This window comes from Aulostomus chinensis, chromosome 18, assembly GCF_037954235.1.
Source record: "Aulostomus chinensis isolate RoL2024-O1b breed Wild chromosome 18, RoL_Achi_v1.0, whole genome shotgun sequence".
NCBI lineage: Eukaryota > Metazoa > Chordata > Actinopteri > Syngnathiformes > Aulostomidae > Aulostomus > Aulostomus chinensis.
This window is the reverse complement of record NC_141337.1, coordinates 15,762,602-15,827,500: the sequence shown is the minus strand read 5'-3', so window position 1 is coordinate 15,827,500 and position 64,899 is coordinate 15,762,602. Positions and strand designations below refer to the sequence as shown.

Below are 64,899 nucleotides of genomic sequence, written 5' to 3'. Positions count from 1 at the left end.
GTCAATAGCTTTTCCATTTTCTGAGTTTGTAGTTGTTACCGTAATATACAGTATAGAGGCTCAACCGGGAAAGACTGCCCACTGTGGTTTCTGTCCGGTGTCTGCTATTGATGTCGTCAGTACAAGAAAAAAGACGAACAGCTCAGAGACGGCCCAACACACACTGGTCAGATCCTGTATCCGTGTCATTGCCCCGCCCCTTTAGCTTAGCAACTGTTCCTGATTTCTTTCACTCTTCAGAGGAGATGTTAATGTGAGCATGAATTATGACACTCTTTCACACTCATTAAGTAAATATTGGATCAATTGTTCAAAACTAAACCACAAATCTGTCCTTTTTTACACAAAATTTAGTTTGTAAATAATCATGAAAAAACAAACTGGTCTGTTGCAGTGAAAAACAAAAAGAGAATTCTAATTAAACCAATTATCTGTCCATACATCCATCCATTGTCTTCCCCTTGTTCCTATTAAGGGTCACGGGGCTGGAGCCTATCCCAGCAGCCTTTGGGTGAGAGGCGGTGTTCACCCTGGACAGGTCACCAGTCCATCACAGGACCAACACATAGAGACGAACAACCATTCACACTCACAGTCACACCTACAGTCAATTTAGAGTATCAGTCAGCCTCGTCCCCTCTTGATGTCTTTGGACTGTGGAGAAAGCTGGAGTACCAGAGAGAACCCACACAGGAACAGGGAGAACATGGAGACTCAACACAGAAAGATCCTGTGATGGAGCTGGGACTCGAACCCACAACCTTCTTGCTGTGAGGGGACAGTGCTGACCACTGCACCACCGTGCCGCCCTAAACCAATGATTTATATGTTAAAACTTACATAGAACTCGTGCTCATTCAACATTTACAACACTTCCAAACCAGATGGAAGAGACAGCAAGTGTGTCCAACTACAACAAAAAACTGTCTTATGACAGGTTAATGCATATATTGTTAAAAATTCATAGTAACACAGATGGTGTGCATCAAAATTACTTGCATTATTCTCTGCTTATGCTTCTTTTTCATCATGGTGTCTTCACAAAATATTTTCAACCATAAAATGTAGCCATTTAAAAACACTTGGCGCAGCCGCTCAAGAGAAACAATAGAAACACAAATCCAAACACCAGGAACTCAACAGTCACAACAAAACAACATATATTGGCATTATTCTATGTAATATGACACACTTTATAATTTTTTTTTCTTTCTTCAATTCTGAATCCGTCATTCTAGACGTGCTTTGGGAAAACTTCTTCTCACTGAAGCCCGATAGAGCACATCTGAATGGGAGAGGTGAATGGTAAAGGCTTCTGCAGCTCAATGCTGCCACCTGCAGGTAAAAGCTGATTTCACCGTCTCGCAGGTCTTCAGTCATATTTCATCCTCTTCTACATGGTCAGCATTCCAAATCCCTCTCTATCCATCCTACGTATCACACTTAACTGTGTATCATATCATTTATCAGGAAACCTTTGCCCTTTATTCCAAACCGCTATCTGTCTTCATCCTCCACCCATTCATCACCCCCCATCCCCCTAAACCTTCATGCTCCGACCATTTTTCTTCATCTCTTTTACCGTTTCACTCTCTCCTCTGACACCTCTCTCCCCATAAAACCTGCGATGTGCTGTGAATCGTTCAAAACAGAGAACGTGAATCGTGGAAGTTTTGTTTGGGATTTTTTTTGTTTTTGTTGCAAGTTTCCATCAAGTGAATCCATTTGTTAAATGTCGTACTCGTGAAAACATTTCTGTGCTGTAATATATGAACAAAATCACACACACAAAAAAAAAATCATATTTGACCATGTTTTCTCCCAGCTACTGTGACATTAGTTTTTAGAATGATGACGTGTTCACCGCCAAAAGAGCGCAGGACCCCTTTGGCTCAGAGCGTCGACGATCACCCCTTGAATTATCAGCAAAGTGATCAAAATTATTTCTTACATTTCACCACTAAAGCCGCCACATAGAATGACATGAATTTACTTCTCCAAGAAATCTCCTCTCCCACGTTGTAAGCTCATATTTAGCACAGATAGTAGTGGTGGGAATGTTAACAGGGTTTTCAGGCCAAATATGTCAGTTGTGGAGGTGTTTGATTTTCCCTGTCATCGTTTGGATTTTTCCCCCTTTTGAGTCACTCATGATTATGAATCCAATCAATATGGCGGAAGCTCACGTTAGCATGCTGCCACAGATAGAAGTGGTGCTGATGCTACTTTATTGCTACATATAAGAATGGTGCCAATGTTAGCTCGCTGCCACAGATAGGAGTGACGCCAATGCTAGCTTGCTACTTCAGATAAATTTGGAGTTAATGTTAGCTTGCTGCCACGGACAGGAGTGGTTGTAAAGCTAGCTTACTGCCACAGATGAATATGGCGCTAATGATAATGTTAATGTGTTTGTTGCCACAGATAGGAGTGATGCTAATGTTAGCAGGCTGCCACAGATAGGAGTTGTGCTAATGCGAACTTGCTGGTACAGGTAAGAATGGTACTATTGTTAGCTTGCTGCCACAGATAGGAGTGATGCTGATGTCAGCTTGCTGCAACAGGTAATTGTAGAGTTAATTTTAGCTTTACAGATAGGATTTGTGCTAATGCTAGCTTTCTACTTCAGATAAATTTGGAGTCAATGTTAGCTTGCTGCTACGGACAGGAATGGTGCTAAGACTAGCTTGCTGCCAAAGATGACTATTGAGCGAATGTTAACTTGCTGCCTCAGATAGGAGTGATGCTAATTTTTGCTTGCTGCCACAAATAGGAGTGGTGCTAAGGCTAGTTCGCTGCTACAGATGAGAATGGTACTCATGTTAGCTTGCAGCCACAGACTGGAGGTGGGCTAATGATTGCTTCCTGTTCCAGATAATAATGGTGCTAACATAAGCTTGCTGCTACAGACAGGTGTGATGCTAATATTTGCTTGCTGCCACAGATAGGAGTGGTGCTAATGTTAGCTTGTTGCTACAGACAGGAATGGTGCTAATGTTGGTTGGCCCTTGAATGCAATATTTTCAGCGTGGGAAATGTTGATTTTTCATGTAAGAATTTGGGAACGTCTCACTTTTCATTTGCTCATGAATGCTTGATCAGCCCAGCCAATGCAGAGAAGCTCAGTTTTGCTGCTTTTATCTGCGCTGTCACTCTCTCAGTTTAGTAACAGCGAAGACCAAATACTGACAAAAACCCGAGGCCATAGATCGCTCCATTGCAACCTTAAGCCTCAGCGAAAACGGACATGTTTACTTAATTGCTACGACTGATTAAATTTAGTGATGTTGTTAAACAATACAAGGAAAAACAAAAGTTTTGCATCATAAAAGTTGCAGTATTTAACGATAGGACAGTGATAAAAAAAAAGTTTAAAAAAAGTTGTGCAATTAAATGTGAAACAAATCCAAAAAAATACAATCTCATATATTGATAATAAAACCTTTCAAAAAAAAGATACATAAATAATATTGAAGTCTCCAGGGAGGGCCCAACCCCAGGGGTCCATTGTAAAAAGCAGGTCCAACTAACACTTTTGTCCTCAGATGGTAAAGTCTGGGTTTTCAGTTTTTTTGCATGCACTACAAACCTAAAAAGCCAACATGAAAAGAGCCCCAATACTTTGATTCACCATGGCAGCCGTGGACGAAAAGCTCTGCATACTTTATCCCTCTGGAAGTAGAACTCCTCCTCAGTAGATCGTTGCTGCAGTGGTGAAGGATCGAGAGACAACTGCTGCTCATCACTGACATCCTCCACCAAAGGACGAGTCACGTTCGGCAAAAAACTTCATTTTTATAGTTCAAGATAAACTAGCCTAGATTTTGATTCAGACAGACGGTTATACTCTGCTTGACTTGGACTGAATGAGGAAATGAAACAGCCTTTCTGGCTGTAAGAGGAAGGAGACAGATGAACTCCAGGCTCCTGACTAGGTTACCATAGTAATGGGCTCAAAGCACAACTTTCCAGTCTTTCTGAACTGGGCTGCAGTGTCTCTTCTTTTTCCAGGTTTGCATTAACTTCCTTTCTAAAAAAGAAAACCCAGAACTGACCTCATTTCAGGGGGAACAGACTCAGGGTTTTTAATAAACCTGCTTCCTGAAAAAAGCCCCTGGGCAACAGCCCTCAAAACAAAACCCTAAACCCCTTAGCCTCCAAGGCCCTACTGTCTCAAATCCCCCCCCCCCCCAACACACACCCCCGTTCATGTAAAAGTCAATCAGCACGACACTGCAGGGAATCGAACCCCGTCCCAGTAAACCAGGAGTACCGTTACCAGCGTCTTTTACTTTTTGATGCTACATGAAAGGAAGCAAAACCTGCATTCCACCAGCATGAGAGAGAGATTTATCCAAATGTTTCAGATCATAAATGAACTCAGCAACGCTTCAAGTGACCAGAGTTCAGGTAAGACCACTCTTACTGGAACCACCAGCAGTACTACTGGTCATACTGGTCCTGTGGTATACAGCTCAAGACTGCAGGTCTGATTATTGGAGCCAATTTAGCTTCTGCTTCTAAATGCTGTTGGAATGCAGGAAAAAGAAACCTTGTAAACCCGCCCCCCCCACTGTGCCCCCCCCCCCTTACCAACTCCTGTCCCTCACCAAGACTCTGACCGTCTCAAAATCATCATTTACCAACTATCAAGTACATCTGTATAATCCAAATCTTTTTTTAATCCAGTCACCTGCTCAATAATCCACAAACTTCAATCTGCCCCCCGTCCCTCACCTAGACTCTTACTGCCCCCCCCCCCGTTCCACTCCTCTACCGCCTCACTTACGTGGGAGGACAGTTTTAAAACGTTTGACTCTCACAGCCTTCCTTCTGTTGGAGGCTTGGGTGCTTAACTGAAGGCGTTTCTCTTTACGAAACGCCCAGTAAACCGTCACCCTCCAGTCCCTCTCCTCCCTGCTGTTAAAACCTCTGTCCGTAACCTTCAGCCTCTTCTCCCTGCGATGCTCCCAAATCATTTTCTGCCTCCATTCCCTCTCCTCCCTCTGTCTCATTCTCTCTTCTTCCTGCAGCCTCTCCTGTCTTACCGTTTCCTCTCGGCGGAGGATGGCCTGTCTCAGCCTCGCCTGTTTCATCAAGGCACTTTTGCCCACCTCACCCCTCTGTCTAACTAACTCCTCCCTCATCTTCCTCCCCCACACCCTCCCCTCAGCCATCTCCTGCTCTAACCTCTCCCTCTCCAAACAGGTATCCCTCCTCTCTCTGTACCTTTCCTTTATCCTCCTTTCTTCCTCCTCTGCCTTTCTTACCGTTTCCTCTTCTTCCCTTCTCAGCCGCTCTGTCTCCACCATCTTTGCTCTGCTCCCTCTGGAGCTCTCCCTGATTCTCTGCCTCTCCTCCTCCTCCTCAGCCTCCTCCACCATCTTCCACCACTCCTTCCCCATCGTCTCTCTGCTTGCTTTCCTGTTAAATTCAAAACAACTTCATTCACCCACGTCTAAATACCGACGTGCCCCAAGAAACCCATTCAAATTGACAGCTACCTAATAAATACACAATCATATGTAAACATCAACTCTCACATCAGCAACAATAAAATCACAATCCTTCAACAACTCAGCTGAACTCTGTCTCTCCACACTGACCTTCTGTTACCTGCCTCCTTCTGCTGCCGTTCACTCCTCCTCTGCTTGTGAACTCTAGAAAAATGAGAATATGAACTCACCATCAAATTGAAGCAGCACTTCATAGTTTTGCTATTGCGTTTATTTCAATGTCTCAAACCAGCAGATGACCTCTGACCCCAAAACCTCAACTTTCTCTGCACTCGGAAGAAACTAAAGACTACGATGGTTTCTAGTGAACTTCATCCACATTCCTCCATCATTTATTAGCTCTGATAATAGGAGGAGACTTTAATACAGCGTTACAGCAGCAGTAGATCCGTCCAGCGTGACAGGAGATAAACATCCTGGAGCTTCACTACCACAACAATACATGGACGACCTTGACCTTGGAGACACCTGACCTCTCCAGACACATTAAAACAGTATAAACTTCCTCCTCAACCTTCCGGGAATCTTTAACAAGGACTGATTCCTTCACACCTCCATCACACCAAGTAGCCACCATAGTAGCTGAAATAAAATTCGACAGCAAATCATCTTAATGTTGGGGGGGGGGGGGCGTTTTTACCAAATAATAACAACAGTTAATCACCAAGTAAAAAGCATGTTTCCAGCTAAAGTCGACCCACTCATGCTAGGCTGACTGGCTTTCAACAGCAGTCCCGGGGCAGGAAGGCTAATTCAGCCTAGCCTAGCACGGTGGAACCTTAGCCTGGTAAGAAGCAGGAGGGTCTGGTCTCACCGCTCTGAAGCTCCCCGTGGGTCGCTGAAGGCGCCGAAGCTCCGAAAAACTCTGGGAAACTCCTTCAATGAATCCCCTGAAACTTTCTGTGGGTCCTCCCGCGGTCAGTGACTCCCAGCGGATCAGGTGAAGTGACCGTTGATGACGCGCTGCCTCCTTTTATACTTCAGTCATCTCAGGATGGGCGGGGCTGTGAGGGAGCGCCTGGTTGCTAGGTGCGTCAGAACTGTTGTTTTTTAATTCTCCTGTCTGGATTGATGTTTCATTCAATATCAATCTATGTAATTACTATTAATTAAAAGAATACCATTAAATCTTCCTGGAAAAAAGATGAAACAATTATATATCAGAATGGAAACTGGCTGAATTGAATAAAGAAAAACGACGTCTCAAGGCGGTTTCCCTCTGAACGCGCGCGCTACCGAGTTGCGGGGCTTAGTTTGCGCTCATGTGACGTCACAGCGCGCCCACATACACAAGGAACGGACTTCCCCCGCGCAGCCTGCGCCATGCGCGTTCAGTGTGAAACCGCCTTGACACGGAGTCGTGCCCATGAGCGCTTCTGCGCATGCCGGGCGTTTCTGGTTGGCTGACAGACGGACACGTGGGTCACGTTACCAGCATTGTTAGTTTTGATTGGTTAAAACCACACGTGCTCTGCTTTCACGGAACGAAAAAAAGAGAAAAAAAAGAAAAAAAAGAAGGCAAAATCAAATTAGTGATTGTTCTTGAAATTTTCCACGTTTTGTGTCGTGTCACTCACTGTAAAGTGAAAACTGATATTTTGCTAAATAAATCATTGAGTGATACTGATGATCTGTTTTTTCATGTCTGCCTGTCTGCCTGTTGTTAGCACTGTAGTGGGCAGTTACTGTAAAAAGCAGTTTTCAAAGCATTTCCAGGGGTAGCGCGGGAAGGGTGGGGCTATGGGGGCTGCAGTTGTGTGGGGAACAGACACCCAAAAACTGGAATAAAAATCACCCAAAACCGATTAAAAACCGTCAAACTTTGTCTGCCGCGCACCAAGACTTTGAAGCCACTTTGATGTTGAAGGCAAATGAAGTTCATGCTGGCCTGTTAAACTCAAATGTTCTGTTTTTTTGTTTTTTTTTTTAAGAATCTGCATTTTATGATTCCCCCAGGGGTGCCCTGGGTGGTCACAGCAACAAGGATCCGGGTTCAAGTCCCGGCTCGGGCACGGGATCTTTCTGTGAGGAGTCTGCATGTTCTCCCTGGATGCAGGGTTACTTTTGGCTCCTAGAGTTTTGAAAAGAGAGTTTCAGTACCATGGAGAGGAGGAGAGCTGCACGTTTCACTCAAGAGGAACAAACCATAATCCTTCACAAACATGAGGAAAATAAATCAGGAAGGAGAGCTGCAACAAACACCAGTGAATGTGTGAATTAACATTTTACATTCCAGCTCTTCCATCATTCAGGGACAGGGAGATCTGACACTCATCACCTTTGACAGATTCGGAATGAATGGATGGCGAAGATGATGGCAGATTTATTATTGGTGACATCAATATTTGTGTCATTCTTTATGAATTCATAAATGTTGTGAGGAAACAGCGTGAGACAAAATCAGAGAGAGTCTGACTGGGATCCATCTCACTGGAAACGTACGTACATTCCTCTGACTGGCAAATCTAAATAACTTCCTCCACAGAAAAAATCAAATCAAATCAGTATTGTTCATGGAGGTCCTGGTCAGGAAACACCACGGGGCTTCATCTGTCACAGACCCTCCCCCGATCTACGTACCGATGTCAAATTATCGGTGGATGAACGGTGACGACATCGTCCACGAGAACCGACTGGTCAGTGGGCGGGGCTAGCGTGTGTTTTGACCTCCTGTCTGCTCTCTTGACCTCCTCCAGAGCAGGTCAGGTCTGCAGCATATGTAACCACAGTCATATGCTTTACTCAAAGTCTGCCATCTTTGTAGTCCAGAAATGGTCCTGATGTTCCCTCACTAACCCTCCCATCCAGGGGTGAAAGTGGCTTCAAAGTCTTGGTGCGCGGCAGACAAAGTTTGACGGTTTTTAATCGGTTTTGGGTGATTTTTATTCCAGTTTTCGGGTGTCTGTTCCCCACACAACTGCAGCCCCCATAGCCCCACCCTTCCCGCGCTACCCCTGGAAATGCTTTGAAAACTGCTTTTTACAGTAACTGCCCACTACAGTGCTAACAACAGGCAGACAGGCAGACATGAAAAAACAGATCATCAGTATCACTCAATGATTTATTTAGCAAAATATCAGTTTTCACTTTACAGTGAGTGACACGACGCAAAACGTGGAAAATTTCAAGAACAATCACTAATTTGATTTTGCCCTCTGTTTTGTTTTCTTTCTCTTTTTTTCGTTCCGTGAAAGCAGAGCGCGTGTGGTTTTAACCAATCAAAACTAACAATGCTGGTAACGTGACCCACGTGTCCGTCTGTCAGCCAACCAGAAACGCCCGGCATGCGCAGAAGCGCTCATGGGCACGACTCCGTGTCAAGGCGGTTTCACACTGAACGCGCATGGCGCAGGCTGCGCGGGGGAAGTCCGTTCCTTGTGTATGTGGGCGCGCTGTGACGTCACATGAGCGCAAACGAAGCCCCGCAACTCGGTAGCGCGCGCGTTCAGAGGGAAACCGCCTTGAGACGTCGTTTTTCTTTATTCAATTCAGCCAGTTTCCATTCTGATATATAATTGTTTCATCTTTTTTCCAGGAAGATTTAATGGTATTCTTTTAATTAATAGTAATTACATAGATTGATATTGAATGAAACATCAATCCAGACAGGAGAATTAAAAAACAACAGTTCTGACGCACCTAGCAACCAGGCGCTCCCTCACAGCCCCGCCCATCCTGAGATGACTGAAGTATAAAAGGAGGCAGCGCGTCATCAACGGTCACTTCACCTGATCCGCTGGGAGTCACTGACCGCGGGAGGACCCACAGAAAGTTTCAGGGGATTCATTGAAGGAGTTTCCCAGAGTTTTTTGGAGCTTCGGCGCCTTCAGCGACCCACGGGGAGCTTCAGAGCGGTGAGACCAGACCCTCCTGCTTCTTACCAGGCTAAGGTTCCACCGTGCTAGGCTAGGCTGAATTAGCCTTCCTGCCCCGGGACTGCTGTTGAAAGCCAGTCAGCCTAGCATGAGTGGGTCGACTTTAGCTGGAAACATGCTTTTTACTTGGTGATTAACTGTTGTAATTATTTGGTAAAAACGCCCCCCCCCCCAACATTAAGATGATTTGCTGTCGAATTTTATTTCAGCTACTATGGTGGCTACTTGGTGTGATGGAGGTGTGAAGGAATCAGTCCTTGTTAAAGATTCCCGGAAGGTTGAGGAGGAAGTTTATACTGTTTTAATGTGTCTGGAGAGGTCAGGTGTCTCCAAGGTCAAGGTCGTCCATGTATTGTTGTGGTAGTGAAGCTCCAGGATGTTTATCTCCTGTCACGCTGGACGGATCTACTGCTGCTGTAACGCTGTATTAAAGTCTCCTCCTATTATCAGAGCTAATAAATGATGGAGGAATGTGGATGAAGTTCACTAGAAACCATCGTAGTCTTTAGTTTCTTCCGAGTGCAGAGAAAGTTGAGGTTTTGGGGTCAGAGGTCATCTGCTGGTTTGAGACATTGAAATAAACGCAATAGCAAAACTATGAAGTGCTGCTTCAATTTGATGGTGAGTTCATATTCTCATTTTTCTAGAGTTCACAAGCAGAGGAGGAGTGAACGGCAGCAGAAGGAGGCAGGTAACAGAAGGTCAGTGTGGAGAGACAGAGTTCAGCTGAGTTGTTGAAGGATTGTGATTTTATTGTTGCTGATGTGAGAGTTGATGTTTACATATGATTGTGTATTTATTAGGTAGCTGTCAATTTGAATGGGTTTCTTGGGGCACGTCGGTATTTAGACGTGGGTGAATGAAGTTGTTTTGAATTTAACAGGAAAGCAAGCAGAGAGACGATGGGGAAGGAGTGGTGGAAGATGGTGGAGGAGGCTGAGGAGGAGGAGGAGAGGCAGAGAATCAGGGAGAGCTCCAGAGGGAGCAGAGCAAAGATGGTGGAGACAGAGCGGCTGAGAAGGGAAGAAGAGGAAACGGTAAGAAAGGCAGAGGAGGAAGAAAGGAGGATAAAGGAAAGGTACAGAGAGAGGAGGGATACCTGTTTGGAGAGGGAGAGGTTAGAGCAGGAGATGGCTGAGGGGAGGGTGTGGGGGAGGAAGATGAGGGAGGAGTTAGTTCGACAGAGGGGTGAGGTGGGCAAAAGTGCCTTGATGAAACAGGCGAGGCTGAGACAGGCCATCCTCCGCCGAGAGGAAACGGTAAGACAGGAGAGGCTGCAGGAAGAAGAGAGAATGAGACAGAGGGAGGAGAGGGAATGGAGGCAGAAAATGATTTGGGAGCATCGCAGGGAGAAGAGGCTGAAGGTTACGGACAGAGGTTTTAACAGCAGGGAGGAGAGGGACTGGAGGGTGACGGTTTACTGGGCGTTTCGTAAAGAGAAACGCCTTCAGTTAAGCACCCAAGCCTCCAACAGAAGGAAGGCTGTGAGAGTCAAACGTTTTAAAACTGTCCTCCCACGTAAGTGAGGTGGTAGAGGAGTGGAACGGGGGGGGGGCAGTAAGAGTCTATGTGAGGGACGGGGGGCAGATTGAAGTTTGTGGATTATTGAGCAGGTGACTGGATTAAAAAAAGATTTGGATTATACAGATGTACTTGATAGTTGGTAAATGATGATTTTGAGACGGTCAGAGTCTTGGTGAGGGACAGGAGTTGGTAAGGGGGGGGGGGCACAGTGGGGGGGGGGGGGTTTACAAGGTTTCTTTTTCCTGCATTCCAACAGCATTTAGAAGCAGAAGCTAAATTGGCTCCAATAATCAGACCTGCAGTCTTGAGCTGTATACCACAGGACCAGTATGACCAGTAGTACTGCTGGTGGTTCCAGTAAGAGTGGTCTTACCTGAACTCTGGTCACTTGAAGCGTTGCTGAGTTCATTTATGATCTGAAACATTTGGATAAATCTCTCTCATGCTGGTGGAATGCAGGTTTTGCTTCCTTTCATGTAGCATCAAAAAGTAAAAGACGCTGGTAACGGTACTCCTGGTTTACTGGGACGGGGTTCGATTCCCTGCAGTGTCGTGCTGATTGACTTTTACATGAACGGGCGGGGGGGGTGGGGGGGGGGGGTAAGAAGGGAGGTCTACATGGTGTTGAGCCCTCATCATGGTGGGTGTTACTCTCAAAGACCCTTTTCAGTTCCCACATTGGTTAAAGGTTTGTAGTTTTATTATGTAGTTTTTGAACATCAAAAATTGGTGACATTCACTTTGGTTGAGAGAAATGCAACGTCTTTTTCTGTGACAGTGCAGCAGTGTTTTGATGGAGACTGAGTCAGACACTGACTCTCAGCTGGTGTCACTGGCTTGTCAATGTTGTCAATGTTGCATCAAAGATTAAGAAATACTTTGCCTTTTTTGTTGCATCAAACCATGAAGCTTGTCCTCAATTTAAGGTAAAAATGGTCAATTTGGACACACTTGAGTGACTGCAAATGTCAACATCACGAAAGTGTCTCTCTGCTACTTTGAGTCAAAGCTTACTGTGTGTGTGTGTGTGTGTGTGCGTGTGTGTGTGTACTTGTATGACTCCAACGTTTATTAGTCTGCACGTGTTCTTTCAGATCTGGTCGACCCTGGTAAATATGCCTGATAGGAGCAGCAGCTCAGTCTGGTGAGAAGTTGAACTTTTTTCCACCGGAATCTGCAGAGAGGAAAAGAGAAGCATGTTTCACTTGGTTCGGCCATATTTGATAGTGTGAAATCAGGATGCTGCTCTGATGGCCCTCCCCCCTGCTGTGATCGCTGTTTGAGGTCTGGTTCGGGGGAATTCATCCCTCCTGTTCTCTCTGGTGCTGCTGTGGACTGATTATTCCCCACTTTTCCATTTAAACGGTCCAAAACACTTTTAAATCAACCATCACTTTAGATGAGACTCTCGCAAACATTCGTTGATGGAGCCGGCAGGTCTGGACTGAACGCTCGTCACGAGCTTCAGTTTATAATCAATAAATAGTACAAGTGGCTTTTTTTTTTTTTTTATAGAGGTACGCAACGGTAACTAAGGAAACCAAGGCTCTTTTTCCTGGTCACTTGAACTAGAACTTCTTGATGTGGAGATGAGTTTTCACTGCAGCTCATCCATTTACTGCTCAGTGACATTCAACACAGAGAAGCACTTTAGAGTTCCATGGTGAATTTGTACTCAAGGAGCCCCAAAATACTGTTCAATAGTTCTGTTGACTTTGTTCTCCCAGCATGAGTATTAGTACTAGTAGTATTTATATCAGTATTCTTAATACTGTACTAGCATTAACATCAGCATCCTGTTTCCAGCACATAACGTCTCATTTAGGCTAAAGTTGATTGCTTGAGGAACCTGTCAGTGTTGTTATTGGTAGCTAGTTGTTGTTGTTGTTTGCCATCTTTCTCCTTCCAGCCTGTTCACATCTGTCATTCTCTCCTCCTTTCTCTCTCTGTCCCTCTCTCTCCTTCTGTCCATCTGTCTTCCTCTATTATCTGTCTTTGTCTCTGTCCAGCTCTCCTGCTCTCGTTCCCCCCAACCGGTCAAAGCAGAAGGCCGTCCCCATGGATCTGCTCGCCGTTCCCGCCTGTGAAAAGGAAGGTTTTTGTCAATGCAGTTGGAAGATGTGCCTGCTGATGGAGAATTGTTGCCCCCCCCACACCCCCCCCCCCCCCCACACACACACACACACTGACAATATAAACATTTAAGGTGCCTCCCAATTCACCAGGACCAATTTGGATTCAGTATCTTGCTCAAGGACTCCATGTCAGAACTTAAAGCATGTTGAGGTTGTTGGTCTGAACACAAATAATTATTCATAGAGGTTGTTGACCTGGTAACGGTGTTGGCCTGGTAACGTGTTGGCTTGGTAACGGTGATGGCCTGGTAACGGTGTTGGCCTGGTAACGGTGTTGGCCTGGTAACGGTGTGTCATTCATATGTAAACTAATGTAATGACCACATGTTTAGCTTAGCTCAACTATTCTATGTGTGCTGGTTTCCAGTAATAATGATAATAATAGGGTGTTAGAGTCAAACGTTTTAAAACATTCCTCCCACGTAAGTGAGGTTTCTTTTTCCTGCATTCCAACAGCATTTAGAAGCAGAAGCTAAATTGGCTCCAATAATCAGACCTGCAGTCTTGAGCTGTATACCACAGGACCAGTATGACCAGTAGTACTGCTGGTGGTTCCAGTAAGAGTGGTCTTACCTGAACTCTGGTCACTTGAAGCGTTGCTGAGTTCATTTATGATCTGAAACATTTGGATAAATCTCCCTCTCATGCTGGTGGAATGCAGGTTTTGCTTCCTTTCATGTAGCATCAAAAAGTAAAAGACGCTGGTAACGGTACTCCTGGTTTACTGGGACGGGGTTCGATTCCCTGCAGTGTCATGCTGATTGACTTTTACATGAACGGGCGGGGGGGGTGGGGGGGTGAGTGATTCTTTCAGGTATCGAATCACTGGCGTTACCTGACTCTGGGGTCACCTGGGGTTCATCAAGCGGTGTTATGTGACGTTGTGTTTATACTGTGTGGATGATTCCTTCAGACCTGCCCTTCATCAGTGTGTGTAAGTCGGACCTGAGAGGTGGCGCCTTTTCACTGACAGTCCCATGTTTCCTCTCTCTTGGACGCCACCTATTTTTGTCCAGCCTGCAGGTGTGGTAACGGGGAGGCTCTGGGATTGTTATGTTATTGGTTGTCTTTTGCCAGCTTCAGACTTTCTGAATGCTCTGATGTTGAGCCAGCAAGGATGTTGTTACATTGGAATCTGCAGGATGGTGGAGTGTATTTTACTGAAAAAACAACACACACACACACACACACACACACACACACACACACACACACACACACACACACACACACACACACACACACACACACACACACACACACACACACACACACACACACACACGCCAAGGTGAGGCTCTCTCTTTCAGGCCAGTGTGAGCCCAGCTCTGGTGGAAGGGCCTGTTTCTAAGGCCACTCAGTCAATATTTGATCAGATTTAATCAGCGGACGGGATTTGCTCTCTGTTTCTCTTTCCTCTGTTTCAACCAGGGTTCAGTGGCAGCAAGATTTTGTGACTTCTTCCACAAACGCCTCAACTTCTGCCTCGTCTTTTTCCTCCCATACAAAGGTGCGTCACGGGGGCACTTGATAACGCACCCACTGATGCTTACCAGGCACATGAAAAACCGGGCTTCTTGTCTGTCTCCTACATAAACTTGTGTCACAAAAGCTAGTATGACAGGTGCTCACAGGCTCATGCAGCTGCCGAAGCCTCCTTCTCATTCTGTGCATGTTTTTCAGCATCTGACATGGATACGAACACCATTGGCCTCCCAGTCCAGTCTGTCAAGGCTCTCCCAAGTCCAAAAGAAGAAGAGTCAGCTGATGTCTCTTGTTGGTTAGTGAGGGGCCAGCACTTGTGGGGTTCTCAGTTCCTCTTTCAGTCTGCTCGATGGGGCAGGAACCTTCTGAGATAGTTGGCCACTCCCATCAGTCTTCATCCCCGTCATCAGTAGCCTCGGGCATCTCTTTGATTGCGCTGATCTTGCCTGGGTCCCGCGTGACATCATCTGCTGAGATTCAGTGGCCCAGGAACAGAAGACCATCCTAGAAAACTCTTTGATGTTTCACTGTCTAATGCAAGCGTTTCTTCCTGCAGCCTCTTTAGGACCTGACTCAGTCTCATTTTGTGAGCCATGTTCTCTCCGTCAAGCAATCGTCCAACAGCACATTGACAAGCAACACTGGAAACGTTTCGGCGCGGATGAGATCCCAAACAGTAGGAAGTTTAGTGCATGTCGCCCGGACAGGATGAGCTTTCGCCATGATGTCTCTCTCCAAACCCACTTGTTTATCTTAAATATATCAAGTCCACGCACAGCCGTATTTGTGTTTTCCCTTGAGGGTGGGGCAGCGCTGTGGAGTCGACAGGGCACGTGGTGCAGCGTTCAGCTCCAGTCCAATGGTGCAGGGCTCCTTTCGTACCCTAAACCTGAAAATACAGCGGGGCACTGAACTTTGCCGTCCTCCTTTTGAGCTTCCACTGTGGAGACGCTGTATCAGCTGCAGGGACTTTTTAGCAGGGAGACTCAGGAGGGTCTGGTCTCACCGCTCTGAAGCTCCCCGTGGGTCGCTGAAGGCGCCGAAGCTCCGAAAAACTCTGGGAAACTCTTTCAATGAATCCCCTGAAACTTTCTGTGGGTCCTCCTGCGGTCAGTGACTCCCAGCGGATCAGGCGAAGTGACCGTTGATGACGCGCTGCCTCCTTTTATACTTTAGTCATCTCAGGATGGGCGGGGCTGTGAGGGAGCGCCTGGTTGCTAGGTGCGTCAGAACTGTTGTTTTTTAATTCTCCTGTCTGGATTGAGGTCTCATTTAATATTAATCATTAATATATGGTAAAGTAAATTGGCGATAAATATTCCTAAATCAAAATCAATATTTAAATGTACAAAGCATATGAATGTAAAAAAAAAAATCCATGCAGTTCAATAATAAATTGTTTTTGTTTAAAAAGCATTTATTTTACATGGAAAACTAAAAATGATACCTCTAGAAATGTGACAGTTGTACTGTTTGAAAAAAGAGACTTTAAATTCAGTGAGGACTGTGTCAGATTAAATTAACTCATTAACAGAACGGTGACTTGATTGGTCTGATATTGGTTTCAGGAAGCAAAGGAAGTTCTCAGTCTCTTCTGATCAGACAGACACACAACTCTTCCAACAAATGATCACTTTTATTTTTTTTTACTTCTTGAAAGTTGTATCCAGTTGGTATAAAACAGAGTGTAGTCTATACTTTAACATCTAGAATTACACAACAGGACAGATGACACATGAGACAGGAACAGAGTAAAAAACAAAGTGTGGACAGACAACAAATGTGAGAAGTGAAGACAAAGTTAGATTTACAAGTGGACAAAATAAAAGGATTATTAATCTGAATGCGTTTCTGAATGTGACGCCTCTCAAGGGTTTGTTCAGTTGTCGTCGAAGTGCCAACCCTGTCAAGAGCCCAACTCCTAACGGCCAGAACAAATATTCAACTCTGACAATAAATAACATTCATTCAGTGCAACACAACTTACATAAAAAACACAAAATACTAAACTGACAGTGACCTTAAATGGAGTTGCAAACCACCTTCAGTGGCTCATTAATGTCCATGACAGATCTGAATTATTCCAGGTGTGATGCATCAAGATGACCACGAAGGCATCACCTGGTCATTGCTCCACTGGGATACGGAGGAGAGCCTGATGAAGCAGAGGGGGTGAAGATTCTTCTCCCCCAGCTTTCATGCGTGTTATTTGGACTTTTACATGATTAATCCCAGTAAAAAACATGAACACGCAAAATAAGACTTAACTTTGATTCGGTTTGTTATTGGAAAGGTGAAGGTACCGCACTGGTTAACGTCATTAAACCGACTGTGATCGCAGCTGGTCACTGTGTCGGAGCAGGTGTGTGTATCAGGGCCAGGTATTGTAGATACTGGCTATGGATCAAGATGTACACAAACTGGGTTGTCATGGTGATTTTTTTTTTGTGGTATCAAAATAACAATGACCTCTTGACCTTTAGGCACTTGTGAAAATCGAGGTTAGGATTGGGGGAGGAGGAATGCATTATTTCAGAGAGTTTTTCCATAGATGACGTGTGTGTGTGTGTGTGTGTGTGTGTGTGTGTATTTGTGTACTATGTCTGAGCCAGCTGCAGTTCCTCCAGCCCATGCCTGCCCAGGTGATATCTGGCCAGGTCTTTCCTGGTAACCAATCCAACCACCTGTAGAGGGTCACAAAGGCGTAGTCAGAATAATCCCCATCCTCCCACCATCAGTTATGTGTGAGCACATTTGTTTGAAGACAAGAACACAAAGGAGGCGTGAGAAGAACACCAGTTACCCTGTTCTCATCATCCACCACCACCAGGTGTCGGAGTCCCAGTGCTCTGACCAGCTTAAACACTCGGGGCAGAGAGGTTTCCTGCAAACAAACCGCCTCATTTAAGGTGTGGTTTACAACTTTGTGACTTATTTCAAGTCATATTGATGAAATTAAAGTCAGATCAGTGCACAATGTGTCCGTCGTGTGTTTTACCTGTGGTACAGTGTAGGGTGTTGGGTTCATGAACTCAGAGAGGTCCATCATACACTCCCTCTCATCCTGGGAAACGTGGATGCTCTGGATTGGGGGGAAGCGGGGGTAGGCGTCCCTGAAGTCCTTCAGCTGGAGCTTCCTCTGGCTCAGTCTGGACCGGGCTAATTCCACAAACACCTGAAAGGAGAGAGCAGGATGCATCACCAGTGAGGAGTCTGAAGACAGAACACACGAACAGCGGGCAACGTCCTGGTCCTCTGACTGATCTCACCTTGTGCTTCAGGAGAACGATGAGCTGAGAGCGAAGGATGAGGCCACAGAGTTTTGCTGGCTGAGCAGGAGAGAAGAGCAAAAGAGGGAGGGATCATTGTTGGCTTCAGAACCAGAGCCACCCTGACCCCGACACCACGTACTTCATTGTGGTGCGACTTTACTGCTGATTTGAAGAGAAACAGCAGCTGAAACCAGCTGATCTGCTGCTCTGCGTGCTGTGTTTACCGCTGCTGATTGATTCAGGTCCCAATCCTCATATTCCAAAGCACCATATTTGAATTCCAAATACGGGTCATAAAAATTTGTAGTGACTGTCCTCTACTGGTTGAAAGTCATCAAAAGTAATTCTTTGCTTAAAATTACGCCTTAAGTTAAGCTCAATTCAAAGGAATTTACTAACTTTTACTATTATCATTGTGCTAAGCTAAGTAGCAGTAAGTTGGTCCTGTGGCTTTTCCCTTTAAGCCCCAACACACTTTTAAATGTGCCACACGTATTTGGAGAGGAGTTTTAGAGCCTTTTAAGCCACAGTGGATCCGAGCAGGTCTTTAATCTGTTACATCATACCTCATCACCACCAGCACCCTGCACCACCACAGGGAAACCATTGTGATTGGTGGAAGTGTTGCTCAGGACGTCCACGATAGTTCCCACCTTCTCTATCTTGTTCAAGCAGGTGACTGGTGAACTCATCACTTCTCTAGAAATAGAGGACAGTGAGGATGGTGATGGTGAGAAACCCAGTTGGTGATACACGTCACAGTTCTCTTACACGACACACCCATGGGTGGATGTGATCAAGATGCTCTGAGGTTTTTCCATCGATAAGCAGGAACCTACCTGGCAGTCAGCCAGTGGGAGGTGGCAGGAGCCTCCCAGTGCAGGAAGGGAACACTCTGCAGTTTAATGTGGATGTCGTACAGACCCTGAATCAGGAGAACACACACACACGTACTTATATCTTTGTGAGGACTTTCATTGATGTAATACATTCCTGAGCCCCTCTTCCTAACCCTAACCATCTCTACTGCCTGCCTGACCCTAACCTTGACCCTAAACTTAACCTTGACCCTAAACCTAACCATCTCTATTGCCTGCCTGACCCTAACCTTGACCCTAAACTTAACCATCTCTACTGCCTGCCTGACCCTAACCTTGACCCTAAACCTAACCATCTCTATTGCCTGCCTGACCCTAACCTTGACCCTAAACCTAACCATCTCTACTGCCTGCCTGACCCTAACCTTGACCCTAAACCTCACCATCTCTACTGCCTGCCTGACCCTAACCTTGACCCTAAACCTAACCAGAACCTGATTCTAACCTTGACACTAAAACCAAGTCTTGACCTTTGAAGATGTGAAGACCGGCTAAAATGTCCTCACTTTCCAAAAATGTCCTCGCTCTGTTGTTAAATATGTATTCTAGTCCTCAATATGTAGCAAGTACAAGAACACACACACTTCTATCTGGCGGCTGTTTGAGTTTGCCATGTTGGTTTTTGATGGGAACACCACCACCCCCATGTTGGGGGCCAAAACCCTTTGGTGTGTCAGTTTAGGACAGATGCATGAAGGAAGTTTCCTGTGTCCAGGCTGTTGGTCCAAACATGGGCTCTGCTCACTGTGCTGAATGCCCACACCTGTTCCCCCTGTGAGTCACTGGAGGAGGTTGGGTTAAAGTGCCGTCTTTGACGACTACCTTAGAGTGCTTGCTTTAGCTTCAGCTAAGCAGACAGACGAGACCCACGCCCTTCCTGTGTATCATGCACGTACAGAGTTCTCCCCAGGGAACTCTGTGGCCGAACCCAACCTTCATCCCAAACGTTTAGGCATCATGCTCACCTATTCAGCTGTCTACTTTTTATCCCCTGCCTCTCTTCTGAGGAGCATTGGCGGGTGCATGTCCTTCACGCACTACAGACTTATCCGAACAGTACACGCAACCTTGGGAAGGGTGACCAGCTGCCTTGCCTGAGTGAGCGTCTCACCAGACAACCCTCCTTCCTGTGGAAGTGAGGTAGAGGCAGGCTTGTTCTGAATGAAGACTGACACAATGTCAGCCCTCAATGTAGTGAGGGAGGGGAGTCTGGGGGTCCCACCCCTCCTGATAGAGACATCGCCAGTTGATGCGTTGATGTTAAAGCTTCTGATGAGGTCACACAGGGTGTGTTCTCCATAGTGAGATACTCACTCATGCTAATCAGTGAACTTCGCTTATGCAAGCAACCCTACGGTTTTTCATGTGGTTTTGGTTGGTAAAAATCGCTCCAGTGAACATCAACTGTCAGATGCACTGGACACACCGCAGCACCACCGCACACCTTCCGCCACAGGCACAGGAACTGTGTCACTTATGGAGTGTATACATCAGTCCCGTGGCTGTGAACATGACTATCATGGTGACACCCATGCCCACTTTTTTTAGCTCTTCTTCGAGGTTGTTGCTATGAGTCACCACGAGGAACCACTGATGAGCTGACTTGATTTATTCAAGATTCACCGGCTGAATCGACCACATGAGGTTGAATGTGGGTGTGTCTGGGGCGGGATGTGAGCTTGGCTTCACATGCACACGTTTCTAGGTAGACTGGTTTACATAGGACGTTTGTGCACATGGTTTTATGAATCAAGATGTTTTTGTGTTTCGTCCGTACCCCATCTACACTAAAACACAAAGTTTTATAAAAGAGGCTCCTGATCAACGCTCAAATGAACTGAGGGACAACTAAAAATAACCATCCCTGGAGCAGCCTACTCACCTGTTAATTATTTAATTCATGCAAATAAATACTGACATTTTGAATATATTTCACGTTTTCTATTGCAAGCACAGTACAAACTGGTCATCAGCCAATGAGGGAGGCCCAGTGTGGCTCAGCCCCTTTGCTCACCTCAACAAAGTAGTCTCCAACAATCTTGGCAGTCATCAAGACCAGCATGATGGGAAGACCATACGTGACGTTCCCTGTAGCCTCCACCATGATGACGGTCAAACTGAGCGTCATCCTCACAATGCCTCCTGCACAAACCACAGCATGACTTGACATTGATTGGTTAGAAGTTATATTGGAAAGATAGCAAATGGTTGACTGAATATTTAACATCTCCGCCAGAAGACTTGTGATTTTCCTGCAAAAGTCTAAAAAGAAACACTTAAATATGTTGCAGGTTGGAGGTTCAAGTTTCTTACCTAACTGAGCTGCTGCTCCGATCAAGGCGTATTTACCGGAGTCGGCCCAGATCTAAAAGAACACGTCCTGACGATTAAACACTGCAGCCAAACAAGTTATTTACACAAACTGATGCAAAGTAAGCTATGACTCAAAGTAGCCGGGAGACAGTTAAGTGATGTTTACAACCACAAAGTGATGACGGCAGCTAAACAGCTCATCCAGTTTACCCATCATTCTCTACAGAAGTGCTCTATTTTGGATTTTGGTACTCCTCTGGAGTTCTGACAAGATAGTATTCTTTTCCGTTTTACAGCCTCAAACAGAAAGAGGGCGCTGTGGTTTCAGAACAAAGAGTCTCTTTAAGTGAAAAAGAAGTTTTGGCTGATGGAGAAACTCTCATTTATATCATGATTCTGTTCTTGAGTCATCCCAAGCAGAAAATAAAAGCACACCTCAGTGACGAAGCAGATTCATACACAATTTACCAATGAATCTCTGTGTAGTCATGAAAACCAGCTCACAGGTGTGTGAAAGTAACATTCTCTGAAACGTCCCTTTACACATCACAAAATAAACACAAGTCTGTGATCAAACTGACCATTTTAAGTTCTAAATGAATGACGAGCTACTTGGTTTGATGCAACAAAAACTTGTATTCGAGAAAATCATTGTGAACCTAAAGACGTTTTCTCAACCCAAACTTAAGCAAAACACATTTACTCTAATATTCAGGTGTTTGTCAAACCAATTTCCACAACTTCTCTAAGATTGTCAGGAGTCATTTATTTTTCAAACTATTTGAAGACCATTTAAAAATTCCATGATTTTTCCAGGTTTGTCATCATAGTATGGAGGTCACCAATATTTGGACCTCAAACTGGAGCATCAGGAGTTATCTGAGAAACAAGCTGTGGCTAAACATTTACTTTTCCAATAATACGGCAACTAGATGTTAGCATTGGTCACAGAAGGAGAACAACTGATTCTAACTTTTAACTAAAATCAATTATTATGTAACCTCTCTGTCAATGTTGGGACCGAAATAAGGCAGTGCAGACACACACACACACACACACACACACTAAAACACTAACAGTAACTGATCCAGTGGCAGCGGTGATGGAAGCCAGCAGTATTCCACACAGTCTCCCCCAAGCTGCTCCTATTAGTAGAGATGGGATGAAGACTCCTGCAGACACAGCGAGGCCATAGGTCCAACAAGCCAGGAAGAAGTAGGTCAGAGTGAACAAGCCCAGGGTCAGAGGATTGTAGGATCCTTCACAAGGGAAGTGAGGACAGGAAGGTTACATCTTTAACATCACGCTGCCCTCTGGCTGCTACAAGTTAGCTGTGAGAGGAAATAACACACAAGCGCGCGCGCGCACACACACACACACACACACTTACCTGGTGGGTTGTGAAAGAGGCTGCGGACACTTCTCTCGGGAGTGTTGAAGAAGGCTGTTGCCATGGAGTTATACTCTCCATCCGCACAGAATAACTAAGACGAACCGAACAGATGAGAAAAGAGAAACAGATACTTACAGCTTTTCCTATCAGTTTTCTATTCTATATATTTTTATTTCTTATATTTTCTTATTCTATATAGTAATAAACAAACACTGAGTTGAGTTCAAGACCCCTCAGGTTCATCACTACCATAAATGAGCGTGGACAAGTCGGTTCAACTGAATGTGCCAGCTAGACACAACCAGCACTGCCGTGAACGAGTGCTGAACTCTATGAAGGTTAGTCAACTAAACAGGTTTAGTACTCCAACAGCCAGAGGGTCTCGGGGTCATTTATCAGCTTTGCAAACACGATTGAGGATGACTTGCAACATTATGTTGCTCCCAATAATTGGCTTATTTTATATCAAAATGAACATGAATTGTGAGATTTAAGCATTTCCTTACGACACTATGCTTTGCCTATAATCATACGTTGCTGTTGCTCCTTGTTTAGGAGAGAAAAACAAAGTTTGATTCATGATCCACATATTTTTTTGATGTATAATTTAGTGGGTGGGCGGCACGGTGGTGCAGTGGTCAGCACTGTCACCTCACAGCAAGAAGGTTCCAGGTTCAAGCCCTGGTTTGAGCATGGGGTCTTTGTGTGTGAGTCAGCATGTTCTCCTTGTTCCTGTGTGGGTTCTCTCTGGTACTCCAGCTTCCTCCACAGTCCAAAGACATCAAGAGGGGACGAGGCTGATTGATACTCTAAATTGACTGTAGGTGTGGCTGTGAGAGTGAATGGTTGTCTGTCTCTATGTGTTGGCCCTGTGATGGACTGGTGACCTGTCCAGGGTGAACCCCACCTCTTGCCCGAAGGCTGCTGGGATAGGCTCCAGCCCCCCCGCGACCCTTAACAGGAATAAGTGGAAGAAGATGGATGGATGGATGGAATTTAGTGGGCCACATGGATTAGTTAAAAGGCTTTAAGAGATTTTCATTCCCGCTTTGATCAGACTCTTCGGACTACTAACATTTACAGATCTGATTATTAACTATTTGCTGTAAAAACAAGATTCACTTTGAAAGACATTCAGCGCAAAAGGTCCTAATCTACATCAGTCAAGTAACACGTGTTGCATTATTATTTTTATATATGCATGTTACTATATAACTAAAAAGGTAGAACAAAAAATCCTAAACTCATCCTCAGCTTTCACAACCATCTGAATATTTTCAGAATCAGTGCCTGTGTATGCAAGTACCTGCAGTGGGTACTCCTCTTTGTGCTCTGGCCCCAGAGGCTGACAATCATTGGAGAAGTAGATCATGGTGAATGACACTGTTGCAGTCACTGCAGCCACCAACATGGCCTCCATTACTTGCAAACAGGGACGATGGACATACCTGACACACACACACACACACAGAGAAAAGCACAATGCAGTTATCAAACCAATGTTGTATTCAAATAAACTCAAAGACCAAGTCTTCATTTTCTTTCAGCAGCAGACTTCACAAAGTCCCAAGACAACCGAGCAGCATGACACTGAGTGAGTGGAAACCAGCTTATCTGCTGGATCTGTCCTCAGATGCATCGTGACCTCGTGGCCATATTGACATCAAGTGGAATCTTTATTATTGTGATCAAATGAGACACGAGTACACACCCGCATTCAGTGAGACAACAAGAGGGCATTTCCCTGGTCAGGGCAGCCCAGTCAGGTCATCTACACATCATGTCAACAACTACTCTGCTGTTGTCAAATGTCGGCTCCGACTATTAAAACGTACCCACATTGATTGTATTCACAGCATGACGTGATATTTTACAAGCTAAACCACCTTGAACACAGATTAAACTTGATTTCAAGTCCACACAATAGCTCATCATAATGGTTTCCAATTTACATCTTGTAAAAAAGAAATAACAAAAGATGTGTCGTAGTCCAAATACTATGAAGTCTGAATGAGACCAGTAATCAGCTAGAAGACATGCAGAGTGCAAACCTCAAATCAATCAATCCTTACGTTATCAAATGCCATTTTAAGTTAAGTTAAACACATCTTCCCCAAATTTAATGAGTTCTTCCTCGGGCCGTGCTGTACCCTTCCACCATGTTGAAGAAAAATAGGCCTCGTAGGCTGCGCTTCCATGTCATTGTCAAGCTATCTTTAAGGGAGCTGTGGCTAAAACAAGCAGATGTACATTCAGCATGGTGCTGTCATCTGGTTGGTGGAAAGAAAATAGATATTGTGATGTTGTCAGGTGGTGGTATAGGCGATGCAATTCATAGCTGTGGCTGTAAAACCAGGGGAAGAAGAGGAGCAGCTGTCTACCAGTGAAAAGTAAGAGCTCTTGAAGAATTACCTTGTGTTGGACAAGTTGTAACTGTTGTTCAGTATCAGCTCATATAAGCCCAGTTGCGTGATGTCCAGAGATGAAGAAAAAGTTTATGAATATCAGGATAGTTGTAGATCCAGTGAACGTTTAAGTGAACAGAAGGGCTTCTGCAGTTTTTTTTTTCCTCGAGTCTTTTCTAATGCAATACTTTAAACAGGGTATTAACATACATTGACAGGAATCCAACTACAATTTTTGCATAATCCTGCTAACAAACAGCAAAAAAAAAAAAAACAACAAAAAACCTCCATGCCAGAGGCTGTAATACCTTCAAGCAACAAAAAAAAACAAAAAAAAACCCAAGTTGTAAATACTTTAACACACAAATTGTTTTATTTTTATTGTAACCGTACTCCTCCAGACAAGGAACAAGTGGTAACTTAGTCTCCTCCCACATCACCCAGCTGCCAGTGATCGTACCTGTTCTCACTTTATGATTACTTAACACTTCAGTAACAAGATGTCAGGTCTTTGACAAGTTGATTAGAGCACCCAAGGGAGAAAAATCCCCACTTGCACTCTACCCTGTCTTTAGCCAGCTTGGGGAAATATTGGTATGCTACCATGTCTTGTTTTTGTTGGCATACACCAGGTAAATTGTTCAAGTGTCTATGAGAACCTTACCTGATCCTGAAAATGGTCAGCCAGTAGTTGAGAACGTTAAACAGAGCTCCCAGCATCCCACCTGCAGGGGAAAGTTAGGGCTGTGAAAAAAAACACACGTACGCACACACGAAGAAAAGCTAATAATCTGAGTATTTCCAGGAAAAAGATGCTTTACCTATAGCTCCCATGGCGATGAACAAGGGAATCTCATAGAGATTATATTCCACGCTCTGAGAAATGATACAATTGCATCATGCTTTTTAGTCACTAACGACTAGGGTTGCATAATTCCACCACTGGAACAAGCTGGAAATTTGGGCATAATTTATAATGACTGTATTTTCCTTGTCATGTAAGAGGTAAATATAATTCTTTTTAGATATTTCATAAGAACATATGTAAGCAAACATCTGTCAGAGACATTTTAAAGTTGAGTGGAACTTTAATGGACTGTCAGTGCATGCAGAGGGCGGGACTTCGAAGGCCCTGCAGTGACATGAAAGATGTTGTTAATTTGTGCATCTGATGGTAGAACGCAGTTAAATACAGTTAGTATAAATTATGTCCCGTTTATTCCTGATAATTCCACATATCAACATGAACTGCCCTACTTTATATTCCCTTTACTTCCAATTGAATGTTTCTAAATCTTTTGCAGAAATTTAACAAAAACTTTCCACCCCTTTCCAACTTTACTGGAATAATACACCCGACATTGAAAGGTTTCTCACCTCAATCTCAAAGCGTCCAAAGTTGATGAGACCCGGGTTGGAGAGTTCACCCCATTTGTTGTGATAGCCACTCAGGAAGAAGTTCAGGGTGAAGGTCGAGATCATGGAGGCAAAGAACTGCGGAAGGAAGAGGAAGGAGAGGAGGGAATGCAAACACTTCAACGATTCTTATGGATCCACTATGAACTCATGCAATCAGTCATAGTTTTATAAAGAGGGTGCAGACAGGATCACAACTCACAATCCTCCATGTTAGCATCTGGTTCCAGAAAGACGCTCCTTCCTCTAGAGAGAACAGAACACCACCTGTTGACCAAAGAAAGACAATTATTTACCAATCAAAACTACCTGATTCACTTTTTAATTGACTGAGTTGAAGCTCGCACAGACTTTCAGTCAATAACAAATTGGTGCCAATACTTGGCATCAGGCTCAAGGTGCAGGTACAGGGCCCTGAGGTGCAGGAGGGCCCGCCTTGGAAGAAGCCTGATTCCCTCAGCAATTACATACCTGAACAACAAACCCAGCTGAGTGCGATTATCACCGTTTTTCTTTTTTAATGTCTAAAGATGGTGGGAAGTGTTGTTAAGTCTATTGTTACGCTGTTGCGTCTTTTGCATTTTTGTCAAAAGTCAAAGTCAAGTCAAGCCTGACTGCTGGAAAATGGCCTCCGGTCATACATGAATATGAGGACTCAGTCGGAGTAGGCCTCACTTATACCCTTTTCACACTGAAAAACACGTGTCAACGCGGGTTGCCTTTTTCACACTGCAGCCGAGCCGAGCCGAGCCGAGCCGCTAAACACCCGGGTTGCTTGGTGAGTCGGTTGACGCAGGTCGAAATATCGAGTCAGCCCTTTCAGAGTGCCCAAAAACCTGTGTTAACCCGCGTTTTTGGTGCAGTGTGAAAGGGGCTTTAGTCGGCCTCTAAAGCGGTTTTAAAATCAGCCCAACTCTTCAGATCCAGGAAAGGAATAACAACAATAAACAACTACGATGAAGAAGTAAAGTTATCTGTCCCTTATCACACGCGCATCACCATCATTTCCCACGATGAACATCAGTATCGTATCAGTATACAGCTAGTACTCACCAAGCAGCGCTGACGCTGACAGGAAACATGATTCCATGTTCTCGGACAACAAGTGCTCTAAAGCTGATTAAGGCATGCAGCCATACTGTTCTTCTGAGGGCTTTATAGGAGCTAAACTGCCCTCAAAATTAAAGCAGATTAACAACAAAGAACACATTTATACTTTGATTAAACGTTTTTACCAACTGGTGCTCCAAATGCAGCTGAAACACCTGCGGCAGCTCCAGCAGACACAAAGTCTCGTTTTTCTGTGTCTCTCCTGAAGTATTCAAAGATCTACAAACACACACACACGCATGCAGGTAAAAATCTGTCTAGCACGCTTGAAATATCATTGCATTGAAATTTAAAATCTACAGAAAAAAAACATGCAGTCATCTGGTAGTTAAATGCTCTGATGAAATGGTCTTGAAATCAATTTGACACCTAATCTACTGTTCAGGTTCTCAGGCTCCAAAATCCGAATTCTGACCTTGAAGTCTCTTTTTAAAGAGGTGCTCCTTCCCTGGGAGACTCCTGCAGCGACAACAGCACCAGAGTGAATCATGGGACCTTCCTGAGGGATTGTGGGTAAAAACAAGACAGATATGAGAGGGAATTCTTCGAAATTTTTTATTTACACAAAAGTTTATGATCATATACAGTCAATGAATACCATCGAAGCAAAAATGATGTTGTAAAAAGGGTCGGGTGATGGTGGAAAACCCTTTCAAAGACCAGAGATTGACTCTGATGGGAGAGGAGACAGGGATTGCGCGCTGCTCTACAGCGGGACAAGATTTTATCCATTTTAAATTGTAAGGCTACATCAATATTTTACATTGAACATATTGTAAAACTTTTTTTTATTTGCCAATTAATGCACAAGGAGTTAACATGGCAGTAAATGAGACCTGCAATTGTTATCGATGAGAAAGTGCCTTTTTTTAAAGTTATTAAATATTTTCGTTGTATGTGACTGTTCATGTGTGACAACTATTTTTTATTATTTCTTCAACCACGTAGACTCTGCGCTTGTAGTATGAAATGGGCTTTAAGAATAACCTTGACTCAACTCTTTGAGCAAGCCCTACTGTGGAGGTGATAACGTTCAACAGAACTTTGTGATGCGTTATCCCCAGATGGGTGCACCCCATCGCTTTACACCCTTGACCTGAAGATGCAAACGAAGGTTTAGAGGGTTTACGCTGCTCACCTTTCCAACTGCAAGACCACCGACCACTGAACAGATAACGCCACACACTTTCACCAGCAGCGTCTGAGGAAGACAGCCAATAAAGACATAAAGCTCCTTCATATGTGAAGAGTATTTGACATGTGTGCGTGTTTGCATGTAATTGTGTGTGTGTGTGTGTGTGCGTATGTGTGTGTGTGTGATGTGTGTGCGTGTACCTTGAGTCGAACCACTCTTGGAATCTTGACTCCGTTCAGGTAACATTTGATTTGAGGAATTCCACTTCCTGCTGCTATTGGCTGAAAGAGGGAGGTGGTGAGACCTGCTTTATTTATGAAAACAGGAGTCAGATCTGCATGTGTGTACTGAATGTTGTGCGTATTCCTGGATACGGTTAAAATCTCTCACTGGCACGACAACACAGTGCTTAACCAGGGTGGCACGAAAAGAGAAGGCTTCTTATTTTCAGAGTGATACACGATGGAGAGAGAAATTCTCAGACATGCAGCTGTCTCTTAGGAATTTACAAGTCCAAATCCGTTTGATTGACAACGCAAGTCAGGAATGTGACTTAGTGAGTGTGACTCAACACAATGTTTCTGTAACATCTTCTAAATCTACTTGGGGAATTTACAAAACTCACACGCTAAAACTGAAATAAAAAAGATGTATTGTGTTTGCAAACCTCGTGGTAATCAACAAAAAGACCTCTCACCTCAAAAAAAGCAACTATGATGGCCCCCACCATGACAAAAGCCGAGTTGAGAACGGCCCAGAGGATGAGAGAGATCGACAAGCCACCAACATCTGTAAACTTGTTGATGTCTGAGGGGGGGAGGTTAAAGGTCAAGGAAAGGTTTAGAGGTGCTATTCCTAAACTGTTAATCAATCAGGGGTGAGGGTAGCTGTTGTGAGCGGAGGGGGGGATGGGTAACCATCGTACACTTGCAAAAAGAACAAATCCAACCAACTCCACAGATATAAAACAAGCCTGCCCCCCCCCCCCCAAAAAAAGTGATGCATGAAAAAAAAGTCCTTATTCCAGCAAATAAGAAAAGATGGTAGTTAAAAAGCTTTATCTACAGGCAGTAAATCTGTCTGCACTTCAAAACAGGATCAATCAACACGACACGCGGGGTGTTCCTTTATCAGCTATTCAAAACAAATAATCCACAAAGGTCAGAAGTCTGATCTTAAATGTATTCCTCTGTTTACTGCACTGTCACTGCTCTAGTCGCTCTATCTCAGTGTGTTGTGCACAAAAATATAAGGATACTTTGTTTGATAGCCTGGTATTTGATTCCAGCCACTTGCTCCACAACAATGTCTATGAAACAGGCGATGAGGCCCGTCAGGAAGCCGATCAGACCACACACAACCCACCGACTGATCTCCAGACAGCGGAAACCCTACAGAACAGAGGAGACATGAGACAAGAACACAGGAGATACAGGAAAAACAGGGTGTATCAAGACAAACCACCACAGGTGATGCAAGGAAGGCAAGAGAACGTATACACTCAGTATATGAGATCCTTCCTGCTCCGCTCACCATGTAACTCATCCTCCTCTCTTCCTCCAGAAACAGCTGGTTCTCAATGTTATCATAGTCCAGACTCTAGAGACACACACACACGCACACACACACACACAGAATTTAAACATGGAGATAAAAGCAAAAAGGGACACGTTGTCTCATCACAAATCGCCTGATTCATTCAAATTACTGATCATTTGTAAAGGTTATCATGCTGAAAAAATCCTCATAAAAAAAAGCACACGGTGCAGAAAAACGGGATGAGACAAAATGGCCATTTACAGCCAACAAAAGGCAGTGTGGGGGGGGGGGTTCAATTATCTAAATATGTTTATAGATCCAGTAAATGGTCATCTAACTTCTTCAAAAAGTTCAAAATGTAGTATATTCTTTTCTTTTTTTTTTAAACGTCACAATCTTGTACAGCGACATGTTCTGTGAGACTGATCGACATCTCCTTTGACAGCCAGGAAAGAGTCACCAGGAACACAAACAGCAGCTTGTAAGACATAACACTATTTTAAAGTTGATAAAAAAAATACTTAAGTGAAAAAATTCCTGATAGATATTGTAGGATTATTATTCGTGAGAGCAGCGTCGCAAACATGGAACAGATCAGGCCACTTGGCTAAAATGCATCAGTTAGCGACGGAGATCGCAACAATGTGCCAAGTATCTTAAATTTAAAAATAAGAACGAATCAATGGTGGCCGTCCACTGTAAATACAAACAAACAAAACAAAAAACTCTATCCATTTTTACTTAATAGTCAATGTCCCTCTTGCCTTAGAATTTCAAGCTTTCAATCTAGTTGTGGTAATTTTGAAAGAAAAATTAACTTTTGAATCATCCCAAAATTACCTCAACTTGTCCGATTAAGTTTAATCATCCCAAAATTCGAAAGCAACCTGGACACCAACCATATAAAGTAAAAACATGATTTTTCTTTTCTTCTATAGAGTAAAAAAAAAAAAAAACATGAGCTGAGTATATTACAAGAAATAGCACCTGTGAGAAATCTTTATTGTTACATAAATCGGCACTTTAGCGACATCGCCTCATTCACTCCTGTTTCATGTCGTCCCACTCTTGGACGCTAGAGGGCGCCGTGATATGAACTGAAGCAAATGAGAGTTATACCTCAAATTTAAGGGACAGCAGCTTCTCATTATGAGGGATTTCTTTAGGCCGCCCCCTTGGAGAGTCCTGCAGAGAAAAGTGCAGATGACACCGGTTACCATGGCAACAAGGACCTATGCTTATCACTGACCCCAGAGCTGTGAGTTAAGGCAAGAGAGATTAGTGTTGTGGAGAATGCTACAGCAAACACATGCATACAAGTCAGCTACAGTACATTCACATGCAGTGTTAGGAGGGCCTGGGTCACACAGCTGTGGCCCCACACACAGAACCAAACCTTCTAAAGAGAACATTCCAGACAAACAGAAAAAAAAGAAAAAAGAAAAATCACATGCATCAAGTCACAAACTGAGCTGAGAGTCACATGACTGCTCTGGGACGCTGGTTGGAGTCTGAAGCACCAACTTTTGCTTCTCTTCTGGGATCCAAGAATACATCCCAGGGACCTCTGCTGTGGTTTCTTTGGCATCTCTGGGATTGTTTGACAGCACATTATGAAACTGTATGAAGAGCTTCAACTAAATTAATCTGTCACACAAACTGACAAGTCCTAGCCTCCATTTGGACACTGAGACTCTTCAGTAACCTGCCTGTAGTAACATGCCAACTTCTGGGGGAATTCACAGAGCCGAACAGGAAAATAGAGACCCTTCTCTCCTCTGTGGGTTCGTGAGGGAGTCGAGACCCTCACAGACCTGCCGACCGCTAGTTAGCTTGGCACGGTGAATGGTAGTGCTGACTTCATGCAGCACCAGAATACACTGAAGAGGAACTGCAGGTTTTAGAAGCTGTGGGGGTACGATTAGGCTATGCTAAAATGCTAATGCCATCCACAAACTGTGTATTTGAATTTGATATCTTTGTACCTCTCGAGCATCGTGGACATTTAAAAAGCTTTTCCAGACGTGGAAATATCCATTTTCATATCCGATTGCATCACTAGGTTTTTCATGACTGCATGAAATGCGAAAACTATCTGCGGTTCTCACATTTTAATTGCAGTTTACAAAGACACACACACACACACACACACAGTGAGTTTTCTCAGCAGCCCATGATTCACAATGCATCACAGCAGGAACCAGAAAGTCCTAACACACGCTTCCACGCACACTGGACGGACGAGCCGGCGGTTGTTGAGCTGATCAGGCTCATCAGCAGGTTGTTTCAGTGCGATCGTTCCTGCCTTCGACAGCCAAACCTAAGTACCAATACGCCCCTCCACCTGATCTCAGACTGCATCACATATATTCTACATGTAGGTGTACATTAAAAAACAAAAACAAAAGAACTGTCACTTAAAATGCATACTTGGTACATTGTCACTGCCACTGCCTCACAAACACTGGCTGACTAGATTTATGTGTTCCTGACACACACGCCTGTGATTCATAGTCATGAAATGACAACCATTAAATCCCCCGGTGTCCTGTTTGGTATGCTGCTGTCAGGAGATATCATCGGGTCACTTCCCTCTGATTGGCTTGTGGGTGGATTTAAGTCGATGGATCTAACTAAAGATTTCAGATGGAGTGATGGCTTGATTGACAAGGGCGACAGACACAGAGAAAGACAGTGTTCAAGCTCGGGCTTTACCTCATCTGATGTCATCTCCTCCTCCAAATCCACCGTGCTGAGTCTGCCTATCTGAAATACACCACCGCTTCCTCCAGCCAGCTACAGACGTCACAGACAGCAACAGAAAAATTGTGTGTGTGTGTGTGTGTGTGTGTATATATATATATATATATATATATATATATATATATATATGGGGACATGTTGAGCTATTTGTAGGACGTCGTGTTAACACATTCTGATATCCAGCTACAATTGGCAGATTGTTATGGAACTCCCATGGCCAGCAGAATATTACCAAGTCCTACTGGAGCGGCAGAAATAACACTTTCCAATTTACCAATATTCAAATAAAGAGAAAGTACAACTCCACTGGAGTGAAAATAAAACAGCAACAGTAATTCAAGTGGAACACAAAGGGAAGGTCGGTTAGCTCTCAGTTTTACAGAGAGAAAATAGAAACAATCACATTAACGCACAAAGCAATGAAGGTTTCCTTTTCCCTTCATTCCATATAAAATAATTAATAGACTACATTTGTAGTTGTGTGATGCTGATTCTGTAACTGGAGGGATGTTTTACAGTTGCAAGACACACAGCTGAGCAAAGATTGAATCATAGTCTCCAACACACAGAATGACAATAAAAAGAAACTGTTGACAAACTGTAACTATCATCGGGCTCTCTTTTTTCCTTTTTTAGATGATTATAATTGGTCGATATCTGCAAAAACTAGGCTGATTTAAGAAAAAAATGTCTGCACCGTCCACTAAGAAGTTCAAAACATCATTCATGTGTGTACTTATCAATACTACCTAGTATAAAGTGTAAATAAGCAAACGGGGACAATGCAGAAAATTGACATTACAGTCAAATAAATGTTCTTTAAAATACAGCAATTTTGTGACTCATTTGTTGTCAGAACTAAGTAGTTACTTCTTATCTGATGAAAAACAGTTAAAAACTACATTTGAGAGTCAAATATACATATTTACTTGTCTTTGCTGGTGCTGCTGATATTCTGGGTTACTCTAAGGCCTGTAACAGATTCAAAATGTGATTGTATAAACTGCGTAGGAGTGTGTGTGTGCCTCATGTTCCTTTTTTTTTTCTTTTTGGCCCAAAATCGCTGAGTGTGTTTGGGATTGCATGACAAAGATAAAAACTATATGAAAGAGGAATAAGGAAGCTGGAATTTCCAGTGGGTTTCTATTTTAGCTGGACAGCAAACTTCTGTAAATCCAGTTTTAATCGTTCTTCTATAGGTGCGAGTCATTTTATTACAATTTTTTTCCTATTTACAAAATATAATCACGTGACGATATTACCTGCAGTACCTTGTCGCCTCCAATGGTTTCATTCCAAATCGAAACATTTACATGATAATCGTGGTTCTTTCGAGTAAAGACTATCCTAGAAGTATGTTACTGCACCATCTGACCGCATTTTCTTTTCCTAAACCTGCCTCGAGGAAATTTGCTAGCAAGGTAATGGAAGAACTAACGTTAGTTTATTAAAAAAAAAAAAAAAACGCTCCTGAAAGTATTTTATTTGATTTTTTAATAGCTTACTGATTTTAATCTCATGCGTCATGTAGATTGTGTAATTGACACTAATTCAGTTACTTGCATTAAGTTACTTTTCGCCTTGAACAGTGCTTGTCAATGCATGCTAGCCCAATAGTGAATTAAGCCATAAGACATGAAAACACGTCCACAAAGTAACCCATTGTTGCTCACAATGCACCGAAATTCCTCGCAAGCCTCCGTGAGCCATGCAGCGTTTAAACCGTGACTCAAGTCAAAGCTTCTGGTGGTTAATAAACCATGACACAGCATCTTGTTGTCATTGCAGCAGCCAACAGCTGTTAGCCACCATGCTAGCTCTACCTGTCTGGATGATTTGGGCTTCTCAGAGCCGTTCAGTAACGGAGTACCCTCCGTTGCTGCCCCGGACTCGTCGGCTCGGCTGGACCATGACACTTTCTTGGTGATGTTAGCCATGCTGGCCCCCGGTGGCTCGCCCCTCGTACCGTCGTTGAGTTATTTCCTTAATTGCTGCTAGCTTGCTACTGCCATTCCTCTTCAGCTCCCCATGGTCATCCCTGCAACTCGTGACGCTTTAGTAAAGCTCGCGCGCAAGCCCAGAAATGGATGCGCTGGATGCTGGGACTTGTAGTTCTTTTTTTGTCATTTTAATTAAATAATTATTATAATTTCTATTTCTTTTTATGATCAGCATTTTTTCCACTTAAAATCCCAATTTTTCATTGTTTTTTTTTTTTACACTTTAATTTTATATTACTTGATAATTATTTCCAACATAACAATTTATAACCATAATGGCAATATAAAGTTAAGTGTCATGTGGTCTTATCTTTGCGAGTGTGTGTGTGTGTGTGTGTGTGTGTGTGTAGCTGATTTGGCTTTAAGAATGGGAGTGGGAAAATTCTTTAAGTACCCCTCCATTCAAAAACAGTTTGGAAGCCAAGCCTGCTCCATTATTTTGCCGACTCAAGTACGTGTAAGTGAAGTAGAAGACATGTTGTTCAGCAGTTTAACCTGTGAGATGGAAAATCTAATCAGTTTCTTGAATTTTGAATGAGGGAAAAGGAGTGCATGACATTTTAAGATCAAAAGAATTAACCCAAATCCTCTCTTAAATAATTCTGGTCAGAAACTCTTAAGTACAAAAACACCAGTTTCATCAAGTTTGTGTTATTTATTATTTAATCAGTGGTGGGAAATCTAAATTATAGCTCACTCAATTGCAGCAAAAAAATTCACAGTTGTACTGGATGTGAGGAACCCCACCTCTAGTTTGTTTTGTTTAAGGGTTTATTTCTCAACTCACTCCATTTAAAACAACCAGTTTTTGTGTTTGATCTTTGACCACCATAAATTCTTGAGACGTGACGCTGTTCCCACAATATGCGGAAACACTTTTATAAACCAGCTTCAATCAAGGTTAACCTGCAGCAACGTACATATATTTTTTTAAATAAGCCACACAAAATACTATAGTTATTGCATTTTTATGACTTTATTAAATGATTTGATTAAAAACACATTTTATGAGATAATGGAGGCATTTTATCATAATGCTAACAAACAGGCATTTATTTCAATGAAAAAGAAAACGTTCAAGTTTAAGATTTGAACATAAACTGATGCACAGATTACTGAGTCATAAAAATGGTGAGGCCTGATCAGCTTTAGTGTCTATAGTGTTTGATAGTGAACTAAAATGTGTCACTAAACTACATTATCATACAGATACAACAGAACATCAGTTAATTCATTTTGACAAATATATACTGTTATTAGTCTATAGCCATGTCAGTGACTGACAGGTGAATCAAACTGAGTTTATGTTTCCAAAGATAGTCTGCATAGTGCGACTGTCTGGCAATCACACACAATGTCAACAGGCACCAGTGCACACCGTCTCTTCATTAACTGGCAGCCCAGCAAGAAAACTGTTTTTGCAATCACGCTCTTCCAATGAATCCCCTTAAAGAGATACTTCACCCCGAAGGTGTATTTTTTCTTTTAAGTACTCGCAAATACGTGAATTTGGCTCCCTTTTTTCATTGCTGCGTCACTTTTGTTTTGAGTCCAGAATGCAGCAAGAGCCAGCAACATATATATTTAGCCTTAAGCTAATGGCGCCCCAAAAAACAGCAAAACTGTAATAAAATGTCAGTCCATAAGTGCGTCATCTGGTGTGATGCATATCTTTTTTATCCAGCTGTCAACACAAACACTTTGAGTCGAGCTAAAAACAAGCTCACTGCAACTCTTCCGGTTCAAAGCTTGTTCAATGTTTTGGTTAAGTGCATTATTTCGAACCATCTTGCTCACAGTCCTCCATGGTCATTCATGGTAGCGCCCAATCAGAGAGATCTGAAAGTGGACATTTTTGGACAGTTTTTAATTTTTTTTTTGTAGTTGTTTGCCATGGAACGGCATAAGCTTCAAGCTAATTGTGAATGGCTGGCACTTGCTGTATACTGGAGTCACAAAAAAGTGGTGCAACATCCATCCACGCATTTTCTACTGCTTATTCCTGATAAGGGTCACGGGGGGTGGAGCCTATCCCAGCAGCCTTCAGGTGAGAGGCAGGGTTCACCCTGGACGGGTCACCAGTCCATCACAGGACCAACACACAGAGACAGACAACCATTCACACTCACAGTCACACCTACGGTCAATTTAGAGTATCAATCAGCCTCGTCCTCTCTTGATGTCTTTGGACTGTGGGAGGAAGCTGGAGTACCAGAGAGAACCCACACAGGAACAGGGAGAACATGCAGACTCACACAGAAAGATCCCATGTTTGAGCCGGGACTCGAACCCAGAACCTTCTTGCTGTGAGGCCACAGTGCTGACCACTGCACCACCGTGCCGCCCAGTGATACAACAGTGTAAAAAACAAAACAATCGGCACCTTTTGAGTATTTGATAGGCAAACACACTTGTGATCAGACACAGTGCTCCAAACACTCACATGCCACCTGCTGCACCTCCCCATGTACCTTCTTTACATCCTCCATGCCAAGCACCACCCCTCGAGGTACACCTCTCCCCTCGACTATCCCTTCTACCTCTGACAAGGTCAGGACCCTATTCCATATCCTGAACCCTGCAACCCAGCCAACAAAACCTTCTGAAGGGTCAAATCCCCCTCCAACATTATCTTGCTCCTGTCCTAGTACCACGGATCCGCCTCCGGGAATCTCCCAGCCCTTTCTAAAGCTGGAGCCTGAGGAGGTGAGGCGCCCGTCGTTGTAGTGCCAAAAACGTCCCTCGATGGAAGACCAGAGAATGCAGAGGTGGTGCCAGTGAGAGTCAAGGAGGGATTTAACAGGGAGACGACGAAAGGTAGGGTCTCCAATGACAAAGTCCAGAGAATGTGAAGAAGAGTGGGAGGAAGACGAGGAGGGATATGGAGGAGAAGATGAGGAGGACGCATAGGAGGATGAAGGAGAGGGGTTGCGTCCGTACAAAACTAACTGGTTGTCATTGTCATGCGTGGCATAGGAGAGCAGTGTGCCGACATATGAGGTGTCCACACGGAGCCACAAACACACGGAAAGTTCAGGAAGGTCTGGAAGACTTAAGGAGAAGGTGACATAATTTTCCACAGAGGCTGAGGGGAAGAGAAGCATGGAGTCCACATTACAGACTGCAAAGAGAAGACAAGAGGGGGTAGAAAGGGTTAAAAACAGTATTTCTTTCTCCTGAGTATTAACACACATACACCACTGGAAACACATTAGGCGACTCCCACTGCAGATATGATATTTACTCACTGGTTGCATCCTTCTTGGGGGGTGGCTGTGCTGGGATCTTGTGCCTCAGAGGAAGCTGGAGGAAGTTATGGATCACTGAAGAATCCACTTTTGACTTGCTTTCTTCCTCTTCTCCTTCATCCAACCAACTTAAACTGGATCGATGAGACTGAGACTGGACCTGAGGAAGTACATCTGAGGCTTGAGGCTGTTGAGTCCCCAGTCCGGTCCTGCTCTGTCTCTCATTATTTGGTTCAGGGAGATTTTGAATCTTGGACAGGGACTGAAGCCAAGAGGGGAGGTTGGTGTTGTGGACCTGGTGGGGTTTCTGAGGATATGATCTTAGCTGGGGTGACTGATGGTGAGACTGTATCCGCCCCTGCTGGATTTGGAGAGGCTGTGTCTGAGCCTGGACTTGAATCTGTGACTGGGGACGGTGAGCATCAGGCTCACGCTGTGGCAGATAGACGATAGACTTTGAATGTGAGTTTGGGTATGGGACTTGTGTCCGTGCTGCTAGCTGAGGTTTCTGGTCCTTTGACATTGTGGGATGCTGATACAGCTGAGGGGAGTTCCTGATGCCTGCTGGTCTGGGTTGAGTATGTTCTGTAACAACCCTTCCAGGTCGCCCTGCTACGTCAGTCTGGCCCCTCCTGTACGGGCTGTAGTCTTGCAGAGGTGTGATGTGAGAGTTAAGGGGCCCTCCCACCTTCTCCGAATCCCGGGTGTTACCCCATCCCTTCATCTGAAGGATTTCACCAAGCCGCCCCTCCAAGCGGGTCACACGGTGTTCCTGATTTTTCAAGGAGTCGTGCAACCCTTTAAGACCGATTAGCAGCTCGTCTCGTTGAACTTGAAGGGCTGCCAGTCTTTCCTCTTGGCTCTGGAGCTCTAGGGTGAAATTGGAGAACTCCTCACCAAGAACAGTTTTCTGTGTCTGGCGGCGGTTCTCCCTCAAGTTCCTCTCCATCAAAGCCAGACGTCCCTCCATCCGGTTGCTCTTCCTCTCCAGTTTCCTATTCAGTTGTCTTGGATGACGATAAGAAGCATGAAAAAATGATATTGTCAGTTTGAATGGGGTATAGACAGAGGGTATATTGACATGAAGCAAAATATAATGCCTTACGTACAGTAAAAGGCTGACATGAAATGTTTGTATACAACAATTCTATATTTGAGCAGTGCCCATACCCTAACTTGACCAAGTTCTGAGGATAAAATACTTGTTATTATTTGAGTTAATCCAGTTTACAGACCACAAACACATTAAGATAGTGACCATTTATCAGAGGTCTAACCTGAAACCTTCTATCTCCTGTGTCGTGCTCTGCTTGAGGTGTTCAAGGTCCTTTGACATGTGGTAGTAATGGTTATTCAGGGCCTGAACATGGCTCTCGAGCCCCCTGGTAGAGTTTCTGTTCTGGTTCATGACCATCATGTCCAAACGAGCCTGGGTCAGTGCCTGGAACTGCTGGAACTATCAGAGAGGAAATCTCTTGAGCAGTCATCACTGTTGCATTATACAGTACTTAAAAAAAAAGGATATGCCATCAGAGAATTCTTTTTGTACCTTCAAAAATCATGAGGTAAAATCGATCCTATTCCTTATACAATAAGACTGCAAAACGACCATGACATGCCTGCTATGTGATGGAGGAACAATGATAATCATGCTGACACATTTTTAATGCGTGCCCTTGAAGGGCCAAAACTCAAGCTAAATGGTGAGTCACAGTCAAGAGCTAAACGCAACGCTTAAGTCAATTAAATGTTGTTTGATGAGTGAATGTAACCATCATAGCTTCAGCTACCCTGAACCCCCCCCCCCGCCCACACACACACACACACACACACACACACACAGGGCAAGATTCTTACCAACCTGTTCACCGAGCCGTCTCAGTTTCTGGGACAGAGGGTCGTGTCTCTGCACCTGTACAGGCTGCATTTGGATCAGAAGCATGAGGATCATGATCAGGGGCCACTGGCTGGGCCTGAGGCCGCCCATGGTGGAGCGCAGGAGGGGATAGAAGCAGCTGTGAGCCTGTATCCTCTTTTCAAAGTGTGGAGGTGAAACAAGTGAAGCTGAGCACAGATGAGAAAGACACATAGCTACAAAGGGCTGGTCTTCACACACACACACACACACACACACACACAGACACACACACACACACACACATATACACAAATACACACGCGCGCACACAAAATGGAGACACAACAAACAAATGCATGCTTACACACACACACACACAAAAGCACACCTACTGGCGAGGATAAAAACATACTTTCCTCTTCCCCCCCAACATCATTGGGGAGCTGAGAAGCAGAACGATTTAACAGATTCTCTCCTGCACAAATGAAGAGGAAGAAGAGAGAAGCAAACATGTTGAAACAAAGTACTGGCTAATGGCCAGTGTCAGTTTAGAGTAATGAAAAGTTCTGTTGCGTCACTATGAGAATTACCTTCTTTCATGGTCTCAATGTTACATTTGTCACTCTGGACCCATTGCTCAGTTTTGGAGTTGTTTGGATTTCTGTTTTTGTTTTGTTTTATTTTTTATAAATCACCTTGGCCAGAGATCATTGCAGACTTTTATGTCATTATGAGGTTGTTTTTCTTGGATAATACAAACAAAATTCATTGAAAGTTTCCTTCCTGTATCAGACATTATTGCACTTTAATCAAACAGCACAAGAAGCACTTTACACACACATACAGTTTTCGGCAGAAACACTATACATTATATTCATCAGCTAAACTACAGAAATGTCGTTTATATAGCAAAAGTATTTGAACATTTTAATAGCGACATAGAAAGAGACAGCAATACGGGCTCCCTGCGTAGCACGCAGCACAGTTAGCCGAGTCATTGCGCAATCCCTGGTGAGGCTCAGCTGCCTGGTGCCTCACCGCACGTCTCTTCTCAGTATTGAACGATAAATATGAAAAATCTGTGATTTTGAATAAAAAATAACTCAAAACTGGTTTAGTTAAAAGCAAAATAACTTTATAGTACAAATCAAAGGATAAATGCAATAATTACATTTATTTTCTTCAATTTACATTTTTTTCTTTCCATGATGTCAGGTGAGGCACGGCCTCACTTGCCTCCCCTGACCGCACGTCACTGAGTAGGGTATAGGTAGGAAGAAGAAAAAAAACACCCCTCCCTCCTCCACGTCATCCTTCCTTTTTCACTTTGCCATGTGACTTCTACTCAACCTTTCTGATCACCCTTTAACTGCTGCTATTACATGAGGAGAATCTGTGGTCCTCTGTCTCAGTGTTCGTGCTTCACTCTGTCAATATCAGTACCCTGCAGGGCTCCGCCGGGGCTTCTTCTCCGTGTTTTCTGACGGCTGGAATCCAAACAGCAGTTGTCCACACACGTCTGGCTGACTGACTCAGTGACACCCGTGGAGTGGATCATGTACTTGCACATCCCTATTTTGCTGTGAGAGTTCTCGCTAACGTAATTGACATGAAGTTTCCTGTCCTCCACAGTTAGGAGCCACGCTTAGCACTTCCTGTTGTTGAGGTTTACTTCACAACACTCTGTTCCTCAGTGGGACCTGAACATTGTAGACTAGCAGGTCTGCTTTGAAAAATTGAGTGATGAAAATAATATGCATACGCTACTTTGCTCATAACTGCAGTCTGAGGATGAATGAGTATAAATACCACCACGTGTTAGTACTGAGAGTTACTTCCTTTCATAAGGGAGCAGTATGCACTCGTTGGTAGTTTCACTTCCTGACGTATGTTGAAGAGCCACTTTTGGGTGAAGGACGCAACAGTCAGCCTTCACTTGCACTACAGCTTTTCAATTTTATTTTGAAGCTCTGCCAGTCTTTTACTTCCATACTTCCAGTCATTGTTTAGAGAGAGGTAGAGTGGTCGTCTAGCAACTGAAGGGTCGCTGGTTCGATCCTCACTTCCCCCGGTGACCATGTCCAAATATCCTTGAGCAAGGGACTGAGCTCCTAATTGCTCCTGATGGCCCTGCGACAGACTGGTGACCCGTCCAGGGTGAACCCCGCCTCTCACCCAATGTGGAACCTGAATGGATAAGTGGTATAGAAAATAGATGGGTGGCAGGATCTCATGATTCGTGGGCTGTGAGAAGGGGATCTACATCTCTCTGATTCTCCTTCTGCTTCCTCTCTGGCCCAATCTAGGAATACTACTGCTCAACCCTTTCTTCCGCTTTCTGATCGTGATCTGGTTGCAACACTCGGGTTTCATTTAAACTAGGAACACCACTGACTACAACAATTCATTTCAAACTGCACACACCCACAAAACAGTTAAAAAAAATATCTTCAAAGGTACTTCCAGCTACGGTTTTGTCATCCATTCTGAATGTTTGATCAGACACTGTACATTTTCAAACAAATGAATTTCCTGAATGTCGAGCCAGCAGCCTTCATTTTCACTTTCATTCTTACTCATACCTAACTGGGGTTTCTGTCTCGACATGTGAAGCTAAGGATCTGCTTTAAAAAAAAACCAGCCGTCACCGGAACAAGACTGACTTCTCTTGAGTGTGTTTCAAGAGGACACCTTTGCTTCTTTGGGCTTATTTTTTTTCTCACTCAAGGAGAACAGAAATCGGACTTGGAGGCACTTCAAGTCCGTACGATAGAATCTAAGATGAATCATCAGACGTCACCGTCTACTGCTGCAGACGCGGATGAAGAAAGTCCTCTGCTGAAAAGAAGACTAACATCGTCAGAATCTCAGGTTTAACATCTAACATCTTCTAAAGCACTGCACTCAAATGTTGTGGCTTTGTAACTTCTTGATTGCACATGCTTGAGGAAATTCTCATGGTTTTTCATTACAACTTCGTTTTAAAAGTTTTAAAAACAGGAAATCCCTGTGATAGGGGTTGTTTTTTTGTGCTTGAAATGTAGGTTGGGAACAATACATCACGTGTCACCATTATATTCCTTTTATGCTTTATCAATTAACATTAATGTGATTTTTCATGAAAGCCTCGAGGGAATTTATTTCCATTTGGCACAAATGTTCAGTTGAACTGAAAACCTTTTGCTGGTCAAATGTCACTATTAGCTTGCATGCAGCCGTCCCATTCTTGTCAATGAGCTTTAGATTGGTCACAAACATCCACTGGGATTTGAGGATAAACTGAAAGGTTTTTGCAAGTTAAAGGCAAGAACACCTTGCAGAGGCACACAACTGCAATGCTGTTTTTCTAGTTATTCCTGTTTAAATTGTGAGAAAATAAGATTATAATCACAATACTCACCTAAACATATGTGATTTTTATCTCCTATCCCAGATTCACAACTCCAGGCTGTACCTTGCTGTCTTTGCAGCCGTCCTAGGGAACTTCAACTTCGGATACTCCCTGGTCTATCCATCCCCTGTCCTTCCACAGCTCATGAGCCCAGATGCTGACCCCCGCCTAAAGATGAACCATACGCAGGCTGGCTGGTTCGGCTCAGTCTACGCCCTGGGTGCAGCAGCTGGTGGGCTGGGGGCCATGCTGCTCAATGATTTGATTGGACGGAAGCTGAGCATCATTGCGTCAGCTATACCTTGCACTATTGGGTTAGTGATGCTGTACAGCTGTTGAATTGAGTAAGCTGATAGAAAATGCTGTATTGCACTTAATGTGTGTGTGTGTGTGTGTGTGTGTGTGTGTGTGTGTGTGTGTGTGTGTGTGTGTGTGTGTGTAGGTGTGTGTGTGTGGAGGGGGGGGTTGTCCTGTGGCGCACCTTTTATTTTACAGCTTCATTTATAGAAGGATCTCAACTTAATTTTTCTCTCCTTTCTCTGAACAAAATCCCTTGATTCCAAAGTTAAACAACATTTTCTGGTCACTGAGGTGATCATGCCTGTGTGCCTCTGTGAGCCTGCATGTACAGATTTTATCTCTGTTTCAGCTACATGCTGATGGGCGGGGCCGTGAACCTGTGGATGCTTGACATCGGCCGCTTCCTGACAGGTGTTGCTGGGGGGATGACATCAGCATCCATTCCAGTAGGTTAAGATGGATGTGGATGCTCCTATTTCCTCTGAAATACCAGTCATGAAACACCTGTAGGCCCTATATTTACGTACATAAGAAGATTTTCTGTGTGGAATAGTCCTCCCTCTTATTTGTTACAGGTTTATATCTCAGAGATCTCCCACAAAAACGTGAGAGGAGCTCTGGGCTCCTGCCCACAGATCACCTCTGTGTGTGGATCCCTGGTACTCTACTGTCTGGGTAGGTGCTCTACTTTTTAAACTTTTAGCTGTACCACTTTACAATAAGGGAACATTAAGAATGGCTCCTTAATGCACATGTAACTATTAGCGAATGTGTGGTGTGTGGATATAAACAACCTAGAGAGTGGGGTGGGGTAAGGGAGACGTTACTTATGTTGCACTTTATATTTTACTTTACTTTACTTTTACTTTTACTTTATATTTTATTCTTATATATTGACTAGGTCTTATATTACTGTTGTTAACTGTACCTGATTGTCAAGTGTTACCCATGTAGCCACGAATATGAGATTTTTAGTGGTTCATTGAAGAGGTGTAACGGAAGCAAAAGAAAATCTCTGTATTTTGAGTGTTAGCAACCTCAAATCGCAGCAGAGCCTGCGGTCAAGATGTAACAGCCTCAGTTTTATCCTTCTTTCTTGTTTCATCGTGACCTCAAAATCATGGATGATGTACAGGCCTGGTGGTACCGTGGCGATGGCTGGCAGTGGCGGGGGAGGTGCCAGCCGTGCTGATGGTTATACTGCTAGTCTTCATGCCCCGCTCCCCGAGAAGGCTCCTCTCTCTGGGCAGACAGGAGCAGGCTGAGCGGGCCCTCCGCTGGCTGCGTGGCGCCAACTACGACACACGGGTGGAGCTCAGCGCTATACAGGTAAGAGGCAGACACACATCATTGGTTTTAACAACAGTAGATTTCAGTCTCAGCCCTTTGTTTTTGTTTTGTTTTGTTTTGCTTTTTTACAAGTGTTTGAGTGCAAACAATAATAAGAACCAAATGCTCTGATTTCGTCCACGACCGCTGTGAAAACACAATATCAGGCAGTTATCCACATCTGTTTATCCACTCATTTTGGCCACTGAGAGTTGCTAAAGTGTTTGACCATACAGAGATCTTAGAGTTTAGGGATCCTTTTAATTATTTTGTTAATCTCAGATAAAAATCTGAGCCCATCTGAGGTCTCATCAAGCTCATAGTGAACCACTTTTGATCCAGATAGTTCTATTGTAGGCGGCACGGTGCTGCAGTGGTCAGCACTGTCGCCTCACAGCAAGAAGGTTCCAGGTTCGAGTCCCGGCTCCAGCACAGGATCTTTCTGTGTGAGTCTCCATGTTCTCCCTGTTCCTGTGTGGGTTCTCTCTGGTACTCCAGCTTCCTCCACAGTCCAAAGACATCAAGAGGGGACGAGGCTGATTGGATTCTCTAAATTGACCGTTGGTGTGACTGTGAGTGTGAATGGTTGTCTGTCTCTATGTGTTGGTCCTGTGATGGACTGGTGACCCGTCCAGGGTGAACCCCGCCTCTCACCTGAAGGCTGCTGGGATAGACTCCAGCCCCCCCCCATGACCCTGAACAGGATAAGTGGAAGAAAATGGATGGATGAACGGATGGTTCTATTGTGGTTCTCAATACTGGACCAATTTAGATTTAAGTGTTTAATTTAGAACCCTAACCCGAGCAGAAAACAGAAAAATGGGACCCAAGTTGAAAATAATCTCCATTTAACCTTTCAACCTTTTGGCTTCAACTCATTTGGAAGTAAAAGAGGAAACACTGATATCATTTAAAGGTTTGAGATGTAATTGGTTTTAAAATCATTTTTCTCACACACTGAAAGATGTGTGAATGAGGACATTAATAGATGGGGGGGGGGGGTGTTGGAATGGAGTTGTCACACATTTGTGTATTTGTGTGTGTGCCTCATTGCAGCACAGCATCAGGATGCAGAGCCGAGTCACGTGTTCCCAGCTGGCTACACCCACCTTCTACCGGCCAATCATAATCTCAGTGGTGATGCGCTTCCTGCAGCAGATGACGGGCATCACTCCCATCCTGGTTTACATGGAATTGCTCTTTGAAAATAGCAAGGGCCTGCTGGAGCCGAGGTAGAGCCGACTTTAACAATTATTATGGACTCAACTTGTCTTCACTAACACTGAAACTACAGTCTGACCTCTTGAATCGTTGTTAATTAATGGTTCTGATGTTGTCACTAATCTGTTGGTCTTGAGACACGACATATCCTAACTTATCCTTGTTCTGATTCGTTCAGGTTCAATGCTGCTATTGTGGGAGCGGCTCGCATTATTTCCGTTGCTATAGCAGCCAGTTTGATGGACAAGGCAGGACGTAAAGCTCTGCTGTACACCTCAAGCATGCTGATGTTCCTGTCCTCTCTGACTCTGACCATGGTCTCCTTCGGCTCTAGTTGCTCACCGAGCCCTAACCCTCCGAACCTTACTGCGAGCTGGGACTACAGCTCCCATAATATCATGGGAAACGTTCCAGACCCCAGCCACCAAACTGCAGCGAGCCTCATCCCTCTCATCAGCACCATCATATTTATATTTGGTATGTGTTTATCCCATCTTATCTCAGTACTCAAATCAGTGCGGCCATTTTAACGTGAAATACAAAGTTGGTAAAGACAACACATCTAATCGTCCCCATGCAGGGTCATCTTGTTCTACTTAGCTCTCCTGGCGTGATTCAGGCTGTCACACCAACATCCTCCATCTTACACCCCTGAAAGGGTTAGGGTTAGGGTTAAGGTTTCCAACTGGTTGATTTAATTGTACTGATTAAATATTCAAAGGCGGAGGAGTAAAGGCAGATCCCTCTGGTAGCTTTTTGAATTGAATGTTTGGAGCTTTTATTTATGTCATAAAAGCATCCGCTTTAAATGAGTTGTTTGCTTCCTCATGTTTGTCTCCTAGGTTACGCCATGGGATGGGGGCCAATCACATGGTTGCTGATGTCAGAGGTGTTGCCACTGGTTGCCAGGGGTGTGGCTTCAGGTTTGTGCGTGACTGTCAGCTGGTTGACGGCATTTATGCTCACAATCGCCTTCACACACCTGAAGGTGTTATACGGCCTGTACGTGCCCTACTTGTGGTTTACAGTGATGTGTGTTCTGGGGCTGTTGTTCAACGCCGTTTGCATTCCAGAGACTCGTGGAAGGTCGCTGGAGGAAATAGAGAACTATTTCAGGACAGGTCGCACGTTCACCATCAATCGTTCTCCTTCTCCATCACAGTAGCGGAAGCTCCCACAACACTTTTCCCACTAACTGGTCATTTGATTTCAAACTGGTAAAGGACAAATGTCTTTATTTTCTTTCATGTCTGCCGCCAGTCACACTCGGTCACCATTTCTTTTCAGCTTTTACATTAAACAAAATGGTAATGAGAAGCATTTAACACCTTCCCTAAATTATAACTTTTCATCCATACCAAGAAGTATTGGACAAAACACTACTTCACTGTTTGTTCTTTGCCTTCATGTCTGATTTTACTTAACTAAAGGGACAGAAAATGAACAGGTCACGTTGATTTATGCAGTTACACTTTATCATTTACTTGAACGTGTTTTAATGTGCTGCCTACTGAGCTGTTTCAGGTTGGACTGCATTTTCTAAGTCAATTCGAAGGGAAGAAAATGAAAGGCAATCCTACAAAGAATCAGCAACGGATTCATCCTTGTTACACTGACTTATGACATTAAAAAAAAGTCCGCCAGCAGGACTCTAATATAACAAGAGTAATGGGTGAATAAAGAAAATAAAATCTTTGTCAGTCCTGCTCCAAAACAGAACAGAAATCTGGCCTATCAGCTGTTTTGAAAAGTAGGACAGGAAGTGACATCGCCAGCGTGCTATGGTTGCTCAGCGAGTGGTCACATGTTGCAGTGTCCTTTCAGCCTCACTCGCTCCATTTCCTCAGCGGAGGAGTTCCTGTAATCTCTCTGACCTTATCAGATGCTTACACTGCAGAAAACAAAGGGAATTCAGGGAAATTATAACTGTAAAATAACTATTACAAAAGTTTGCTATGAACATGTCAGATAATATTTGAACACGGTCACTCAAGAAATGTTACAGTGAGTGATCCTGTAGGCAAGATTTTAAGTGCAATTAAGATGGTTTCTGAAAAACAGTATTTTTGTAAGGGTTTTTTTTTGGGTGGCGGGGTAAAACTGATAGTTTTTACAGAGCTGTGTTTTTTTTTTTTTAATTATTTTTGTTTCAGATCAATATCAAACGTTGAAACTCCCTGAGTGTAATCTCGAAATAAAAAAATTAAAAAGCCATTTTAAAAAAAAATCAGCGCAAAGAACTGATTCTGTGTGGGTTTTTTTTTTTAAATCATTGAGAGGACATTTGGTTCAAATTGTTATGTTGGGGACTATTTTTGGTTTAAGGTAAGGAGTGGGTGTGTAGGGATGGCAAGTGCACTGCGCGAGTCCTCATCTATCGTCAAATAGCTGTTGCAGAGTAAAGTTTTGATTAAAGTTGCACACAAACCGGTTCTAGCAATGCATGCAAAGACTGTTTAGGAGAAAAGTGTATTTTAAAAGTGTATTTGATGGACGCTTCCTATCCAGTAGAAAGGGTTATCTGTTGTCTTGTCTGGGGACAATGGCAGAACAGTGCGAATTTCATACAACATACACTGTTAAAATATAAGCCTGTAGAGGTGCAGGCTTTGTGTGTCAATGTATGTTAAAAAAAAATACTAAAAACTTTATTATTCTGGAAATTGAGTTTATTGAGGCCTCTTTGATCAGTTTGAAGTAGGTTTTTCAGTCGGCCATTGGTTCTTCATTGCTAGCTACTGTAATTGTACCTTTACGGCTACTCTTGGCATCCCCTTGTCGTTTTCTTGCTGTTGAACAATACGTAACTTAGAAATGTGGAAGGGCGGCAGCAAAGACAGAAGGAGACGGAGCAGTTTCTGAGCGTGTCTTTTCCGTTCACTCAGTATTTATATACCTGCTGAGTCAGACACTATTTCTAGATTTTTGTCTCCACCCTCTTCCTTTCTTCCTTTACTTAACTCAGTGCTTCTCTCTGTCCCTCCCTCTCTGCATCCCTCGCTCCTCATCACCTGTCTGCTGCCTTCTGACAAATTATTGTAATTATTATCATATTCTATTTTAATTTAATTTTATGTATCAATTCGCTTTTTATTATTGGAGTGGAAGAGTGTTTTTTGTTTTATGTGAGCTCCTGCACATATGAATCTCCTCTAGAGGAGGATAACAGTTATTCTTTTCTATTCTACCTTTGTGTTTGTTCAAAATGTGTTCAGCCATGACTTCTATAATAATTTAAACTATGACCAAGTTACACCCTTTCACCTTCACTTCTTCTCTAATTGAGCCGTGAAATCTCCAAACCATCAGAGTATTTTTCTTGTTTCAGAATGGCTTTGATTTCTAGTGCACCAATGTTTCCTGTTCCTTCACAAACAAAATCACGTTGCTGTCTTTCCTCTGTCTCCTCAAGAACCCGGTGTACCGCAAGGCTCCATTCTGGGTCCAGCTCCAAGGCCCAAGAAAAATATGGGGCTTCTCTTTGTGGGGTTTGTAATGCTCCCCCCCAACTTCTAACTTAAAACAACACAGAAAGAGCATAAAATATGTAAATATTAACTAATTTCCTTTAGACAAGCCATGACTCAACTACTGGTTGTTGTAAGATGGTAAGACAGGCCAAAACTGATTCAAGATCTTATTTCCTTACTATATCCCACAGTTTTTGACCAGTTTAAAATTTAAGATAAAATCTGAGGCCTCTGGTCTTCATTTTATTTTATTTTTTTAAATTTTTTAAATGATCGTTCTTCATTCATCTTCTTCCTTCTTCTAAAAGCCAAAACCTAAAGTGACAGACAACCTTGCCGTCAGTGTCATCATATAATTCACCACATTAAAAGGCTAAGTGACTTTGTTGTGCATTTGACTTCACTATTTTTACTTTTTATACAGTATTAATGCAGGCTCCAGGTTTTAGCCAGTTGTTAGCATCTTTACTTGTTGCTGTGGTTTCAGATGTCTCTTAATTCTTTATCGTGACAATCATTAAATGAGCAGGTGGCCTCGCCCAATGTGAGACACAACATTGTGTCCATGTCATTAAAGACTCATCTTGTCTTCTAATCAATTAAGAATGTCCCAGTTACACACAGTCACACAGTCACACACACACACACACACACACACACACACACACACACACACACACACACACGCACGCACGCACGCACATACACACACACGCACGCACACACATACACACACACACACAACTTATTTTTGCTACAGTATCTTAAGCTCTGTAAGGATTGGTCTATTTTCTGGAATGTTGTTCATCAGGCCCATCGAAACACACAGACACACACACACCGCCTCACCCCTTTTGACATCATGTGATGAGGCAACACCCCGTGCTCTCTCTCTTTCTCTCTCTCTGTCTCTCTCTCTCTGTCACTTTTATCTCCACAATATTCCACTTGACGTGTTTCGGGATTATGAAATAATGAGAGAGCTGAACCAGAGGCAAGAATTTTTTAAAAATGGTTTGTGTTTCAGTCTGGCAAACGACATGAATGATGAATAAATAAGACCTGAATGGAGGAATTTGAGGAATGGGCTGTGGGTGTGATAGTCATTGTTTCAAGTCTTTTGGAAAGCTAAGCTATGTAAAGGTAAGGTGTGTTAAGGCCCTCATCACCCAGCAGCACTGTGATCAAGTGACCAATATTAGAAAAATGCAGCTGAACTGGCCTGCAAACATTTGAGGACCTTTTTGAGCAGAAATCCGACAACATTCATTCAATCGTGTAAGCTTTGCCACATCAGATACACCCGATAGGCATGTATTTGGGAATATTCTCCATCATCCAGGTCATCGTAATTCTCAAAAATGATCAATATGGGCAACAAGAGGTGAGTCCAGTTGCCTACATGGATCATTTTTGAGAATCTCGATAGGCATATTGTTTGTGTATGAGAGAGTTCGATGAGGAAAACTGAGAAAACTCTCTTGTGTGTCAGATGAGCTTTGCTTAGCACAGAGCCTGGAGGCAGGAAACGACCAGCTTAGCCTAAATTACGCTCTTTTATGAGAGTTTACCAAATGTGTCTGACTATTTTTGTAAGTTACTTCTTGTTATAGCTGTCAGAGGTCAATTCAAAACAAGACGTGAAGCTAAGCTATCAGGTTGCAGGCTAAAAGTTCAGCGTTGGAGCGGGACCCATCATGTGGTCCAAAAATGCCACTGATATCAATGATGTTTCTCAAAATGTGAATCCCGATTGCAGTAAATGTATGGAAGCTGAGAGCGACAGTGCCTATAACTACATTCTTGGTGTTGGTATCTCAAAATCCCCAGTTTTGAAATGAACTCAAAATCCTCAAGCTTGTTTTCTCCTGAAAAAGGATACATTTATCCTGCCATATAGTGAAAAGTGGCCGTTCTTCAAATAACGAGCTAATTGACCTCATTTGATTTCCTTGTGATAACTTGTTTTCGATTTCTTTTCTGATGAAATAAATCATTATTTCAATAAAAAAAGCGGTCATTACATTGTGATCTCTGTGAAATATTCCGACATTGAAGCAGTACCTGTTCAGGCCTTCTGTACTCACAAACCGGCAGATAAAACAACTTCACGTTGTACTACTACTTAAAGGCGGTGACATCAACTGTTGCTTTCTTTATATTCATGGCGTAGCAGCTGGATTCATGGCAACATGGGTGTGTAAATGTGCGTTACTGTGAAATCTTTCTGTTCTGACTCCTGAAAACCTGTTGCTGAACTGTTCATACAGCACCTGTACACATATGTGATATAAGATTACTACACAGCTGTAAAACTGTGTTTGGATTCTTCCCAAATGCAGGAAAGTAAGGATTAAATCAGGCTTTATTATTCTGCATATCATTAATTTTTTTCTATGTGCAAGTCGGTGACATGAGTTTAATAAACCCTCAGAGTTTCAGTTGTGCCAACATGGCCCAGAGGCCTCATCCTAATAGGAATGCCATGAAAGGAAGTGAGTGTTGAAGTGATATTATGGACTCTCTCTCTCTCTCACACACACACACACACACACACACACACACACACACACACACACACACACACACACACACACACACACACACACACACACTTATGCAATTTAGAGAAGGACAAAACAAAGATAGCTTTTAGTTGGTTCATGCAGAATTTTCACAGAAGGCATACATACGTCAGCAGGAGGGAAACTGGTTCTACTCACTCTGTAGTCACACACACACATACACACACACATACACACACACACACACACACACACAAATGTAGAGACATTCCCTCAATCATCCCTGTGGGACAAAGACCAAAGTAAAAAAAAAAGACCAATAATGCCTTTGAAAGTTACGCCTCACCAGCTGAGTGATTAATTTCACCTGCATTTTCTGGTCTTTGTGGATGAGGGCGGGTCCAGGTGCACGTCAAGGGCGAGGCTTGTAGAGGTACAGGTTTCAGCCACAACCTCTCTGGACTGCACATCAGCAGCAGCTCACACACACACTTCAGCACATCGACGACAGCAGCACACCAAGGTAAGACTCTCCTGGTTTGATGTGTGGAGAGACGACTTTGCACTTCAGGGCTGAAACGTTTGTTACTGTTGATGAGCTTCGATCACCTGGAGGTTTGTCATCGTCACTCATCATTTATTTTAGGTTTAATCTATGAAAATAGACAAATATATAGAAGCTTATGACCTAAATGATGACCAAATGAAAAACCTGTAAAATTCTTGCAAATTAACTGCAAAGTCAGTGGACTTAACAAGTGAACCTTAAATGATAATGAAGGAAAGGTTAGACAATATTATCATATTTGATATGTTATAAAAGTAGAACACTCTTCTTGCTTAATTAATTGTATTTATTCATTTACAAGGGACAGAAATTCCTTTTTCCAGGCATTCATTTTGGCCTGAGTCTAATGTGGATTTTTTGCCAGGTCAGCTTTAGGCCCGCCTGTACAACACCTCTGCCACGATGTTCATGAAGTCCCTGTTGACACTTTTAGGAAGGTTGCACTGCGATTGTACGGGTGGTGGCGGTGGCGCACTGGGGTGCGCGACACGGCAAAGCCGTTCTGTACGTCTTCAAAACTGCATTTAGAGAAACGTAAACCTCTCTGACATCGTCTGCCAAAACTGTGCAAACTTATTAACAGAGCATCATGACCTCAGCAGGATTAATGGCAGAGCTGCTGTGTTGGATCCCATTAGATTTCCAGGCGTATAATTCAGCAGGTGAGGGGGGTGCGCAGCTGCCTGGGTGTAGCCAGCTCTCCTCCTCTGACTACTCTGACGTTCAACGGAAATGTGAGGCTCCCACTTACACGCTTGCTTGTGATTTAGTTGATGGAACTGTTCTTTAAACTGCAGTCAGTCCCGCAAAGCTTCATGACTGATTTTCTTTGCGGTGAACGTTTGAGGCCTGTTGTGGGAGATTTCACAGATGTCTGGTGTTTGGAGGGGAGGGCGATGGCCAGTTTCATAGTTGGGTAACTGGAGGTGTGTGAGTAGTTGAGGTAGTAACAATGTGACAGGAAATCATTTGTTCTTAGTGAGTGATCGTGAATACGAAACCAATAAATAAGTGGAATTCAAAACAGTACCTCGACAGAGAGCATCCAAAATCTTGTTCTTGTCAAAGACCAATCTGAAACAGACCTGCAGGGCTCCAGAAGCAACAGTTGTTTGAAAGTTCATTTTGACATATCTTTGCATTTAATAGTTTATTGAGCTAGAATGTAAAGCGAGAATTTTACCATCCCCTCCTTCATCTCTTTTGCATAAAAAGAAAATGCTTGTTTCTTTTGTTCTCGAGGTCCGTTGGAGTTTTTGCCGTCTTCCACTCCCAACAGTGAGGCGTTTAATGTTCCTTCATGGCCATGACGTCAGTGGCTACAAGTGTGTCGTTATGTAATGAAACCACTTAAAATAAGATCAAAAATTCATTTATGGATTTAAATTTTCAAGAAACGTGAGATCACATTTTCTCCCAGACAGGCGAAATATGCTTGGGCTTGTCTCCTGTGTGCTCTGCTGCCTGGAGGAAAGAATCGAGGTCACTCTCAACTAAGAACAATAAGAAAATTAAAAAAACAAAACAACGCACACGCACACACAAAAAAAAACAACAACTTGAAAGCCTTCTGGTTTACTGTGTCATTGTAACGAACCATTGTGGATTGTAAGCTGGTTAATTGGATAATTTCCAGTTTGAAATGAAGCCATCATTCATCAGCTGATTGTAAAAAAAAACGAACACACACACACACACACACACACACACACACAGTGCTACCACACCTTTAACTCAGATGTGCATGAGGGCGTCGGCTTTGCAAATCAGTCCTTTTAACATTAGACGGCTTCAGTTTCACTGAGAGTAACAGTTCAGTCGCTCGACTGGTTGAAGAATTTCACGAAAACACCAATTAGGTAGACTGGTGGTTTGGTTGTGACAATCGTCTGTAACTCGTCAGCATAGCTCGTCTACAGAAGAGGATGGAAAGAAGTTGTGTCTCATTGTCTCAAAATCTGCCCCACCTAAACTCGAATCCACAACCAGGCACCTGGCTGTGTGCATGCTTGTGTGTGTGTGTGTGTGTGTGCGTGCCTGTGTGTGTGTTCGTGTGAGTGAGTTCATGGGTCACTCAAGGGGTGAGAGGTGTCCAGGGTGGCCCTGGCTGCCCCAAGTATCTAATTGGCCACCCAGGTGCCACCATTATTATTATGATTATGATTATTATTATTATTATGATTACAATAAGCATAGAATCGATTGGCACCTTTTTCCTATTCACCAGCCCCAAATGTTGCCACATTCAGCAGTTTTCCTCCATTCAGGTGGAAAACGTTTGATCTGTTGATGGTGTTCGGGTGGCTGCATAAATAAAATACTTTTCACATTTCAGTCTTAATGTCTATTCATCAGTTTTCCTGACAGGCAAGCTGTCAAACCCAGGACTCCCCCAGGCCACCTCATACATTAAAGTCTACCACTGCTGCTCTGAGTGCAGCAGCCACTAAAATCTCCCTGTTGAGATTTGAAAGAATTTTAGAATGCAGCTCATGAACATTTTAGCAGACACGCCCAAGTCACAGTTCCTCATCCTCCACTTTATCCATGTTCTTCCTTTCCAGATGTTTTGTTTCATATGGTAGGAGGTATCGGTAGAGATTTCCACTGCGTGTGTGTGTGTGTGTGTGTGTGTGTGTGTGTGTGTGTGTGTGTGTTGGGGGGGGGGAGTTGTCAGCCAGGTCACGGTGACTTCAAACCACTGTTCTCACTGAGAAACCAAACTTTATGAAGCTTGTTGCAATTTTACAAAAAAAGATTTAATTCAGTGACAGTGAGTTCAACACACCCAGACGCTTTCATGATCTGCTTATAAAACAGAACAACCAGTTTACCCTGATCTGCCCCGCTGCCCTGTCAATCATAACAGGCTTCTTTATTCTCCACACTGTAGTGAGGAATCCATTTTGGGAATGTGAGCACTGCTATCTGATTATTGATGATGGCACCGTTTCCATTCAAAATGAGAACACTGCCAAACACACTGGTCGCGTACAGTTGTCATTGTTGACGCGCTTTTCCTCCCGACGTCAGATTTTCCTGATTAGAATACTTGATAGATTTTGGACGGACAAGCAATGCAGCAGTTTTGTGTGTGTGTGTGTGTGTGTGTGTGTGTGTGTGTGTGTGTGTGTGTGTGTGTGTGTGTGTGTGTGTGTGTGTGTTCATCACCAGCAGCATTAGTTGACACACCCTCAAACTGGTGACGGAGAAACATGCGGCTTAGTTGCATTCCTGCGCCAATATATGTGTGTGTGTGTGTGTGTGTGTGTGTGTGTGTGTGTGTGTGTGTGTTCTGTAAGACAGAGAGAGAGAGAGAAAAGAATACAGGGTCATACGCCATGTGTGTTGTTACGTTTGTTTTACTAGACAAGAGATCTAAACAGGAAAAAAATCCTCATTAATTATCTTATGCCTGCTATCGTAAAATCCAAATGACAAATAAAGAAAGTCGAAGTTGAAGTCCAAGTCTAAAAAGATGATGGGCCAAGATTTTAGGTGTGTTTTTCATGTTCCAGATCAGTCATTGAAAAAGTCACATGACTATTGTTCCTCTTCTTCTAATTATGTGGGCATCGATCCACAAAAATGGCAAGCTGAAGGGGAGAGTGTGTGAGCTGTTAACCTCGAAAGAACTTAGAAAACTAGAGCCAGGAACCACTTCAGGAAAACAAACAAATGAAGTTAAATCTGATCCTATGATTGATCTACGGACGAGTATTTTGTTGAGGTTTTAGAAATGTTTAACATTTGCAAATACATGTTTAGATTAATATGTTTCTGAAATATCTAGAAATCCAAACCTTTCCATCTGCCAGGCTCTACAAACATTCCACCCTTTCAGTAACCTCTTATTCAACTCAGTTTGTGCTCGACTCGACTTCTCATTGTTCTTTCTCATCTCGCCTGTCGGCGATGTTTTAGTGACATTTAGAGGATGATCTGTTTTATCTTTATGACTTCCTTAACTCAGCCTTTAGCAGAAGCATGTTTTGAATGCCACCAGGGTGACTCGTTCACGAAAACGTTGCAGCTACTGACTACGAGCCAGTGTGAGGCGGAGGAGTTTTACCATTTTGTCGATTAAAAAAGGACAATCAAGCTTTCTTTTTTTCATTCTTTTCAAGTTGAAACCAAGATGTAAACTTCTGTATTTCACTATCTTGAGTTTGATTTTAAAAGAAAAAATGTATCCATATACAATATACTGTTTATGGCTTCTTTTTAGCTGTTTATAGTGTTCATTTTCAACAGTATATTTGTTTAATTAACTTAATTAAAGGGAAATACATTGTAAATTGCATTCACCCACACAACCCTGCTGCATGTAATCCAGTTGCAACTTTGGTTCATCCTCAGTCCACTTAAGTTAGTTTTTAATTATGTAAACTCATTATTTCTCACAGTTTAGCTGCGGTTTAAAGGAGGTGTGTTTTTAAATGGGGGGGGGGGTCGAGGGTGACGAGTGCATCTCTGGAGATCACCAATAAAACTAAGAAACCTCATCAGCAGGCTCGAGTGGTGCTAGATTTTCACAGAGTAACACACAAAGCAACTGTATAAACGTTGCTCTTAGCGACTGCACCTTAAACATGTGACCCATCACACACACCTCAGACAGCCAAACCCAGGTGCCTGCCCCTCCACCCCCCCCCCCCCCCCCCCCCTCCCAGAGGCAGCTGACAAGAAGCATCCACCCAATGCAGTTTAGGCTGTGGTGATGATAGGCTAACTGCTCCTCCTTCCACTTGGTTTCACCTGACTTACTTGGACCAAGCAGCTTGGCACATGCGCCCTCTAGTGGCAGAAAGCAGACCCACATTTGACTTGTAACAGCAGGATGACCTCACATTAATGTCTGGACAATAATCCCAGGCTTTCTCTGTTCTCTTCATAGCACAATGAGTGAAGACTTGCAAAAAGGCGTTCCCCCCTACACCATGCCAAGTAACGCTTCCATCCACATCACTGTTAACATCACCTCCATCATCAGATTCGCTCGCTGACATCTTGTTTCTGTCCTACTCTCTTTTGTCTGGCTCAAGGCGAGGGGCAGCAGAGCGGTGTGACAGTTTACAATGTCCACACGCCATTCAGCCATAACCCAGAAGGAGCTACGGCCTCTCTTGGTGCACCAGGTAAACTCACAGCTAAGGCCACTTTACTGACACATATAGTGAACAGGTCAACTCTCTCTAACACCTCTGTCCCTCCATCAGTGTTCACGAGTGGAGGGGGCTTGGGCTCAGGGTACGACGATGGCAAAAGGAAGTTTGTGAGTTATGACTCTGCGCTGGGGACGACCCCAGGCATGACGACCTGCACCTCCTGCCAGCAGCAGGTCATGACCAACGTTACCTACAAAGCAGGGACGTACGCCTGGCTGATGTGTTTACTCTTCATCTGCCTCGGGTGAGTGTGAGGTTCAGGCTCCCTTTCACGGCTCCCAGTTCCTTTAAAGGTACTATGTGTCAGATTTGTTGAACTCCACGATCCAGACCAACAGTGGGCAGCGTATTAACAGAGAGTTGGGATGCTCATCCCTATTGTAAGAAACAAGAAAATGCTAACTGAGCAAATGTATTATTACTGTCAGTGACTTTAGCAGTGGGCTGCACAGTGGTGCAGTGGTCAGCACTGTCCCCTCACAGCTAGAAGGTTCTGGGTTCAAGCAGTTAGCTACCATCAGAGAGTGAAGGAGCTCCAGTGCGGACTCTCATCTTACCATGTGATTCACACCTATGATCTCAAGATCTGAGTTGTTGCAAGGGATGTCAAAGGTTTCCATCACATCTGTGCTGGTCTGAGGCTTAATCGTGTGCTGTGAGGATGACGTCTTTTTAAAGGCAAACCCAGATGTCGGCATCACCCTGGGTTCCCTTGACCAGAAGCTGATGAGATTTTAACATTAGATTTTAGATGACAGCTGAAAATAAATTGTGTGCCAAAAAAAAGGGAAGAATTACAAAATTTGTGAAGCAAGATAATCTTGAATACCCCTTTTATGATGTTTGAGGTGTAAATGAGAATGTCAGAACTTTCTTACCAAGACTGGCTATGAATGACGTGACTTCATAGTCACCAAAGTTAGCCTTGCTCTCCTTTGTGTAGTCTCATTCTCTCCCCTTTAAGACCAATAAATACTTTCAAATTTACAAGTGCAGCAACGACTGGTGAATTTTATGGCGTGTAACAAACAGAGAACAGAGTCTGCAGAAATATGTGAGGTATCCAGTGTTCAACTCCCATTCTGCACAGTGAAGATGAGAGGGAAGATATTTTACTGAAATCACGAACAATCCCCAACAAGCGTGCGACTCATCACCTTCACAAATGACAGAGAAGCCTGGTAGAATCAAGCCAGTATGTCTACTGAAGGGTTGGCCAGTGACGTGTGAGCACATGCAGCTGCAGCACTGCTGAAAACAGCTGCAATGAGTAACTGCAAGATTTTCCATCCATCCATCCATTTTCTACTGTTTATTGCTTAAGGGTTGGGGGGGGTGGAGCCTATCCCAGTGGCTACGGGCGAGAGGCGGGGTTCACCCTGGACAGGTCACCAGTCCATCACAGGACCAACACATAGAGACAGACAACCATTCACACTCACAGTCACACCTACGGTCAATTTAGAGTATCAATCAGCCTCGTCCTCTCTTGATGTCTTTGGACTGTGGGAGGAAGCTGGAGTACCAGAGAGAACCCACACAGGAACAGGGAGAACATGGAGACTCACACAGAAAGATCCTGTGCTGGAGCCAGGACTCAAACCTGGAACCTTCTTGCTGTGGGGGGACAGTGCTGCCCACTGCACCAGTGTACCACCTAACTGCAAGATTTTATTTAGAAAAATAAAAATGGCAAAAATGTGATGGGCTGTCAAATGGCTGCTAATACTGTCTGACAGATGTTCATACGAAGGGAATGTATGTTTTTTTTTACTGAAACCCGTGTGTGTGTGTGTGTGTGTGTGTGTGTGTGTGTGTGTGCATACAGGTTAGTCCTATGCTGCTGCCTGATTCCATTCTTCATGAAACGTTTCAAGGACGCGTACCACACTTGTCCCCGCTGCAACAGAGTCCTGCACGTTGAGAAGAGAAAATGCTGTAAATGAAATGAATCCATGGAGGAAATATTGGGATAATTTTGACAGGGATTTGGTGATCTGTTATAAAACAACAACAACAAGCAGTTGTCCCTTTTGATGAAATAGTAGAGAAACGTGTTCCTGTGGATGAACTGTCACGTTTGCGAACATGAATGACTTCTACAAGAAATTAGATGACCACAGTGGGAGGGAATGTTGTGTTGCCAGAGTTGGAAAAAGAAAATCCCTTTTCAAGCTCTGGGAGACTCAATTTAGTGTTTCTCAACTACTGGTTCAGGTCCCAAGGGCGGGCCATCAGTGTCCTACAGCAGATTATGAAAAGCTTGATCTTTTTATAAATTAGATTATTTATCTAAATCTATGATGGTAATTATATGCTAAATCTTGATAAAAATAGAAAAAAAAGCAATTAATGTTCCCCTCCTCATATGCTAATTTTAGCGGTTATCTTTGCAAACTGACTGCTAACTTTAGCCTGTGCTGTGGTGAATAATGGAAAAGTCCTCGAAACAGACACAAAATTTTAACAAAACCTATTTGTTTTTATTGTATTTATTTGATTCCAGACTTCTTTCATTTATTTCAACTGGATTATTAGTTTAGAATAGATTAAAAAGTCATATGGGATCTTTGTAAATGGGCTCTGGTCAGTGCCACGTGCATAAAGTGGGACCTTGAAGTAGTTGAGAACCCCTGATGATCTACCCCTCCCCCCCGCACTTTTTTTGGGAGTCATTCTACTTTTATTCTGTTCCAGCTGAAAATCCGCTCTTTATTATTTAGCTCCTAACCTTTTAAATAGACGTTGAAATGAAGGCTTGTACATAAACTTTATCCTAAATATCATTTGATGTTTCCCGGGATTATTATTCTGTCATTTAGATGAAACAGGAATCAATCTGTAGATACATTTAAAGAAATGAAAACGCGAATAAAAAAAAAAAAAGAAAAACATTCAAAACAAGCAGCATAATCACCATTCAACTTGATTACAGAGAGCAAAATGATCTCATCTGCAGTTTGGCGTGTTGTTTTGTGTCAAGAATTTGGCGAATCACGGGAGAATAAAAGCAGGGGTAGCAAGGCGGCCCATCATCATCATCATCATCATCATCATCACGTCATCCATTAAGCTATGAAACTAATAGATGAACTAATATGAGTACCAGTGTGTGAGGGGATGATGCTCAAGGAGCAGGTTCAAAGAAAAGCTGACATCAGACTTCTCTTTGAATTTTATATTGTTTGCTGTTTTTTTTCTTCTTCTTTTTTTTTTTTAACCAACATAATAATATTTGTCACGCAGACGAAATGTATTTATTCATTCAAATGCTGCTGTTTTATTTGTTTGTTGTTCAGTGACAAAATCCACTCAGGAACGTTCATAGTTTTCGTTTTGAGCGAAACTGGAGCTGCACTGAGTCGGTGGGCTGCATTTTTGTCTGATTGCTCTTTGTTACATCTGGTCGAAAACAACTTCCTGCTTTATTCCACAACAACATCAACAATATGGTTATGATTCCAGCTCATCTACTATTCCATCACCCCGAGTAAGCCTGAACTTATTTACTGTTATAAACTATTTTATTAAAAAATGCTGATAAAATAGACCATAGAGATGATACATGACGTTGTGTGATTCTTCCTGTTCGTCTTGCTTCCTGCTGTCCTCAGAATTGAGGCGACCCATTGAATTCCCTTCCTGTATCAATGTCACATGGGTTTGTCCACTGCCCCGCCCCTGTGGGAGAAAAGCAGCAATCGTGAGAACGTATTACGACTAATTCTTTCGCCCCCATAGTCCTTGAAGCAAATATTTGACCTGTTTTCCACAAACTACACACCTTCCAAACATTCAGACACTGAAATGGCATATTTGAGACAATTAAGTCAATTAAATCAAGGAAACTTCCCTCAAAAGCACTCACCAATAGAGGTCTTGATCTCAGAGGATGTTTTTCCCCCTCCTGTCACTTGTCTGAATCTCCAGAATGCAGCAGGAGCCAGACACGTATGTTTACCCTGAAGCTAACAGTGACTGGAGGCTAACAGTTGCAAAACCACCCAAAAAATATCTTTATAAACTCCACATACGGTACTCTTTATTTAGCTGAATGGCCATTAATCCACAAATGCTTTTATTAAATGGTAAAAAAAAAAGAAAAGCAGAAGAAAAGACACTACAACACTTCGATCACGCTGGGCGCTTCTGTGAATTTGCGCCAAATGGGATCTAACCAGCTCCGTCTATTACAAAACAAGGTATTTCTACAGGAAAGCCCTTGAGGACTTTATGTCCTTCATATAAACGCATCAACTTACAATCAGCTGACCTACAACAAGTATCAGACTGTAGCAGGCGGCTGGACAGGACGCTGAGCTCACCGGCGCAAGCTCGGCCGCATCTGGCCCTGACCTCTGACCCCTCCATCGCAAACACAAGGAGCTCCTCATTACGTCCCGGAAACCCACACGAGAACTTTTTGTTTTTATAGAAAATTTTATTCAACATACATTTTCCAGCAAAAAGGCAATATACAGGAATAGTTGTCGTACACTGCTGCTACACTGAGGATTTTAAATTTGAAAAGATCAAATGAAGGTGTGATTCTGCAGGTCATCTTTGTACTGCACTTTTTTTTGACAAGACAAAACCAAATGCAGTTAGTTTTGCAAAGAAAACAAATCCAAATGTAACAGAACTGTCAATGGTACATCAGGAACGCAAAAAGAAAAAGAAAAAACCTACACACAAGAAATATGAACACCTGGCTCCTTCTGTACCCAACAACAAAGGTGAGTGTTTCTCTTAAATTTTACACGTTCATATTTTTTAAATATACAATTCTTAAATGTTGTCTTTACAGAGCCAGCTATGCGCTATCAGGAGAGCATTCCATCTGTGCTTTAAAAGAAATAAACCCCAAAAAAAAGAAAAAGAAATTCATAGGGATTAAAGTGTTTCTTACAATGCTGGTTTTGTCTCTACACAATCCTCAAACCTGTGGGGCTCTAAACGTCCGCAGCTCCCTACCAAGTACAGCGTAGTTACTGCTCCCAACCACCTGGAGGCGACACTTTCAATCAAGAGAGAAGATGATGGGAGGGAGGGAGAAGCTTGTGTGTGTGTTCAGAGGAGGAATGACTGAGAAAGACATGAACCCCCCCCTCCCAACACCCCAATAAACAGAAAGTAAAAGGAGGGGAGAGAAATGTCTGTGTGTGTTCTTTTAAAAGTCACCAAGCACCCAAAAAAAAACGAGAAAAAAAAAACCCATAACTAACAAACAAAACAAAAATCACAGCCAAAATGTACATTTTCCAGTCCTGAGAAACCTCCGACATTAAGTGCCAACGTGCAAGATGAAATACAGACAAATTTCTTCCTTATTGTTTTCCCCATTTATTTTTTTTTTAAAACAGATGCTGTGGATTCTTATTTTATCATACAAGAACTGCAGAAAGACAAAAAAAACCAAAAAAACATTTTTCCTCCCAACAAAACTAAGTGAGAAAGAACTGTGTGTAAACTTGGAAATATTTTATGGGATGCACTTAAAGGATGGGAGCAGAAAAATATCAGAATCACACTTGGGTATTAAAAAAAAAAATAGATGGATGCCAGTTCCCAACTGTTTTGTTTTTTTTTTGTCGTTTTGAAAAAATTCTTCTGCAAAAAGTGGCCTTTATCCCTCTCGTCCTCGCACACAACCCTCCATCAAACTCAGCAGCACGACTCCTCTTCAAACAGCTTTAAAAACAACCCCCAAAACATGGAGAGAAAAAAAGGCTGGTAAGTGAGGTGGGAAAAAAACCTAAGTCTAGTGGATTTTATATATATATCGATCTATATATATATATATATATATATATATATAGATAGATCTATATCTAGATATATATATATATATATATAGATATCTATATATCTATCTATATATATCTATATATATAGATAGATCTATATATAGATATATATCTATCTAGATATAGATCTATATCTATATATATATCCAATTATACTGCATCACACTCTCCCCGTCTCAATATTTAATATTAAAATCCAATTTCATGTCTCCCACTTCTAGACAGGCAACAAAAAACCAGGCAGTCGACAGTAAAGCGAAACCAGAAAAAAAAAAAAACTTGAATGTAGAGGGACATGTTTAAAACAAAAAAAAAGAAAAAGAAAAAGCAAAATAAAGAGTTAGGAGGTGGTTGGTGCAGTTTATTTTGTGGTTGAAGAATAAATCCATCAGCTGCAGCAAGATCAGTATCGCTGAAGACGTAGTGCCGGTGTAGAGCTGTAGAGGTGCCCAGGCGGGGTGTTAAAAGTGTTGAACACACACACATACAAGCACACGCGCACACCCACGCAGTCTTTCACACACAAACACACACACGCACACGGTTGGTTACAGTCTGTGGTTATGGTGTGTTAAGTAGGTAGGAAGGTAGGGAGGGAGGGAGGCGGAGCAGAAAGAGGATGAGGAGGACGACGAGGAAGGACGGGCTGCTTTAGTTGTGGATCTTGATTGCTTTCTCCAGGTAGGTGTAGCGACCTCTCTTTGGAGCTTTGTTGAAATGATCCAACCCTAGCCAGGGCCGCGGGTGGGACATGTTTCCTGTGGGATGGACAAGAGAGAGGTGTCACACAGGTGAGAACCCATTAACAGAGATGGAAGCGCGACGGTGACATCATCAAGGGGCCGTCCTTGTGATGCTTCAGCCTGCTCTTAAAGCACCAACTCTGTGCATTCATGTCCTGCTACCATAATTTGATGACTGAACGGATCAAGATGTGATGCACTGCTCTGCAATCAGCACTGGCGACATGGAGGGAATGCTACGGCGTTTATTGACAGATGAATATCGCAACACTTCTTCATTCAACTGCTCAAATGCAAAGTGTTCCCAGACACTCAACCTCCCCACTGAGCTGTGGGGCTCCGACATCTTATACCCTTTTCACACTGAAAAACGTGTGTCAATGCGGGTCTTTGGCTTTAGGGCGCATTCAAGCTTCCAGAAGACCCGGGTCTGAACTCCGTCTGTGAGGCTGCGTGCCTGTGTTTTTCTCTCTCGTACGTCATTGCGCTGACAACGTCATCATTACACGTAA

The 64,899-nt window shown here is 43.3% G+C and overlaps 5 protein-coding genes and 2 long non-coding RNA genes across 13 annotated transcripts in view; 3 read left to right on the top strand and 4 right to left on the bottom strand.

Annotated features, from left to right (window-relative positions):
• Positions 1–5,303: 5,303 nt before the first annotated feature.
• Positions 5,304–6,450, bottom strand: LOC147245376 (uncharacterized). The gene is made up of 3 exons (XR_015110168.1): positions 6,331–6,450; positions 5,607–5,660; positions 5,304–5,424 (listed from the first exon to the last, which is right to left on the bottom strand). It is a non-coding gene; the product is annotated as an uncharacterized LOC147245376 (long non-coding RNA).
• Positions 6,451–9,249: 2,799 nt separating this feature from the next.
• On the top strand, positions 9,250–14,545 carry LOC147245375 (uncharacterized). Its single transcript, XR_015110136.1, has 4 exons — positions 9,250–9,370; positions 10,039–10,092; positions 10,275–10,428; positions 14,482–14,545. It is a non-coding gene; the product is annotated as an uncharacterized LOC147245375 (long non-coding RNA).
• A 1,607-nt stretch (positions 14,546–16,152) lies between these two features.
• Positions 16,153–34,821, bottom strand: clcn7 (Cl-/H+ antiporter 7). 2 transcript variants are annotated; one of them, XM_086185140.1, is made up of 25 exons: positions 34,583–34,821; positions 32,712–32,792; positions 31,116–31,181; positions 29,991–30,056; positions 29,716–29,848; positions 29,155–29,264; positions 28,658–28,738; positions 28,461–28,523; positions 27,738–27,821; positions 27,448–27,541; positions 26,415–26,479; positions 26,174–26,290; positions 25,618–25,672; positions 25,461–25,521; positions 23,698–23,839; positions 22,389–22,482; positions 22,076–22,257; positions 20,999–21,050; positions 20,700–20,827; positions 18,647–18,732; positions 18,374–18,506; positions 17,805–17,864; positions 17,534–17,710; positions 17,339–17,419; positions 16,153–17,219 (listed from the first exon to the last, which is right to left on the bottom strand). In XM_086185140.1, the coding sequence occupies exons 1-25, from the start codon at positions 34,694–34,696 to the stop codon at positions 17,133–17,135; spliced, it is 2,412 nt and encodes an 803-aa protein (XP_086041266.1). In that variant the 5' UTR covers positions 34,697–34,821; the 3' UTR covers positions 16,153–17,132. The 2 variants fall into 2 exon arrangements, with proteins under 2 accessions (XP_086041266.1, XP_086041267.1); XM_086185141.1 differs by lacking the exon at positions 32,712–32,792.
• A 932-nt stretch (positions 34,822–35,753) lies between these two features.
• Positions 35,754–40,180, bottom strand: ptx4 (pentraxin 4, long). Of its 2 annotated transcripts, none has more exons than XM_086184784.1 (4): positions 39,869–40,180; positions 39,285–39,457; positions 38,008–39,014; positions 35,754–37,880 (listed from the first exon to the last, which is right to left on the bottom strand). In XM_086184784.1, exons 1-4 carry the CDS (start codon positions 40,094–40,096, stop codon positions 37,177–37,179), a joined length of 2,112 nt encoding a protein of 703 aa, XP_086040910.1. In that variant the 5' UTR covers positions 40,097–40,180; the 3' UTR covers positions 35,754–37,176. The 2 variants fall into 2 exon arrangements, with proteins under 2 accessions (XP_086040910.1, XP_086040909.1); XM_086184783.1 differs by having other exon boundaries at positions 39,285–39,463; positions 39,869–40,179.
• A 1,964-nt stretch (positions 40,181–42,144) lies between these two features.
• On the top strand, positions 42,145–48,635 carry slc2a6 (solute carrier family 2 member 6). Of its 2 annotated transcripts, XM_086184361.1 has the most exons (9): positions 42,145–42,736; positions 43,299–43,570; positions 43,906–44,002; positions 44,132–44,231; positions 44,692–44,885; positions 45,942–46,117; positions 46,285–46,361; positions 46,441–46,583; positions 46,949–47,126. In XM_086184361.1, exons 1-9 carry the CDS (start codon positions 42,647–42,649, stop codon positions 46,985–46,987), a joined length of 1,188 nt encoding a protein of 395 aa, XP_086040487.1. In that variant the 5' UTR covers positions 42,145–42,646; the 3' UTR covers positions 46,988–47,126. The 2 variants fall into 2 exon arrangements, with proteins under 2 accessions (XP_086040487.1, XP_086040485.1); XM_086184359.1 differs by having other exon boundaries at positions 46,285–46,583; positions 46,949–48,635.
• A 3,880-nt stretch (positions 48,636–52,515) lies between these two features.
• On the top strand, positions 52,516–61,052 carry litafd (LITAF domain containing). The gene is made up of 5 exons (XM_086183795.1): positions 52,516–52,624; positions 57,567–57,616; positions 57,715–57,807; positions 57,889–58,081; positions 59,666–61,052. Exons 2-5 carry the CDS (start codon positions 57,571–57,573, stop codon positions 59,781–59,783), a joined length of 450 nt encoding a protein of 149 aa, XP_086039921.1. The 5' UTR covers positions 52,516–52,624; positions 57,567–57,570; the 3' UTR covers positions 59,784–61,052.
• A 2,323-nt stretch (positions 61,053–63,375) lies between these two features.
• The window catches only part of usp7 (ubiquitin specific peptidase 7 (herpes virus-associated)), a 26,656-nt gene continuing 25,132 nt past the window's right edge, over positions 63,376–64,899 (bottom strand). For all 4 annotated transcript variants that reach the window (XM_086183790.1, XM_086183792.1, XM_086183793.1 and 1 more), the window contains exon 31: positions 63,376–64,402. In XM_086183790.1, the coding sequence (XP_086039916.1) occupies positions 64,296–64,402 (107 nt within the window). In that variant the 3' untranslated portion in view covers positions 63,376–64,295. The remainder of the gene's footprint in view (positions 64,403–64,899) is intronic.

Bases quoted from the DNA above. Each gene is read 5' to 3' on its own strand.
- clcn7 (XM_086185140.1), bottom strand. From the start codon at position 34,696: ATGGCTAACATCACCAAGAAAGTGTCATGGTCCAGCCGAGCCGACGAG. The intron at 29,265-29,715 runs GTATCCTTATAT...TCCCCCCCTCAG, and splicing joins ATACCAGGCTATCAAACAAA to ACATCAACAAGTTTACAGAT. The intron at 28,739-29,154 runs GTGAGAGGTCTT...TCCCTCTTTCAG, and splicing joins TCATAGTTGCTTTTTTTGAG to CCAATAGCAGCAGGAAGTGG.
- ptx4 (XM_086184783.1), bottom strand. From the start codon at position 40,096: ATGTGTCTTTCTCATCTGTGCTCAGCTTCACTTGTTTCACCTCCACAC. The intron at 39,464-39,868 runs GTTGGTAAGAAT...CCTCTCTGATAG, and splicing joins TGAGACGGCTCGGTGAACAG to TTCCAGCAGTTCCAGGCACT. The intron at 37,881-38,007 runs GTGAGTAAATAT...TTCTCTTTGCAG, and splicing joins CCCCAAGAAGGATGCAACCA to TCTGTAATGTGGACTCCATG.
- slc2a6 (XM_086184359.1), top strand. From the start codon at position 42,647: ATGAATCATCAGACGTCACCGTCTACTGCTGCAGACGCGGATGAAGAA. The intron at 42,737-43,298 runs GTTTAACATCTA...CTCCTATCCCAG, and splicing joins TAACATCGTCAGAATCTCAG to ATTCACAACTCCAGGCTGTA. The intron at 46,584-46,948 runs GTATGTGTTTAT...TTTGTCTCCTAG, and splicing joins CACCATCATATTTATATTTG to GTTACGCCATGGGATGGGGG.
- litafd (XM_086183795.1), top strand. From the start codon at position 57,571: ATGAGTGAAGACTTGCAAAAAGGCGTTCCCCCCTACACCATGCCAA. The intron at 57,617-57,714 runs GTAACGCTTCCA...GTCTGGCTCAAG, and splicing joins TCCCCCCTACACCATGCCAA to GCGAGGGGCAGCAGAGCGGT. The intron at 57,808-57,888 runs GTAAACTCACAG...TCCCTCCATCAG, and splicing joins GGCCTCTCTTGGTGCACCAG to TGTTCACGAGTGGAGGGGGC.